Raw genomic sequence first — 72,089 nt, forward strand, 5'->3', positions numbered from 1 at the left:
TGACCATGTGGAGACTTGATGAGCAATCGCGAAACTCGTTTCTCCAAATCTTCCAAGGTTTCCTTTGTTTTTCCTCTCCCTCTCGAACTAAGTTATACCGGATATCAGACTTAGGGCTCATTCTGGTTCTCTTCCTGCTGACTAAATAACTTCAATCAAATATGGAGATGACTGAATCCACTGTTCGGTCCCTGCTCCAATCTCCATTCCTCACATACCGACTCCATCCCTCTGCCTGGCAACAGTCTGAAACTTAGCCAGTCTCTGTAAATTTGGTTTCACACTTGATCCAATATGACCTTCTGACCTCATAGAATTTACAGTGCAGAAGGAGGCCATTCGGCCCATCTAGTCGGCACCGGGCCTTGGAAAGAGCACCCTAGCTCAGCCCACACCTCCACCTATCCCCGTAACCCCCCCCCCCCTAACCTTTTTAGATACTAAGGCAATTTACCATTGTCACCTCCAGATTCGACAATTCCATTACACACCTGGCTGCTCTCCCACATTCTACCTCTGGAAACTTCAAGCGATCCAAAAGTCTGCTACCCATGTCTTAATTCACAGCAAGTTCCTTTCCCCTATGATCCCTGTGCTCCGAGACTGCATTCGCTCCTATTCAATTCTCACCCTTGTTTTCAAATCCCTCCATGGCCTCGTCTCTCCCTGTGTCTGTCATCTCCTCCAGCTCCACAACCCCCTGAGATATCTGCACAGCTCTGATCCTGGACTCTTGCACACCCCCGATTCTGATTACTCCGCCATGGATTTAAATTCCCTCCCTAAACCTTCCCATCTCCACCTCACTTACCTCCTTTCAGACTCTTTAAAAGTCACCTCTTTGACCAAGTTTTTGGTCACCTGCCCTAATATCTCCTTTTGTGTCTGGGTGTCTCACTTTGTTTTATAACAGTAAGAAGTCTTACAACACCAGGTTAAAGTCCAACAGGTTTGTTTCAAACACGAGCTTTCGGAGCACGGCTCCTTCTTCAGCTCCCTGGTTTGCAGCTGCGGAGCTTCTCCCTCCCTCCCGGGAACAGGCCCAGGTTAACGGGCACCATCCTGCTTCACACACTGGAGGGTGGTTCACATCACAGGATGGGGGATGGGGGAGGGGGGATAATAAATAAGAGCTGACACTTTGCACTCAAATCAATGAGGACTCTGATCTCTGGCAAGGAAGGAAACCTTCCTTGGGCGGGGAGGATTCACAAACACCCGCTGGAGGCCCCAAACCCCCAAGAAGACCCATTGATTTTATTGTCAGTCTACAGACAGGAACTGGAGAACTGAACCCAGGCAGAGGAGAGGGATGGAGAAAATTGGGAGTGGAGGAAAGAAATGGTGCAGATGGTGAGATGGGTTTGGATTTCAGCCCAGGGAGGAGGGAGAATGTGTGGGACGGGGATTTACAGCTTTAGGGGAACGAGAGAGGAAAAAATGTTCCAGAGAAACTCGAATTGCCTGTTCAGAATTTCTATCCTGGACTGACAGTGATGGCTTTTGTAAACTCCTTTGACAGGGGGTTAGAATTGGAAAATTTGCACACAACAAACTGAACCCAACTGAAAGGTTTGTCTCTTTGTGAATTCTATCCTGCATCAACAGTGATGACTTTTGTAACATGAGAGATTACAGCTCTCAGGAAAGATTAAATGGAGCGGGGGACGATGTGAGAGATTGATCATGGTTTAGCACACTGGGCTAAATCACTGCCTTGAAAGCAGACCAAGGCAGGCCAGCAGCACGGTTCAATTCCCGTACCAGCCTCCCCGAACAGGTGCCGGATTGGAGCTTTTCACAGAAACCTCATTTGTAGCCTACTTGTGACAATAAGAGATTTTCATTTTGTTTCATTTCAACAAACAAGTCATAAATACAAGATAGTTACGAATAAATCCAAGTGGACAATACGGACAAAATTATTTATCACAGGTTCAGAATGTGCAACTCATTACCATGGAAAGGAGTTGAGGAAAGTGCTGAGATGTTTCCAAAAGGAAACAGGACAAGCACATGAGAGAAAATGGAATCGAAAATCAGCAGAAAGGCTGATATTTGATAGGTGGGACAGTCGGAGATGTGTGCCGAGTATTGACAGCAGCAGAATCTGTGACAGAATGGCCTGTTTATGTCTTACATATTCACAATAATTCAATGTAATCTCCTTTTACAGAATATTTGCAGATGCAAACATCATGTTGAGATCTGACAGAATCACTTGATTCATCAGGACCGGCCTTTCAACGTGGAAGGAGAAATGTTTGTCTGTTTTGCCTTTTGGAATAAATTTCAAAAATCACTGTGATTGGAAAAGCACCAAGACACAGACATCGAAGTAATTTTCCACAGTTCGCTGGAACTGAGCTTTAACCAATCACACAGCATGAAATTAAATTGCAGCATTTACATCAGGGAGACACCGTACTCAGGCTTCAACTGATGATCCAAGTTGGAGAGACATAAGGACATTCGTACCAAGGGAATCAAGAAGCAGAAAGAGGACATTCAGCCCCGTGAGCCTGTTCCACCATTTAATAACATCACGGCTGATCAGATAGTGACCTCAAATCTGTATCCCACCTACACCTGATAACCTGTCAATAACCATGGAGAAACCGTGGAAATGTGGGGACTGTGGGATGGGATTCAATTACCCATCTGAATTGGAAATTCATCGACGTATTCACACTGGGGAAAGGCCATTCACCTGCTCCGTTTATGGGAAGGGATTCACTCTGTCATCGAACCTCATCAAACACCAGCATGTTCACACAGGTGAGCAGCCATTTCCCTGCTCAGTGTGTGGGAAGGGATTCGCTCAGTCATCAAACGTCCAGAAACACCAACTTGTTCATACTGACCAGAGACCGTTTAAATGTGCTGACTGTGAGAAGAGCTTTAAAAGCACAGATGATTTACTGACACACCAACGCGTTCACACTGGGGAGAGGCCATTCACCTGCTCCACTTGTGGGAAGGGATTCACTTGGTCATCCAACCTCCTGACACACCAACTTGTTCACACTGATCAGAGACCGTTTAAATGTGCTGACTGTGAGAAGAGTTTTAAAAGCAGAACTAAATTACTGATACATCAACGTACTCACACTGGGGAGAGGCCGTTCACCTGCTCCACGTGTGGGAAGGTATTCACTCGGCCATCCCATCTCCAGACACACCAACTTGTTCATACTGATCAGAGACAGTTTAAATGTGCTGACTGTGGAAAGAGCTTTAAACGCAGAAGGAATTTACTGTTCCATCAACGCATTCACACTGGGGAGAGGCCATTCACCTGTTTGGAATGTGGGAAGGGATTTAATGATTTGTCAAACCTCCGGATTCACCATCAGATTCACTCTGACCAGAGACCTTTTAAATGTGCTGACTGTGAAAAGAGCTTTAAATGCATAAAGGATTTACTGACACATCAATGCACACACACTGGAGAGAGGCCATTCACCTGCTCCGTGTGTGGGAAGGGATTCACTCAGTCATCCCACCTCCTGGAACACCAACTTGTTCATACTGATCAGAGACCTTTTAAATGTGCTGACTGTGAGAAGAGTTTTAAATCAAAAATGATTTTATTGAGACACCAACGCACTCACATTGACACAATCATAGAATTTACAGTGCAGTAGGAGGACATTCGGCCCATTGAGTGCACCGGCCCTTGCAAAGAGCACCTTATTTAAGCCCATACCTCCAACCTAACCCATAATACCACCTCACCTTTTTGGACTCTAAGGGCAATTTAGCATAGCCAATCCATCTAACTTGCACATCTTTGGCCTGTGGGGGGGAACTGGAGCATCCGGTGGAAACCCACACAGACACTGGGACATCGCGCAGACTCCGCACAGACAGTGACCCAAGCCGTGAATCAAACCTGGGACCCTGGAGCTGTGAAGCAACAGTGCTAACCACGGTGCTACTGTACCACCCAAACGTGGGAGTGGTACTGGGGAGAGGTTGTTCAACTGCTCCGTGCGTGGAAGGAGATTCAAACAACCTGCACAGACATCAGCAAGTTCACAGGCAACAGCAGGGTTTGGATTCAGCTGTTGTTGCTGCTGTTAGTCACATCCAGGACTGAATGATGCCTGGACGTCTGTTTCCAGTGGGCTCCACAGGTTTCCGATATATATCAATGATTTAGACTGAAATGTATGCACCAGGATTATACAAAAGTTGCTGATGTGTTTCAGACAATGAGGGAGAAAGCCATGGACTGGGTCAGGTGGACAGAAAAGTGGTGATAGGAAATTTAGATAATGAGAGGTTAGGAACACACTTCAGTTAACTCCCGATAAAAATAAGGTCACTTCAGGATAATAGAAACAAATGATTGGTGGGGAAGCTACAAATAATCCTTTTTCAAAAACTAAATTCAGAGTACCCAATTATTATTATTTTGTTTTTCCAATTAAAGGGCAATTGAGCCTGGCCAATCCATCTAACCTGCACATCTTTGGGTTGTGGGGGTGAAACCCATGCAGACACGTGGAGAATGTGCAAACTCCACGTGGACAGTGACCCAGGGCCGGGATTCAAACCCGGGTCCTCAGTGCTGTAGTCCCACTGCTAACCACTGATCCACGTGCTGCCCTAGCTATAAATAATTCTAATAACTTTATTGAACAGTTCTCAAATGGAAAGGCACTTGACCACATTTAAACTAAGGATCTGCAATCGTGTTTGATCAAGCATGTCATATTGAGGCATTATAAACAGAGGGCATTCATTTAAAGTGATTAGAAAAAGAAGCAATGCTGAGCCATGCCGCGGAGGCTAAATCACTGAGTGTCTTTAAGATAGAGATAGATAGGTTCTTGATTTATAAGGGGATCAGGGGTTATGGGGTGAAGGCAGGAGAATGGAGATAAGAAAAATATCAGCCAAAATATCAGCCATGATTGAATGGTGGAGCAGATTCGATGGGCCGAATGGCCTAATTCTGCTCCTATGTCTGATGATGTGAAGAAAAACATTCTGTGCTGCATATGGTATCATGAATACACTGCTCGAAAATGTGGTGGAGGGCACAGGATAGGTATTAGGAGGTTGAGGGACCTGTTTGTGGATGGGAGGTTTGCGAGCCTGGGTGAGTTAGAGGGGAAGTTTGGGCTCCCCCCGGGGAACATGTTTAGGTAAATGCAGGTTAGGGCATTTGCCAGGCGGCAGGTGGAGGGGTTCCCTCTGCTGCCCCCATGTGGGGTAAGGGACAGGGTGCTCTCGGGGGTGTGGGTTGGTGGAGGGAGGATTTCGGACATATACCGGGTAATGCAGGAGGTAGTCGAGGCCTCGGTGGACGAGCTGAAGGGTAAATGGGAGGATGAGCTGGGTGAGGAGATTGAGGAGGGGATGAGAGCGGATGCCCTGGAAAGAGTGAATTCCTCCTCTTCCTGTGCGAGGCTTAGCCTCATACAGTTCAAGGTGCTGCACAGGGCCCACATGACGGGGACGAGAATGAGTAGGTTTTCCGGGGGCGAAGGCAGGTGTGCTAGGTGCTCGGGAAGCCCAGCGAACCACGCCTATATGTTCTGGGCATGCCCAGCGCTGGGGGAGTTTTGGAAGGGGGTAGCAAGGACGGTGTCGAGGGTGGTAGGATCCAGGGTCAAGCCAGGCTGGGGACTCGCAATATTTGGGGTTGCAGTGGAGCCGGGAGTGCAGGAGGCGAAAGAGGACGGGGTTCTGGCCTTTGCATCCCTAGTAGCCCGGCGGAGGATCTTGCTTCAATGGAAGGATGCGAGGCCCCCAAGCGGCAGGCCTGGATCAATGATATGGTGGGGTTCATCAAGTTGGAGAAGGTGAAATTTGCCCTGAGGGGATCAGTACAAGGGTTTCTTTAGTCGGTGGCAGCCTTTCCTGGACTTCCTGACAGAACGGTAGGATAATAAGCTGGCAGCAGCAGCAGCAACCCAGGGGGGGGGAGGGGGGGGGGGGGGGGGGGGGGGGGTTTGTTTCGGGGGGAAGGGAGAAATGTGTATATCTGTTTATTGGATATGCCGGGTGTTTATCTATCTCTCCTTTTTGTAGTTACTGGGGGGGGGGGGGGGGGGGTTTGGGTTTGGGGGTTGATGTGTTTTTCTTTTTGTTGTTGTTAATATTGTTTTCTTGTTGTTATTTTCTGTCTTGGATATGTTTTTGAAAATATCAATAAAAAAAATTTTTTTTAAATGTGGTGGAGGCAGATTCAATTGATGCCTTGAAAAGAGAATTGGACAACTATCTGTTATTATCAGATCAGCCATGACCTTATTAAATGGTGGAGCAGACTGGGCTGAATAGCCAACTCCAGCTCCTTGCTCATCTGTTCGTATCTTTTGAGGAGAAAAATATCTGCAGAGTTCAGGGCCAATGACAGGGGATTGTGACTTGCAGAAAGTTGGCACAGATACAATTTGTTGAGTGCCTTTGTTTTGTGCTGTCTCCTTTCTATGCCACTGTGTTATGAGGGAAATGCAGCGCACCAATGCAAGGGAGGCAGATTGCTCCCTCGATATGGATTGGATTTGTTTATTGTCACGTGTACCGAGGTACCGCAGTATTATTCTGCGAGCAGCTCAAACAGATCATTTTGCACATGAAAATAAAGTAAACTAAAAAGAAAATACATAATAGGGGAACACAAGGTATACAATATAAATATATAGACAAAGGCATTGAGTGAAGCAGACAGGAGTGTAGTATTAATCAGGTCATGCCAAATTTCCTTAGTTTCCTGAAGAAGTATAGGCGCTGTTGTGCTTTCTTGGTGGTAGCGTCGATGTGCGTGGACCAGGACAGATTTATGGTGATGGAAACCCTGTGGCCCAGCGCAGGAGAGGCTGGTTGTTGGGCACTGTGAGCTGAACATACATGGCTGGATAAAGACTAAGGCAGATGTCAAGACCCTTGGAGTGAAAACAGGTCTGGAGGGAGTGGGTCAGAGAACCTGGGGAGTTGCATTTTGCATGAACCATGAGTGTGACCCAGTCACAATTCTGAACAGTAAACAAACCTATCACTGGTTTGATGAGATGATATACCATGTCCCAGGTGTTGTAAATACTGTACAAACTGTAGATCAGCCTGCTTGCTGCCCGTGTCTAAGTGACATCTTATCAGAATGATGTGCTTCTGTATTAAATAAAGTATCCAAAACTCTCATTGTGCTTCATGACCAGCATCTTGCTTAACTGTGGATCTTCTGTTTTGCTAACTGGGAAATAGAATCTTCCTGTTTACTAATTGCTCTATGGCGGCTGTGTTACCCAGAATCCCCCGGGCTGCAGTAAGTCCCCTATCAGTGAGTGTATGAGGCCAGTGTGCAGGTGCAGTGTGGGTGTGTGCTCTGAGCATGCTCAGTGTCAGTCATAGTGAGAGAGTGAGGAGGAGCTGGGTTGAACACAACTGTGAGCTGTACCCCTGTGAGAAGGGCATCTCCCAGTCTCTATTTGACTCTCCTCCAGCTTCCTGTCATGGTTGAGTTGGACAAGGAACTCTGATCATTTGAGCTGGAAAAGGCCATTGATTGCTGAGCAAGCAGAAAGGTGCCCGGCAAGGATGGAATTCCAGCTGAACTGCTCACACACAGAAAGTCCCATCGACTGTCACACCTTCCTGCCCTCCCCTTTTGGGCTGTGAGACTGGTCCATGGAACATGTGTGATGCAATAAAAACAGCAGTGACAGAGGAGACAGCATCAACTACAGGGACATCTCACTGCTTAGAGTCAGGGGAAGACCTTCACTTGGGTGATGTTTAAAAGATTCATCTGCTTGCAAACTGTGTTTATCCAGAAGCACAGTGCGGTTTCTGTGCTGACAGATCTACAGTGAACATGATCTTCTCCACACACCAGCTACAAGGGAAGTGAACAATTGGGATTTGATCTAAAGTGTTAGTGCTGAGAAAGTGAAATGTTCTAATTACTGAGTGAAAGTAAACCTTTCAGTGTGAATCACAATTTACTGGGACAATTGGAAAAGGCACCAAAATGTTTCAATCTCTGAAGGTAAACTTCAGCCTTGAAGTTATGTTTCGGAGCTCACAAGCTGTGGGAAGCTTTGTGAATGTTTCCTCTTCCCTTTTTTAAACAAGCAGAGAAGTTAACCCTTTCCCCTGACAGCACGGCAATGATTTCAAATCAAGACTTTGCCTTTTAAAGATTTGGCTTCATCCCATTTGTTGGGGTCATATTTCCGGCCGTGAGAATCACAGTGGGCGAGACGGAAAATTTACAAAGAACAAAGAAAAGTACAGCACAGGAAGAGGCCCTTCGGCCATCCAATCCCGTACCGACCATGCTGTCCATCTAAACTAAAATCCTCCACACGTTCGGGGTCTATATCCCTCTATTCCCATCCTATTCATGTATTTGTCAAGATGCCCCTTAAACGTCACTATCGTCCCTGCTTCCACCACCTCCTCCGGCAGCGAGTTCCAGGCACCCACTACCCTCTGTGTAAAAAACATGCCTCTGCATTAGACCTTCCAAAATGCATTACCTCACATTTGTCCGGATTAAATTCCATCTGCCATCTCTCCGCCCAAGTCTCAAAATGATCTAATTCCTGTATCCTCTGACAGTCCTCATCGCTATCCGCAGTTCCACCAACCTTTGTGTCATCTGCAAACTGACTAATCAGACCAGTTACATTTTTCTCCAAATCATTTATATATATTACGAGCAAAGGTCCCAGCACTGATCCCTGCGGAACACCACTAGTCACAGCCCTCCAATCAGAAAAGCGCCCTTCCAGGGTTTGCACATTTTTGCCTTTTTTGCTTTCTTTCTGATGATGTCTGTAACTGTTTAGAAAGCCAAAAACGACCTCAATAAAATTGTTTATTAAAAAAAAGAAAAGCGCCCTTCCATTGCTACTCTCTGCCTTCTATGACCCGTGTGATCAGGGGTCAGCTGGCAACATTTAAAGGTCCATTGATCTTGGGTGGGAATTACCGGTGACGGGTTGGGGGGGGGGGGGGGGGGGGTGCAGGGGGGTCGGCTGACCAGAAAATCCCTCCCGTTATCTTTCAAGGTAAAATTCTTGGGAATGGGAAATGTGGGAGTTATCTGCAAACTGATTGGAAACACCTGGACTTGTGTCTCTGACACAAACACACCAGTTTATGTGAATATTGAATGAGATAAAGTTTCTCCAGGGCTCCGGAATAAGATGGAATGATCATTAATGGGATGTCCCACTTAGAATAAAAGAGAAAAGTCACGCCATCAAATGGGAATTGGAATAACTCAGCCTGGGGCAGGCAAATGGTTTCTCCCCAGTTGAACCCACTGGTGTAACAAAAAGCTAGATAACTGAGTGAATCTGTTGGGGAGGGTTTAAACTAATGTGGCAGGGGGATGGGAACCAATGCAGGAAGTTGGAAGGTAGTAAAACAGGGACAGAAACAAAAGGAAGTAAGGGGAAAAGTGCAAGGCAGAGAAGACATAGTCAGAAATCCATAAGGGCGACAGTACAAGGTACAGTGATTGAGGGGAGCACAGTGAATAGGCCCAGTAATAACAAAAGGAATAAAACTGGAGATGTTAAGATTCAAAACAGAGATAAAAAAACCAACATAAGTGTACTTTACCTGAATGCTCGTAGTATTCGGAATAAAGTAAATGAGTTGGTGGCACAAATCATCGTGAATGACTATGATTTAGTGGCCATTACTGAAACATGGTTAAAGGATGGTCACGACTGGGAGTTAAATATCCAAGGGTATCAAACTATTCGGAAGGACAGAGTGGATGGTAAGGGAGGTGGTGTGGCTCTGTTATTTAAGGATGACATCCGGGCAATAGTAAGGGATGACATCGGTGCTATGGAGGATAAGGTTGAATCCATTTGGGTGGAAATCAGGAATAGTAAGGCGAAAAAGTCACTGATAGGAGTAGTCTATCGGCCACCAAATAGTAACGAGATGGTGGGGCAGGCAATAAACAAAGAAATAACTGATGCATGTAGAAATGGTACAGCAGTTATCATGGGGGATTTTAATCTACATGTCGATTGGTTTAACCAGGTCGGTCAAGGCAACCGTGAGGAGGAGTTTATAGAATGTATCCGCGATAGTTTCCTAGAACAGTATGTAATGGAACCTACGAGGGAACAAGCGGTCCTAGATCTTGTCCTGTGTAATGAGACAGGATTGATTCATGATCTCATAGTTAGGGATCCTCTCGGAAGGAGCGATCACAATATGGTGGAATTTAAAATACAGATGGAGGGTGAGAAAGTAAAATCAAATACTAGTGTTTTGTGTTTAAACAAAGGAGATTACAAGGGGATGAGAGAAGAACTAGCTAAGGTAGACTGGGAGCTAAGACTTTATGGTGGAACAGTTGAGGAACAGTGGAGAACCTTCCAAGCGATTTTTCACAGTGCTCAGCAAAGGTTTATACCAACAAAAAGGAAGGACGGAAGAAAGAGGGAAAATCGACCGTGGATATCAAAGGAAATAAGGGAGAGTATCAAATTGAAGGAAAAAGCATATAAAGTGGCAAAGAGTGCTGGGAGATTAGAGGACTGGGAAATCTTTAGGGGGCAACAGAAAGCTACTAAAAAAGCTATAAAGAAGAGTAAGATAGAGTATGAGAGTAAACTTGCTCAGAATATAAAAACAGACAGTAAAAGTTTTTACAAATATATAAGACAAAAAAGAGTGGCTAAGGTAAATATTGGTCCTTTAGAGGATGAGAAGGGAGTTTTAATAATGGGAAATGAGGAAATGGCTGAGGAACTGAACAGGTTTTTTGGGTCGGTCTTCACAGTGGAAGACACAAATAACATGCCAGCGACTGATAGAAATGAGGCTATGACAGGTGAGGACCTTGAGAGGATTGTTATCACTAAGGAGGGAGTGATGGGCAAGCTAATGGGGCTAAAGGTAGACAAGTCTCCTGGCCCTGATGGAATGCATCCCAGAGTGCTAAAAGAGATGGCTAGGGAAATTGCAGATGCACTAGTGATAATTTACCGAAATTCACTAGACTCTGGGGTGGTCCCGGTGGATTGGAAATTAGCAAACGTGACGCCACTGTTTAAAAAAGGAGGTAGGCAGAAAGCAGGAAATTATAGGCCAGTGAGTTTAACTTCGGTAATAGGGAAGATGCTGGAATCTATCATCAAGGAAGAAATTGCGAGGCATCTGGATAGAAATTGTCCCATTGGGCAGACGCAGCATGGGTTCGTTAAAGGCAGGTCATGCTTAACTAATTTAGTGGAATTTTTTGAGGACATTACCAGTGCAGTAGATAACGGGGAGCCGATGGATGTGGTATATCTGGATTTCCAGAAAGCCTTTAACAAGGTGCCACACAAAAGGTTGCTGCATAAGATAAAGATGCATGGCATTAAGGGTAAAGTAGTAGCATGGATAGAGGATTGGTTAATTAATAGAAAGCAAAGAGTTGGGATAAATGGGTGTTTCTCTGGTTGGCAATCAGTAGCTAGTGGTGTCCCTCAGGGATCCGTATTGGGCCCACAATTGTTCACAATTTACATTGATGATTTGGAGTTGGGGACCAAGGGCAATGTGTCCAAGTTTGCAGATGACACTAAGATGAGTGGTAAAGCGAAAAGTGCAGAGGATACTGGAAGTCTGCAGAGGGATTTGGATAGGTTAAGTGAATGGGCTCCGGTCTGGCAGATGGAATACAATGTTGACAAATGTGAGGTTATCCATTTTGGTAGGAATAACAGCAAACGGGATTATTATTTAAGCGATAAAATATTAAAGCATGCCGCTGTTCAGAGAGACTTGGGTGTGCTAGTGCACGAGTCACAGAAGGTTGGTTTACAAGTGCAACAGGTGATTAAGAAGGCAAATGGAATTTTGTCCTTCATTGCTAGAGGGATGGAGTTTAAGACTAGGGAGGTTATGTTGCAATTGTATAAGGTGTTAGTGCGGCCACACCTGGAGTATTGTGTTCAGTTTTGGTCTCCTTACTTCAGAAAGGACGTACTGGCGCTGGAGGGTGTGCAGAGGAGATTCACTAGGTTAATCCCAGAGCTGAAGGGGTTGGATTATGAGGAGAGGTTGAGTAGACTGGGACTGTACTCGTTGGAATTTAGAAGGATGAGGGGGGATCTTATAGAAACATTTAAAATTATGAAGGGAATAGATAGGATAGATGCGGGCAGGTTGTTTCCACTGGCGGGTGACAGCAGAACTAGGGGGCATAGCCTCAAAATAAGGGGAAGTAGATTTAGGACTGAGTTTAGGAGGAACTTCTTCACCCAAAGGGTTGTGAATCTATGGAATTCTTTGCCCAGTGAAGCAGTTGAGGCTCCTTCATTACATGTTTTTAAGGTAAAGATAGATAGTTTTTTGAAGAATAAAGGGATTAAGGGTTATGGTGTTCGGGCCGGAAAGTGGAGCTGAGTCCACAAAAGATCAGCCATGATCTAATTGAATGGCGGAGCAGGCTCGAGGGGCCAGATGGCCTACTCCTGCTCCTAGTTCTTATGTTCTTATGAATCCCTTCCCACATATTGGTATGGTGTGAATTCGCTGGTCTGTCAGCAGATTTTCTTTCCTTTTGAAGCTCTCTCACAGTCAGAACAATTTAAAGGTCTGGTGTCAGAGTGAACAAGTTGGTGTGTAGTCAGGTGGGTTAGTCGAGTGAACCTCTTCCCACACTCGGAGCAGGTGAATGGTCTTTCCCCGGTGTGACTGCGCCGATGAATATCCAGCACAGACAGGGATATGAATCCCTTCCAACAGTCCCCACATTTCCACGGTTTGTCCATGGTGCTAGTGTCCTTGTGTTTCTCCAGGCTGGACAATCGGTTGAAAACTCGTCCACACACAACACGTTTACAGATTTTCCTCACTGTGAATGGTGTGATTTATTTTCAGGCTGTGTAAATTATTTTCAGGCTGTTAAAGCTCGTCCCACAGTCAGTTCACTGGAACACTCTCACTCGGGTGTGTATCTGTCTCGGTGCTTTCCCAGGCACACCAGTGTTTGAAATCTTTTCCCACAGGCAGAACAGACAAACATTTCTTTGTCCACGTTCAAAAGCCAATGATATTCAGGTCCTGAGGAATTGAGTGACTGTCAGATCTGTTTGATTTGAGTTTCCTGTCTGTCAGTCCACTCCTTGTAACCCTATAAAACCAATTTCCACAGGTTAGTCCAGGACAGAAACTTAGAACAGATAATTCTAGTTCCCGGGGCATAATTCTTGCTCTCGTTTCCCAAAGCTGCAAATCCCAGACCCACACACAATCCCCTTCCCACAAACTCACCACAATGATTTCACCGTCACCAATACTGAGATGAAATTTAAATTCCTGATTCTGAATTGAATTTACCCTCCACCAATTGCCATGATGGGATTTGAACCCTTGCCCCCAGAACACTAGCCTGTGTCTGTGGATTGCTGGTATAGTGAACCCCCATGGAGAATGGTACTGACCTGGAACTCAATAGTTACACTCAAAGACCAATAATATCCAGGTTGTGATTAATCAAGTGACTCTCTCAGGTCTCAATGTGTTGTTTGATTTCACTTTGCTGTGTTTAAATCCCCTTGTAACCCCCTGTAAAAGGAGTTTCCAGAATCCATCACTGTCAGTCCTGCTGAGTGGACAGGGATCACCGCGCATGCGCCCTGCTGCACACTGCCCGCTGTGAGGATGGTGGTGGTTAACTGGGGAAAGGTTCTGCAGGAAAACCTTCCTGCTCGGTCCAAACTCGGGAGCGGTAATTTCTTGTTTTAGCTTTGAGGCCTACAATGAGTGTTTGTGAAGCCTCCCCTCCCACCCACTGCCCCTTGAGTTCTTCCCATTGGCCAGATGGAGCGGGTTTCACATCTCATTTCCTGAGAGGTGTTGACCAATGGGAGGATTTAGAGGACCGGATAGTTGCTGGTCCTCCAGCCAATCAGACTACAGGCTTTTGTGATTGAAGATTGAGCTTCCCACAGACTGAAACTTCTTCCTGTGTCAAACCTCTGATCAAAACACTTTCCTTCCACTTCTTTTCACTTCAATGGACTTTTTTTTTTAAAGAGTCCATTGATCCTTCTGCAGAACTGTTACAACAAGGAAAAACAAATGTTAACTCTGTTTCTCTTGTCACAGATGTGGCATGGTGGTTAGCACTGCTGCCTCACAGCGCCAGCGGCCTGGGTTCAATTCTGGCTTTGGGTGACTGTATGGAGTTTGCACATTCTCCCTGTGTCCGTGTGGGTTCCCTCCGGGTGCTCCAGCTTTCTCCAACCGTCCAATGATTTAAAAAAATAATAATTTTTTTCCAATTAAGGAGCAATTTAGCGTCGCCAATCCACCTACCCTGCACATCTTGAGGTTGTGGGGGTGAAACCCATGCAGACACGGTGGGAATACGCAAACTCCACACGGACAGTGACCCAGGACCGGGATTCAAACAAGGGTCCTCAGCACCTTAGTCCCAGTGCTAACCACTGTGCCGTGTGCTGCCCCTCCACCATCCAATGATGTGCAGGTTTGGTGGATTGGCTATGCTAAATTGCCCCTTAGTGTCAAAAGGTGAAACTGGGTTACGGGGAGAGGGCGGGGGAAGTGCCCCTGGGTGGGGTGCTCTTTTGTAGGGTTAGTATAAACTCGATGGGCTGACTGGCCTCCTTCTGCACTGCAGGGATTCTATGATGCTGCTAGACCTGTTGAGTTAATCTAGCATTTTCTGTTTTTACACTATATGACACACCTTTTTAATCGACGAATTACATTTATTGAACCACTGTACCATCAACTAGCAGGAGCAGTGTGTTGATATTTCAGAATTCTGGCCTTGGGTGACTGTGTGGAGTTTGCATGTTCTCCCCGTGTCTGTGTGGATTCCCTCCAGGTGCTCCAGTTTTCTCCCACTGTCCAAAGATGTGCAAGTTAGGTGGATTGACCACGCTAAATTGCTCCTTAGTGTCCAAAAAGCTAGATGGGGTTACTGGCATAGGTTGGAAGCATGGCCTTAAGTAGGGTGCTCTTTCCAAGGGCTGATGCAGGCTCGATGGGCCGAATGGCATCCTTCTGCACTGTAAATTCTATGATTCTGTAGGATTTTCTCTCTCACAGTCTGATCCGATGGGTTTGTCTGCTGGCATTTCCCTGACGTAGCACAGTGGTTAGCACTGTTGCTTCACCAGCACCAGGGTCCCGAGTTCAATTTCCACTTGGGTCACTGCCTGTGTGGAGTCTGCGTGTTCGACCCGTGACGCCGTGGGTTTCCTCCGGGTGCTCCAGTTCCTCCCTGAAGTCCGGAAACACCTGCTTGTTCGGGGAATTGGACTTTCACGCAAAGTTCGTGGGGGAATTTAGAGTGACCAAAGTCCTTCTAATTGTTCCCCCCTGTACAGAGGCAAGGCAGTACTTTATATTGTTAAATAAGCAATATTTAGAAAAACAACGCATTCCATTGATAAGCCCAGAGACAGAAACGCGAGCAGCCTTAAACAACAGGCCTTGAATTCGTAGTCTACGAGCAATAACAATTGTCTGCTGTCAGCAACAATGTGCAGCTGTGCACTTGTTTGCATGGACTGACCTTCTGTTATTACATGCAGAACTTCTTGACTGAAATAAGGCTAATATATCCATCATGCTTTGCCAAGTGCCTATTGCCATGAAATATAGTCAAGCAGACGGTTAGAGAGAATACAGGGTATTAAGGCAACTAATCTGCCAAGTAAAGTACCTTCTACAGTACCCGAACAGGCACTCGAGTGTGGCGACCAGGGGATTTTCACAGTAACTTCATTGCAGTGTTAATGTCAGCCTATTTGTGACAATTATAAAAATTATTATAATAATGTGTTTGCGTATTTTAGGGAGCAGGTAGAACTTCCTTGGTTCTACCTGTTGTCCTCTTAGATATTCCATCTGTTCGGCTAATGTGTCTTTGAGTTCTTCCATCTCCAATTCCCCTTCCTGTCTCGGGCATCTCTGTCTAGGTAGCGGGTGTTGTGATGCATGTTGTTCAGTTGTCTGTCTGTCTCCAGCGGGTCTTGTTGTTTCTCGATAATGACTGTGCTGCTACCCTTGTCTTCTGGTCTTATGAACATATCCGTGTTGGATCCAAGCTCCCGGATTGTCTGTCTTTCTCTCCGGGTGAGATTCTGTTTGTCTCTTGTATTTCACTGTGACAGGGCAGAGACCTGATTGAAGGGATTCAAACATGGGAGTTCTGGGAAAGATGGGCAAGGATTTGGGAGGTGATGACATGTTCAAGGAGTTTGGAGAGGAGAAGGAGGTTGAAGATGGGGCAGTAATTTGTAAGGATGGCAGGGTCAAGGGTTTGTTTTATTGAGGAGGGGGTGATGATGGCAGATTTGAAGGACAGAGGGACAGTACCTGAAGAGAGAGAAATGTTGACAATATCCATGGACACAGGGTAGTTGGCTGATCAGTAGCTGAGTGGGAATAGGGTCGATGGAGCAGGAGCTGGGTCTCATGGACAAGATGAGCTCTGAGAGGGCATGAGGGAAGATGGGAGAGAAACTAGAGAAAGATGTGGATTCAGGGCTCGGGAAAGGATGAAATTTAGAGACAGTTTGGTCCGGTGGGCTCGTGGAAGGGAGGGAAGCAGCAGAGGCAGCTGATCGGATTGACTCAATCTCAGTCACAAAGAAGCTCCACAAGCTCCTCACACTTCTTGTTGGAGGTGAGGGTGGAAGAGACAGCGGAGAGCGAGAGTACTTCAAAAGGAACTAACTTGTGTCAAAGATATTAAAACGTTTCAACACGAGACTTCTGGTGGCGACCATGAGGGAGTAGGTCGCACATTTGCTGGCTCCCTCTCTGGCTGGACATTCGGACCTTTCCCCTGACTTTTTTTGCGCTTTTAAGCGCTGGGCTTGAAGAAACAGTGAACAAGTGTCTGTGGTATACGGAAGCCCGAAGGGATCGAAAGGGAAGAAACAAAAAGACAGGCTCGAGCTGGGTGTTGGCTGCAGCAGCGGACAAGATGGCCGGTGTCCAGACCCCTGGGACTTTGGTCCAACCATCAACGGAGGAGCTGATGCAGGTCATCCGGGAAGGCTTCGCCAGGCAGTAACGGGAATGTCTGGACCCGATTAAGGAAACGGTGGAGAGGATGGAGCGGAGGCTAGATACCCAGGACCGGACGATCCAGAAACTGGAGAAGGCGCCAGCTGAACAGGAGGAACAGCAGGCGGCGGTGGAGATGGAGGTGGGGATGCTGAGGGACCGGCAAAATAGGCTGCTGGAACAGGGAGAGGATTTGGAGAACAGGTCCTGTAGGCAGAACCTAAGGATCGTTGGCCTCCCGGAGGGGGAGGAAGGGGCTGATCCCGGGGAGTTTGTGGCTAACATGTTCAGAAGCTGCTGGGAAATGGGATTTTCCCCCGGACCATTGGACGTGGATAAGGCATACAGAGCGCTGGCGAGGAAGCCGCGGCAGGGAGACCCCCCTCGGGTGATGGTGGTCAGGTTCCACAGGTACCTGGATAAGGAGCGCGTTCTCCAGTGGGCCAAGCGCACGGGGAGCTGGAAGGGGAACAACAGCATTTTGCGGGTGTACCAAGATCTGAGCGTGGAGGTGGCCAAGAGGAGGGCAGGCTTTAATCAAGTAAAGTTGATCCTGTCCAAGAAGCAGCTCCTGTCCAAGAAGCAGGTTAAGTTCAGACTGTTGTATCCGGCGCGACTCTGGGTTACACATGAGAACCAACATCATTACTTTGAGTCACCCGAGGACGATCTGGAGTTCGCCAGGAGGAAAGGACTGGTGCCAACTCTGCTCTAAGTTTGAGAAACTATTTTTCCTGTTTGTTTTAATTTGCACTGATTTATTCGTTCGCTCATTTTCGGTCTTGGCTTTTTCTCTTCGATAACTGTACTCTGTTTAAGAAGGGGAAAGTAGGGTTTTTTTTTAATTACTCGATTTTGGTGGGTTTTCTGTGTTGTGAGGGGGATGATGGTGGGGATTTCTGACTTTGTATTATTTTGAGTAGTATTACTTTGATCTGTATTATGATGGGAGTTTGGCTTTGTTTTTCTTTCCACTGACTTTGGTTGGCATCTGTTTCTTAAAGTGGGTGGTTGTCGGGGCTGGGATGATGAGGGCGATGGTTTCGATGGGCGGGGGGAGGGCAGGTAGGCAACAATAGGTGGGAGACATGCTGGCGCCGGAGCTGTGGGCCACCAGGCTAGCTGGGTGAGCTAGTCTGCAGGAGCACAGTGGGGGGTGTGTATACAATCAGATTAGGGATGGGGTTAGGTTACAGAGTTTTGTTCCTGGGGGGGGGGGGGGGGGTTGTTCGGCTGACAAGGGAGGGATTTGATTTTAGAAACGGAGAAGAGGTTGGGGATGGGCGCTGCCAGGAGTCGGGGCTACAGAGGCGCAGGGCAGGAGCTGGGGGCAGGCCCAGGAAAGGGGATGGCTGACCGGCAAGAGGGGGGGGGGGGCAAGGTGCCCCCAAATAGGGTGGTCACGTGTAACGTTAGAGAGCTAAATGGGCCAGTGAGGAGGGCAAAAGTGTTTGCGCATCTTAGGGCTCTAAAGGCGGACATGATGGTGTTGCAGGAGACGCCCCTGAAGGCAGTGGACCAGATTAGGTTGAGGAAGAGCTGGGTTGGTTAGGTATTCCACTCAGGGGCTAGATACTAAGACCAGGTGGGTCGCGATTCTGGTGAACAAGCGGGTGCAGTTTGAGGTGGGGTAGTATTGTTTCGGATGGGGGAGGTCGCTATGTTATGGTTAGCGGTCAGCTGGAAGGGAGGAAGGTGGTCCTGGTCAACATATATGCACCAAACTGGGATGATGCGGATTTCATAAAGAGGGTGCTGGGGAAGATCCCTGACCTGGATTACCACAAGCTGGTTATGGGAGGGAACTTCAATACAGTTATGGATCCAGGCCTGGGCCGGTCGTGCTCAAAAACGGGCAGAGTGTCAGCAATGGGAAAAGAGCTGAGGGAGTTCATGGAGCAGATGGTGGGGGGGGGGGGGGGGGGGGGGGCGGTTTGACCCATGGAGGTTTGGAAGGCCGACAGGGAAGGAGTTCTCCTGTTCTCGCACGTCCATTGGGTCTACTCCCGGATCGATTTTTTAATACTGAGTAGGGATCTATTGACAGGGGTGGTGGGTGCGCAGTATTCTGCAAACACCATTTCCGACCATGCCCCACATTGGGTCGAGCTGAGGAGATACTTGAGGGCTTAAAGGCCATGCAGTCAGGCAAGGAACCGGGGACCGGATGGGTACCTGGTCGAATTTTATAATTAAGTTCTCCGGCATATTGGGGCCGCTGCTGGTCAAGGATTTTAATGAGGCAAGGGACAGAGGGGTGCTGCCCCAGACAATGTTGCAGGCAACCATCTCCTTGATTTTGAAACAGGACAAGAACCCGGAGTCGTGTGGGTCTTATAGGCCGATCTCCCTTCTTAACGTGGGCACAAAACTGCTGGCAAAGCTTTTAGCCACTAGGATTAAGGATTGTGTGCCGAGTGATATTAGGGAGGACCAAACAGGGTTCGTTAAAGGTAGGCAACTGGTGGCGAATATAAGAAGATTGCTCTATATGATCATGATGTCCCCAGAGGGAAAGGAGGAGGAGGTAGTGGTGGCAATGGACGCGGAGAAGGCATTTGACCGGCTAGAGTGGGACTATTTATGGGAGCTGCAGGGATGGTTTGGATTTGGGGTGGGTTTCATCGACTGGGTCAGGCTGCTATATCAGGCCCCGGAGGCAAGTACGAGGACAAACAGGACGACTTCCGACTATATTAGACTGCACCGCGGGACGAGACAGGGGTGCCCCCTCTCCCCACTGCTGTTTGCGCTATAGAGCTGCTGGCAATTGCTCTGAGGGCTTCAGAGGGTTGGAAGGGGCTGGTTCGGAGGTGGGGTGCGTTCCCGCTGTCGTTAGCTGGGAGAGTTCAGACAGTGAAAACGACGGTCCTCCCGAGGTTCTAATTCGTGTTCCAGTGTCTCCCCATTTTCATTCCACGTTCCTTTTTTAAGAGGGTAAGCAAGATCATTTTGGGCTTTGTATGGGCGGGCAAGTCCCCTCGAGTGAAGATGGTGATGTTCGAGTGGAACCAGGGGGAAGGGGGGCTTACACTGCCGAATTTCAGCAACTATTATTCGGCGGCTCACGTAGCCATGATAAGGAAGTGGGTGGTGGGGGGAGGCTCGGCTTGGGAGCGGGTGGAGGCAACCTCGTGTAGGGATACCAGTCTGGGTGCGTTGGTGACGGTGCCTCTGCCGTTCCCGCCGGCGCGCTTCTCCACCAGTCCTGTAGTGGTGGCGACCCTTCGGATCTGGGAACAGTGGAGGGGGGACGTGGGAGCAACGGGAGCATTGGTCTGGTCCTCGATATGTGACAACCATCGGTTTGCCCCAGGGAGGTTGGACGGGGGGTTCTGGGTATGGCGGAGGGCTGGGATTGAGCGGATGGGAGATTTGTTTTGGAAGGGAGCTTCCCTAGCTTGAGGGCGCTGGAGGCCAAGTTTGGGTTGACGAGGGGGAATGAATTCCGGTATATTCAGATGCGTGACTTCTTGCGCAGGCAGGTGCCATCTTTTCCACTCTTGCCTCTAAAGGGAATCCAAGATCGGGTAGTGTCTAGAGGATGGGTGAGGGAGGGAAGTGTCTCAGATATTTACAAGGCGCTCATGGGGGCGGAGGGGATGCAGACCGAGGAGCTGAGGCATAAATGGGAGGAGGAGTTGGGAGGGGGATGGCCTGTGGGCGGACAGGCTGAGCAGGGTTAATAGGACTGCAACATGTTCCAGGCCTGGCCATATTCAATTTAAGGTCGTCCACCGGGTCCCACATGACAGTATCCCGGATGAGCAGATTCTTCAGCGTGGAGGACAGGTGTGTAAAGTGGCTGAGAGGACTGGCAGACCATGTCCAAATGTTTTGGGCGCGTCCAAAACTGAGGAGATACTGGCAGGGGTTCGAGGACGTCATGTCCAGAGTATTGAACACAAGGGTGGCAATGAGTCCAGAGGTGGCGATTTTTGGGTTTTCAGGGGCCCTGGAAGTCCAGGGGGAGAAAGAGGGTCGTTGTTAGGGTTCGCCCAGAGATGGCAACCATTTATTGACTTATTTGCGGATAATTAATCGTCAGCAGGGCGGGGGGGGTTAGGGTAATGTAGTATAGGGGGTCATTTAGACAGATCTGGGGTGGGTTACAGCAATTGCTCTATGTATTTTGTTTACTGTACAGTCCTTTTGTTTTCATGTCTGTAATTCTACTGTTTAGAATGCCGGAAAATGCCTCATTAAAATTGTTTGATTAAAAAAAATGTTTCAACACACTGCGCATTTAACACAAATCGAATTTATTTGACTTTTAGCCAGAATATTAGCCCCTGTAAATGGGCTGGAGTTTGTTATCAGCAGAAAGAGACCCAAATGAACATGGTTCAGTCCTGAATGTGAGGAACAGCAAAACCCAATCATTATGGTTACTTGTGGCTTCGTTGGTGTCTCCGCAGGGAGGGTAACTGAGTGAATCCCTTCCCACACACGGAGCAGGTGAATGGCCTCTCTCCAGTGTGAACTCGCTGGTGTCTCTGCAGACTGGATAACTGTGTGAATCCCTTCCCACACTGAGAGCAGGTGAATGGCCTCTCTCCAGTGTGAACTCGCTGGTGTCTCTGCAGACTGGATAACTGAGTGAATCTCTTCCCACACTGAGAGCAGGTGAATGGCCTCTCCCCAGTGTGAACTCGCTGGTGTGTCTGCAGGACGGATGACTGTGTGAATCCCTTCCCACACTTGGAGCAGGTTAATGGCCTCTCCCCAGTGTGAACTCGCTGGTGCTTCTGCAGGACGGATGACTGTCTGAATCCCTTCCCACACTTGGAGCAAATGAACGGTCTCGTCCCAGCGTGAATTCGCTGATGTACAGTGAGGTGAGATGATTGTCTGAACCCAGTCTCGCAGTGAGAACATCTAAACGGTTTCTCGTTGGTGTGAACACGTTGATGAAGCATCAGATCCCCAGAACTTTTGTAGCACTTCCCGCAGTCTGGACATTGAAATGGTCTCTCATCAGTGTGAACACGTTGATGGAGCATCAGATCCCCAGAACTTTTGTAGCACTTCCCGCAGTCTGGACATTGAAATGGTCTCTCATCAGTGTGAACTCGCTGGTGACTCAGCAGGTGGGATAACTGAGTGAATCCCTTCCCACACTTGGAGCAGGTGAATGGCCTCTCCCCAGTGTGACTTCGCTGATGTACAGTGAGGTGAGATGAGTGTCTGAACCCAGTCCCGCAGTAAGAGCACCTAAACGGTCTCTCGTCGGTGTGAACACGTTGATGGCACATTAGATTCCCAGAACTTTTGTAGCACTTCCCGCAGTCTGGACATTGAAACGGTCTCTCATCAGTGTGAACTCGCTGGTGACTCAGCAGGTTGGATGACTTAGTAAATCCCTTCCCACACTTGGAGCAGGTGAATGGTCTCTCCCCACTGTGAATTCGCTGGTGATTCTGCAGGACCGTTAACTGAGTAAATCCCTTCCCACACTTGGAGCAGGTGAATGGTCTTTCCCCAGTGTGACTGCGTCGATGAGTTTCAAGCTTGGATGGGTAAGTGAATTCTTTCCCACAGTCCGCACATTTCCACGGTTTCTCGTCCGTGTGACTGCATTTCTGTCTCATGGGGCCCGATGACGTGTACGGTTTCTCCCCACTGTGAACAATGCTTCTTCCTTCCATATTCAAAATCTGCTGATATTCAGGATATGATAAATTGAGGAATCTGTCAGATCCTAATGTGATGCTTGGTTTGAGTTTCCAGACTTTGAAGCCTCCCCTTAGAACGCCTTGTGAAACTGATTAAAAAGAGAAAATAGGGAGTGAGAGAGAACCCACAAAAACACAAAGGCAGGTTGTGAAATTGAGCTGAATGAATCTGGTCATTTGTGGGGTCGGCTCTCGGACAAAGTGACCAAGAAAACGGCTGGATTGTCATAAACACCCAACTGGCCTCTTTGGGAGGAGAGAGAAAGAGGTGAAGAGGGATTTTGTACATCTACAAGACATAATAAGAGAGTAGTTGGCAAAGCAAATTCGATCTGAGCTTCAACAAGAGTAATATTGATACTGAAACTATGCACCTGGTGGCACGGTGATTAGCACTGCTACCTCACAGTGCTAGGGACCCGGGTTCAATTCCGGCCTTGGTGACTGTCTGTGTGGAGTTTGCACTTTCTCCCCGTGTCTGCGTGGGTTTCCACCCGGTGCTCAGGTTTCCTCCAACAGTCCAAAGAAGGGAAAGTTAGGTGGATTGGCCTTGATAAATTGCCCCTTAGTGTCCAGGGATGTGTAGGTTAGGTGGGGCTATGGGGTTACAGGGACAGGGTAGGGGTGTGGGCCTAGGCATGGTGCCCTTTCAGAGAATCAGTGCAGACTTGATGGGCCGAATGGCCTCCTTCTGCACTGTGGGAATTCTATGGTTCTAATTCTATCCTGTGAATCTTTATAAAGCTCGGGTGTAGAAGTCAACTATTTCCTAACACATCTAATAGGTAAAAGATAGCTATTTAGGATAAATATTAAGCCCCAGTTTTACCCATTTTAAATGAAGGATTTCAACACTCTCATAACCTCAGGTCATCTCAAAACATCCAGCTTACAAAACAGAATCCTTTTTACTGTCCTAATGATTTTCCATAGACCCAGAATTAATATTTTTACTGCCCGAATCATGTTCCAGAGTCACACAAATACTTTTTACTGTCCCAATGATTTTCTAGACACCCAGGTATGAATCTCAACATGGCAGAAGGTAAAATTTGAATTCATTGAAAGTTTACTGATGACCATGAAACCATTGTTGGTTGTTGTAAATATCCACCTGGTTCACTCCTGTCCTTCAGTGAAGGAAATCTTCTATCCTTACCTGGTCTGGCCTACATGTGACTCCAATCCAGAGTCAGCTTGTTGACTCTTAAAATGCTCTCTGAGATACACTCAGTTCAAGGGCAATTAGGGCTGGGCAGTGAATGCTGGCCCAGCCAGCGACACCCACATCCCGGGAATGAATAGAAAAGAAAATCTGCCGTCCTTACCTGGTCTGGCCGACACGATTCCAAACCACAGCAATGTGGTTGACTCTTTAAATGCCCTCTGAGATGGCCGAGCCAGCCACTCGGTTTAAGGGAAATTAGGGATGGGCAATAAATGTTGGCCCAGCCAGTGTCTCCCACAAATGATTAAAATAAAATCCTGGAGACTCCAGTCAGTCAATCTGGGAGAGTTGGCAACCGGTCCAGGCTGGCAGCGCATGCGCCCTGTGGCACCTTGTCCTCTGTAAAGATGGCAGCCAGTAACCCGTACCAGCCTCCCCGGACAGGCGCCGGAATGTGGCGACTAGGGGCTTTTCACAGTAACTTCATTGAAGCCTACTTGTGACAATAAAGCGATTTTCATTTTTCATTTCACCGCTCAGCTCTCACTCTGTTCGATGCTGTTTAAGACGGGACCGTTAACATTTTCCTCGGGAGTTGAAGCCTCCACGGGGTATTTATGAAGCCTCACGGCTCACTCCGCAGCTTCTATTGCTCCCCGGCCACCCACCGGCTCCAATCCTGAAAGTCGCTCCATTGTTTCTTTCCCGCTCCTTGCACCGTCAGCGACAACAGAACCGCGCATGCGCCAATCACAGCCTGAACCGTCACAATGCCCGGGGAATGATTGGCGACGGCTCTGGAACAATAGGAACAGAGGGGGTGGGTCTGGAAGACCGGACACGAGCGGCTGGTCCTCCAGGCAATGGGAGTGAATGAGGGCGGGACTGGACTGTGAGTGAAGCATGCGCAGTGTGGGTGATGGGCAGATGGGTCCACAATGGGTAAAGGGGGGGATGGCGGGGCGCAGGGTCCGATGGGTGGACAGAGAGGCTCCGGAAACCCCGGGAATAAACTGAGTGGATCCCTCCCTCCCCCCGTTTACACCGAGCGGGGCCGCAGCCCCCAGATCAATGAAGAGCTGCTTTGTATCAGGTTGGCCATTGGATCCAGAGGTTGTTCCCTGGTCTCCAGCGTCGCGTCTGTATCAGTGAATCATTGAATGGTCACAATACAGACTGAGGCCATTCAGCCCGTCCTGTCTGTGCTGGCTCTCTGTGCCAGAGCAAATCAGCTCCTCCCACTCCCTTGTCCTTTCACCAACAAGACCAGCAGCAAATATTCCCCATCCCCAGTTACCGGTGGAGAAGATGATGTTTGACCTTCGTGAACCGCTGCAGTCTGTGGTGAAGGGGCTCCCACAATGCTGGAGTTACAGGTTATTCACCCAGTGATGATGAACGAACAGTGATACATGTTCAAATCACTAACACTGTGTATTTATATAGCGCCCTTCAACTAATGGACCATTCTGAGGTGCTCCATGGGTGGGTTAAAAAGCAATATTTGACACAGAGTCATATAAGGAGATAAGAGGCAGATGGTCAGAGTTGGATTTAACGAGTATCTTAAAGGAGGACAGGAAGATAGAGAAGTCAAGAGATTTGGGGCAGAAATTCCAGAGTTTATGGCCTCAGCTCGAGGCATGGATAACAAACAGAGTGATTAAAATCAGGAATGGTCAGGAAGCTGGAATGAGAGGAATGCAGAGACCTTGGAGGTTGTGAGGCTGGAGCAGATTGCAGAGACTGGGAGAGATAAGAGCATGGAGGAGATTACAGAGAGAGAGAGAGACCAGAGCATGGGGGAGATTATAGAGAGATAGAGAATGGCATGGAGGAGATTATAGAGAGTGGAAGGGGGTGAGGGGGGGAACAAGAGCATGGGGTATTTTTTAATGTATCTGCTTCTTAACTGGGAGGTCTGTGAGCATGACTGAACCTTGGTGTGATTAAGCAATAAAGATCTTGGGTTCATAGGGAGGTTTAATGTGGGGGACCAGCTGGGACTGCATTAGAACTGTTAAATCTACAGAGAACAAAGGAATGGGTGAAAATTTCATCATCATCCAAATGCTGACGGATTTTGAACATGGACGGGAAACAACACCATTCACAGTGGAAACTGTGCTCAGGTTCTGTGTGGCTGAGATTTCAGCCGATCAGCTGTCCTGTTGAGACAAACGCAGTTACAGCAGAGAGAGAACGTAGAAACGTGTGGACTGTGGGAAGGGATACAATTACCCATTGAAGTGGAAATTCACAGTGACACTCACACAGGGGAGAGATCACTCACTTGCTCTGAGTGTGGGAAGACATTCACTACCTCATCCCACCTATTGACCCCAATGAGTCCACACTGGGAAGAGGCCGTTCAGCTGCTCCGAGTGTGGGAAGGGATTAGCTCACTCGGCCAACCCGCTGAGACACCAGCAAGTTCACACCCACGAGATACCTTTTAAATACCCAGACTGCGGGAAACACTGTAGAGGTTCTGAGGAACTGATGTCCCATCAACATGTTCACACTGACATGACACCGTTCAGGTGCTCTGACTGTGGGACTGGGTTCAGGCGATCATCTGATCTGACTGCACATCATTGCAGTCACACCAGAGAGAGGCCGTTCACCTGCTCAGACTGTGGGAAAGGATTCATTACCTTATCCTACCTGCTGACACACCAGTACATTCACACTGGGGAGAGACCATTCACCTGCTCCAAGTGTGGGAAGCAATTTAGTCACTCACACAACCTCCAGAGACACCAGTACATTCACACTGGGGAGAGGGTGTTCACCTGCCCCAAATGTGGGAAGGGATTTGCTCGATCATCCAACCTGCTGAGACACCAGCGAGTTCACAGTGAGGACAGACCTTTTAAATGTCCAGACTCTGGGAAGTGCTATATAAATTCTGAGGAACTGATGTCCCATCAACATGTTCACACTGACGAGAGACCATTCAGGTGCTCTGATTGTAGGACTGGGTTCAGGCGATCATCTGATCTCACTGTACATCAGCGTATTTACACTGGGGAGAGACCATTCACCTGCCCTGTGTGGGGTAAAGGATTCACTACCTCATCCTACCTGCTGACACACCAGCGACTTCACACTGGGGAGAGGCCGTTCAGCTGCTCTCAGTGTGGGAAGGGATTCACAGTCATCCAACCTGCTGACACACCAGCGCACTTACAACGGGGAGGGGCTGTCTGATGCCCTGTGTGAGTAGAGAGTATATCAGACATACACCCTTCTGAGACACCAGTGAGTTCATACTGAGGAAAGGCTGGATACCTGTTCTGTGTGTGGAGGGATTCACTTTATCACACAGTCGCCTGTTGGACAGTCATTCACTCTCTCCATGTGTGGAAATGTTTCAACTGACCTGATCAATCATCAAATTGTTCATACTGGGGAAAGGCTGGGCAGTGATATGACGTGAGTTTGGATTCATTAATCATCCAATCTGTGGATACACCAGTAAGTTCCCACTGGGCTGAGACTGTTCACCTGCTCCGTGTGTGGGAAGGGATTCACTCAGTCGTTTAAACTTCTGACTCGTCAGTGAGTTCACACTGCACAGAGGGTGTGTATGTGTGTGTGTGTGTTAAAGGATTTGATCATCATCACAATTGTAAACTTGTCAATTACAAAGTGGAGAGAGGATATTCACCTGCTTCCTGTCTGCAAACACATTTCCTGATAATGGGTATCGGATTGATCAGAGATCCTGGAATTCATTTCAAATTATTGCAGACTTGCTCTCTGAAGGCTAAATATACTTTTCTGTTGCTTCACAGCTCCACTCTATCCCAGTAACCCCACCTAACCTTTTTGGACACTCAGGGCAATTTATCATGGCCAATCCACCTGAGCTGCACATCTTTGGGCTGTGGGAAGAAACTGGAGCACCCGGAGGAAACCCACACAGACACAGGGAGAAAGTGCAGACTCCGCACAGACAGTGACCCAAGCCAGGAATTGAACCTGGGACCTTGGAGCTGTCAAGCAACAGTGCTAACCACCGTGCTACCGGAGACCAGGAAGAAGTGATGATGAAAGTTACTGGATTATTGTGAAAACTCAACTGATTCGCTAATATCCACCAGGGAGGGAAGCTTCCACTTGGTCTGGACCTACACAGGACTCTGGCCTTTCAGAAAGGAGAGAGATAGAGGTGGGAAGTAAAGGAAAAGGATTTTGTATATCTGCAAGACATATTGAGAGATTAGTTAGTAAAGCAAATGGGGTGTCGAGCTTTACAAGCAGGAATACTGATACAAAACCCAGGAAGTTATGCTGAATCTTTCTAAAGCTCTGGTTAGGTCACATCTCCAGTATCATGTACAGATTTGGTCACCAGACTTTAGGAAAGATGTGAAGATTCTTGAGAAGTTACAGATTTACCAGAATAGTTGGAGCAAAAGAAGCTGAGGGGAGATTTCATTCAGGTTCTCAAGATTCTGACGGGTTTGGATCTGGGACAGAGATTTACACATTTTTGGATAAGAGATAGACGGGGATGTGAGGGAGAATATTTTTACACAGTGAGTGATAATGACCCAAAACCTGCTGCCCACGAGGGGGTGGAAATAGACACGATGAATGATTTTGAACAACATTGGAGAGAAACTGGAGGGAAATAAACCTGCAAGGACATGGGATAGAGCAGGAGAATGGGACTGACTGGATTGCTGTGGAGAGCTGGCACGGACTCAATGGGTGGAATGGCCTCCTCTGTGCCATTGTGACTCTATGGCTCTTTCCAAGAAATCCTTAAATCCTTACAGTGCAGAAAGAGCCCATTCGGTCCATCGAGTCTGTACTGACCCTCTGAAAGAACACACTACCGAGGCTTAATCTCCCACCCTATTCCCATAACACTACCTTTGTACACAAAGGGACAATTTAGCACGGCCGATCCACCTAGCCTGCACATTTTTGTGGGAGGTACTGGAGCACCCGGAGGAAACCCACGCAGACTGGGGAGAATGTGCACAGTCCACACAGTCTTTCCTGTAGTTGCACCATGTAATTTAACCCGGGAGGGGGGGGGGGGGGTTTAGATATCACTCAGGTAAATCTGTGCTGCACTCCCTTCGAGGCCATTCTATCCTTCCTCAGGTTTATTGCCCAGAACTGAACACAGTTCTCCAGGTTTGGTTTAACCAGGGTTTGTGAATGTCGGGGCTTTTCCAGTCACACTGAGACCTGAAATCTTCCCTCATAGACAGAACAGACAAACCTTTTACCTTCCAGACCCAGAAGCTGCTGATATTCAGGTTCTGATGAATCGAGTGACTTTGTCAGATCGCCATGTGATGTCTGGTTTGTGTTTCCAGTCTGTTAAACCTCCTCTTCCAGTATCCTGTAAATGAACAGAAACCTCACTGTCAGTTGTCATCGTTCTCAAGCTGGCACCGTTAACTTCTCCGAACAAATGATTCACAGGAATATCCGAGCAGATTTACGAGAGAAAGCTCAACAAGCATCTTGCTGAACTAATTTTATTGTTCACACAAAGTGGCACATAGTTCTAACTTATTGAACACATGCACAGTCATTGTTTAAAGTTTCAATCTGGTATATATAAACACACACTTTCACCTACTCTTTGCAGGCGCTGCTTATCTTGTTATTGTCCACTGTCCCTATCTGTTACTGAGACAGCCGTTACCTCCTGTTCCTTGTTATTGTCCACTGTCCCTATCTGTTACTGAGACAGCCGTTACCTCCTGTTCCTTGTTATTGTCCACTGTCCCTATCTGTTACTGAGACAGCCGTTACCTCCTGTTCCTTGTTATTGAAGTTCGCTGGCCTTGTGAGAACACAGCTGCAAATTCTGCTGACTTGTGCTTAAAGTTTTACAAAGCTCAATTTGAATTTTTGTAACAATCTGTAACCCCTTTTCTGGTGTTTTATTCAGACTGAAACCTCATTCTTAAATCATATCATAACCTTAACATGTACGATTTATTTCCCCTTCACACAGTCCAGGGTAGAAACCCACAGCATTCTCTCTGCCTGCTCCCTGCTCCAGGATGACCGCTCCTGCTCCCTGCTCCAGGATGACCTCTCCTGCCCCCTGGTCCAGGATGACCGCTTCTGCTCCCTGCTCCAGGATGACCTCTCCTGCCCCCTGGTCCAGGATGACCCCTCCTGCTCCCTGCTCCAGGATGACCCCTCCTGCTCCCTGCTCCAGGATGACCGCTCCTGCTCCCTGCTCCACAATGACCGCTCCTGCTCCCTGGTCCAGGATGACCGCTCCTGCTCCCTGCTCCAGGATGACCCCTCCTGCTCCCTGCTCCAGGATGACCGCTTCTGCTCCCTGCTCCAGGATGGCCGCCCCTGCTCCCTGCTCCAGGATGACCGCTCCTGCTCCCTGGTCCACGATGACCGCTTCTGCTCCCTGCTCCAGGATGACCCCTCCTGCCTCCTGGTCCAGGATGACCGCTCCTGCTCCCTGCTCCACAATGACCGCTCCTGCTCCCTGGTCCAGGATGACCGCTCCTGCTCCCTGCTCCAGGATGACCCCTCCTGCTCCCTGCTCCAGGATGACCACTTCTGCTCCCTGCTCCAGGATGGCCGCCCCTGCTCCCTGCTCCAGGATGACCGCTCCTGCTCCCTGGTCCAGGATGACCGCTCCTGCTCCCTGCTCCAGGATGACCGCTCCTGCTCCCTGCTCCAGGATGACCGCTCCTGCTCCCTGCTCCAGGATGGCCGCTCCTGCTCCCTGCTCCACAATGACCACTTCTGCTCCCTGCTCCACAATGACCGCTCCTGCTCCCTGCTCCACAATGACCGCTCCTGCTCCCAGCTCCAGGATGACCGCTCATGCTCCCTGGTCCAGGATGACCGTTCCTGCTCCCTGCTCCAGGATGACCGCTGCTGCTCCCAGCTCCAGGATGACCGCTTCTGCTCCCTGCTCCAGGATGACCGCTCCTGCTCCCAGCTCCAGGATGGCCGCTCCTGCTCCCTGGTCCAGGATGACCGCTCCTGCTCCCTGCTCCACAATGTCCGCTCCTGCTCCCAGCTCCAGGATGACCGCTCCTGCTCCCAGCTCCAGGATGACCGCTCCTGCTACCAGCTCCAGGATGACCGCTCATGCTCCCTGGTCCAGGATGACCGCTCCTGCTCCCTGGTCCTGGATGCAGTGGCGTGCAGAGGGGGGGGCCGAAGGTGCGCTGGCCCCGGGCATCCATTGGATGGGGGCAGCAGCGTGAAGAGAACGGAGCGCGCCTGCGCACCGCAGTCGGCCGGAGCGCGCCTGCGCACCGCGGTCGGCCGGAGCGCGCCTGCGCACCGCGGTCGGCCGGAGCGCGCCTGCGCACCGCGGTCGCCGCTGGTGAAGAGGCGGCTTTGCACTCGCCGGCTGGAGCGTGAACAAAAAGGGCGCGAATTCTCCCGAATCGACGGCAATCAATGCCACCATGGGTGAGTTTTATTTATTCTTTATCTTTCGATCCATTTTTAAACTCTTCTCTGCACCCTCTCTATAGTTGTCAACTTACTAAACTGTCGTGCCCAGAATTTGACATTTGGGCCAGGGGCACCCATTTGGGACAGAACCAGTATTTTATAAAGATTCAGCACGGTATAAAGGGGCAGCACGGTAGCATGGTGGTTAGCATAAATGCTTCACAGCTCCAGGGTCCCAGGTTCAGTTCCCAGCTGGGTCACTGTCTGTGCGGAGTCTGCACGTCCTCCCCGTGTGTGCGTGGGTTTCCTCCGGGTGCTCCGGTTTCCTCCCACAGTCCAAAGATGAGCGGGTTAGGTGGATTGGCCTTGCTAAATTGCCCGTAGTGTCCTAAAAAGTAAGGTTAAGGAGGGGAGGGGGGTTGATGGATTGCGGGTGTGGGGTGGATGCGTGGGTTTGGGTGGGGTGATCATTGCTCGGCGCAACATTGAGGGCCGAATGGCCTGTTCTGTGCTGTACTGTTCTATGTTCTATGTTGTTCATCATGGCCTCTTAACTTTTGCCCTCTTACCCTTTATACTTAAAGCCCAGGGTCCTATAAATGGGAGATTCTCAGAGACAGGGGCAGCACGGTAGCATGGTGGTTAGCATAAATGCTTCACAGCTCCAGGGTCCCAGGTTCGATTCCGGCTTGGGTCACTGTCTGTGCGGAGTCTGCACGTCCTCCCCGTGTGTTCGTGTGTTTCCTTCGGGTGCTCCGGTTTCCTCCCACAGTCCAAAGATGTGTGGGTTAGGTGGATTGGCCATGCTAAATTGCCCGTAGTGTCCTAAAAAAGTAAGGTTGGGGGGGTTGTTGGGTTACGGGTATAGGGTGGATACGTGGGTTTGAGTAGGGTGATCATTGCTCGGCACAACATCGAGGGCTGAAGGGCCTGTTCTGTGCTGTACTGTTCTATGTTCTATGTTCTACTTGACAGCAAGCTGCTGGAGCTCGGATCTTGAACAGAGCTTTTATATCTGGATTTGGGAACCCTTTATGCACTGGCATGGTGCAAAAACAGGCCCCACATGACCAGGGTTTTGTGAAGAAGAAGGGATCTGGAAATGTGTCGACTGTGAAAATTATATTTGTGGAAATTGGGTGAAGTAATGCCGGTGTTTGATGAGACTTGGTGCTAAAGCTTTAGAGAAATGAAGATGGAATTTGATTTGAAGAAGTTCAACGTTTTGAAGGATATTGTGGCTGAAACGAATGCGATACGTGCTGAATGGGCTGACTGAGAAATGTGTGAGATATGTCTTTGTATCTGCTATGTGTAATTTATCGGTCATATTATTGCAATTTTCCTGTTAATTCATGTTTAATTTATGTTGATTTTGGTGTGATTGCTAATATAAAAGTGAAGTCTTGTATATTGGTCTTAGTTGGGTTGTTTGTAGTTTGTTTCCACAAGGGTCATAACAGTATTTCCATGACGTTGCTGCTTTTATCCTTCTCCATGGGGGTTGCAGAGGAGGGAGGCACAACTTTCGAGACATAACATCTCACCCATTGCTGCAGAGCAAAATGACTGAAGAAGAGAACAATATCCCTAGAATCCCAGCGCTAAGGAGAAATTGACTAACTCTTACAGCGCAATTTAACCTCAGGCAGCCGTCCTATACCTTAGAGATGACAAAGATAAAGAGGTCAGTGAATAGCTCTAGAACGGGTGCAACTACGTTTTTTATAGGTTTTTTGGTGATATTTAATGAAATATTTACGTGGGGCTTTGGGGCATACAATCAAGATTTGCCCTGGGCATCACCAGACCTCTGCATGCCACTGCCTGGATGACCGCTCCTGCTCCCTGCTCCAGGATGACTGCTCCTGCTCCCTGGTCCAGGATGACCGATCCTGCTCCCTGCTCCAGGATGACTGCTCCTGCTCCCTGGTCCAGGATGACCGATCCTGCTCCCTGCTCCAGGATGACCGATCCTGCTCCCTGGTCCAGGATGACCCTCTCCTGCTCCCTGGTCCAGGATGGCCGCCCCTGCTCCCTGCTCCAGGATGACCGATCCTGCTCCCTGCTCCAGGATGACCGATCCTGCTCCCTGCTCCAGGATGACCGATCCTGCTCCCTGCTCCAGGATGACTGATCCTGCTCCCTGGTCCAGGATGACCCCCTCCTGCTCCCTGGTCCAGGATGAACCCTCCTGCTCCCTGGTCCAGGATGACCACTCCAGCTCCCTGGTCCAGGATGAACCCTCCTGCTCCCTGGTCCAGGATGAACCCTCCTGCTCCCTGGTCCAGGATGACCACTCCAGCTCCCTGGTCCAGGATGACCACTCCTGCTCCCTGGTCCAGGATGACCGCTCCTGCTCCCTGCTCCAGGATGACCCCTCCTGCTCCCTGCTCCAGGATGACCACTCCTGCTCCCTGGCCCAGGATGACCACTCCTGCTCCCTGGCCCAGGATGACCCCTTCTGCTCCCTGGTCATGGATGACCCCTCCTGCTGCCTACTGCACATTGACCCTTTTGACATCAGCAGTCGCTCGATTCGAGGTTGTCGTCTACTCAGGGTTATGTGTTTCTGCCCCGGATCTTCATGTGACTGAACAGAGCTGCAGATTTCTGGACACATGGGGCAGGACATCCCATGAGGCAGTGGGATCCAGAGAGCAGAATTTGCTTCATTATCTTTCCTTATCTGCCATTGTTCTGCTTCATCAATCAGGCACCTGGGTCTCTACAAACCAGGGTCATGGATGTCAAATTACCCAGGTCAAAGGTTAATGCAGTTTGATGGTCATAAAGAACAGAGAAAAGTACAGCACAGGAACAGGCCCTCCAAACATGCCACCCATCTGAACTAAAAACCCCTCCCCTTCTGGTGACCACATTCCTCTATTCGCGTCTTATTCATATTATTGTCAAGACACCCCTTAAACGTCACTATCGTCCCTGCTTCCACTACCTCCCCCGACAGCGAGTTCCAGGCTTTCACCACCCTCTGTATAGAATAACGTGCCTCATACATCTCCTTTAAAACTTGCCCCTCGCACCTTAAACCTATGCCCCCTAGAAATTGTCTCTTCCACCCTGGGAAAAAGTTTCTGACTATCCACTCTGTCTATACCCCTCATAATCTTGTAGATTTCAATAAGGCCGTTCCTCAACCTCAGTCGTTCCAGTGAGAACAAACCTGGTTTCTCCAATCTCTTCTCATAGCTAATACCCTCCAGACCAGGCAACATCTGGTAAATCTTTTCTGTAACCTCTCCAAAGTCTCCACATCCCTCTGGTAGTCTGGCGACCAGAATTGAACTCTATATTCCAACTGCGGCTAAACTAAGTGTCTGTAAAGTTGCAACATGCCAATTTTTAAACTCAATACCCCGGCCGATGAAGGCATGCATGTCGTGTGTCTTCTTGACGACCTTCTCCACCTGTACTGCCACGTTCAGTGACCTGTGGACCTGTACACCCAGATCCCTCTGCCTATCAATACTCTTTTTTTTAAAAAACATTTTATGAAGGCATTTATGATTTTATAACAATAAACGACACCAATACAAATGTGAACACAATTCAGTGAGTAACACATCCCTCCTTCGCCCACAGCTCCTGCCTACTCCAGACACAAAATAGCCTAACTCCCCCCATCCCCCTCACCGTATCGAACCCACTGACAGTTTAGTTTTCTCCGAAGAAGTCGATAAACGGCTGCCACCTCTGAACATAATTTTCTCAAGACTGAGAAACCCAGCTATGTCGCTAACCCATACCTTTGATTTTGGGGTTTGCAAATCCCTTACAAGCTACCAATATTCGTCTCCGGTTTACCAAGGTGGCAAAAGCCAAAACATCAGCCTCTCTCACCCCCTGGACTCCCGGATCTTCCGACACTCCGTAAATTGCCACCTCTTGACCCGGCGCAACCCTCATCTTTAGCACCCTGGACATGACATCTGCAAATCCCTGCCAGTATCCCCTAACGGAGGTGGACGTGAACAAGGTTTGCGGGCCCTTCCGTGCACCTCACACACCTGTCCTCCACCCCAAAAAACATGCTCATCTGGGCCACTGAAATGGAAAATGAAACACTGTCATGTGTGCCAGGTGAACCACCTTAAATTGTATCAGGCTGAGCCTGGCACATGATGAGGACGTGTTGACTCTGCTCAGCGCATCCTCCCACAGACACACCTCTATCTCCCCTCCCAGCTCATCTTCCCATTTATGCTTTAGCTCACCTATCTGGGTTTCCTCTCACTCCATAAGTTTGTTATACATTTCCAAAACCTTCCCCTCCCCCACCGACGTTCTAAAAACTACCCGGTCCTGTATCCCCTGTGGCTATAGAAGTGGAAAAGTTGGAACCTGCCTTAGTGCAAAATCCCTTATCTGCAGATATCGAAACCAATTCTCTCCCGGCAATTCAAACTCCGCCTCCAAATCCTCAAAACATGGAAAGCTCCCATCAATAAATAGATCTCGCAGCCTCTCAGTGCCTGCTCTCTGCCACTTCCAAAACTCCCCATCCAGGCTCCCAGGGACTAACTGGTGGTTGCCACAAATTGAAGCCCACACCGATACTCCCTCCACTCCCATATGCTTCCGCCACTGCCCCCAAACTCTCAGGGCCGCCAGTACCACTGGGCATGTGGAGTACTGGGCCGGTGAGAATGGCAGAGGGGCCATTACCAATGCCCCCAAACTTGTGCCCTTACTTGTGCCTCTACCCGCTCCCACACCTACCGCTCCCCCACTACCCACTTCCTAATCATGGCTATATTTGCCATCCAGTAGTAGTTACTCAAGATTGGCAGCGCCAGCCCACCCCCCTCCGCTCAGCAACACTTCTCTTTACTCGTGGGGTTTTACCAGCCCACACAAAACCAGAGATCACCTTGTTCACCCGCTTAAAAAAGGTCTTTGGTATAAAAATAGGGAGGCACTGGAAAACAGACAATAATCTAATTTTTACGGTCTGTTCCCTCCCCACCACAGGAGCATGTTCCACCTCCCAACGTCCTCCTTCATTTGTTCAACTAACCGGGTCAAATTTAATTAATGTAACTGTTCCCATCCCCGTGCCACCCTAATTCCCAAGTAATGGAAACTCCCTCCCACCACTTTAAACGGCAGCTCCCCCAGCTCCTGCCCTCTCATCCGGATCACAAAAACCTCGCTCTTACCCATGTTCAATTTGTATCCCGAGACCCGGCCAAATTCCTTTAAGATTCGCATAATCTCTCCCATGTCCGCTAATGGGTCAGAATTGTATAGGAGTAGGTCATCTGCATATAATGAGACCCTGTGTTCCAAACCCCCCCCCCACCGGAATAGTTCCTTCCAATCCTTTGGCACTCTTAGCGCCATCGCCAATGGCTCTATAGCCAAGTCAAACAAGTGGGGAGAGGGGACATTCCCTACCTTAACCCCCCCCCCCCCCCCCCCCCGGTGCAGGCTAAAGTAGTCCAAGCTCACCCGGTTCGTCCGCACACTCGCCACTGGTGCCTGGTACAGCAACCGAACCCAGTCAATAAAGCCCTGCCCAAACCGTTCCAGGACTCCCACAAATAATTCCATTCAACCCGGTCGAAGGCCTTCTCTGCGTCCATAGCAATCGCTACCTCCGCCTCCAGCCCCTTGGAAGGCATCGTGACCATAGGAGCCTTCTAGGCCGTTAGCTGCCTACCTTTATCAAACCCCATCTGGTTTCTGCAGTGGGCCCAGCCTCCCAGAAAATATCTTGTAGAATTCCACAGTGTAGCCGTCCAGTCCCGGGGCCTTAACAGACTGCATGGCCTCTAATCTCTCTCCTACTTCTATAATTCCGATCGGGGCTCCCAACCCCTCCACCAACTCTTCCTCCACCGTTGGAAACTCCAACCCTTCCAAGAACTGCCTGTAGATATCAGACCAAACTCCATCTGCAGCTTCTGCCGCTCCTTCAACAACTCTACCTCTGGGGCTTCAGAATACCTTCTGTCCACCTGGAGTCTTTCCCTAACCAGTCTATCCATCCCTACCCGCTCCACCTTCACCCTATGAGCCCGTATCGAAATTAGCTCCCCGCTAACTACTGCCTTCAGTGCTTCCCACACTGTTGCTGCCGAAATTTCCCCCATGTCATTTATCTCCAAATAATTCTGAATGGCCTCCCTCACCCACCCTCATCTGCTAACAGTCCGACATCCAATCTCCATTGTGGACGCCGTGCCCCATCCTTGCTCACCCATAAATCCACCCAGTGTGGGGCATTGTCCGACACAACAATTGCCGAATAGTCGGCATCCACCACCCCCGCCAGCAAAGCCCTGCTCAAATGAAAAAAAATCAATCCGGGAGTACACTTTATGAAAAAAAGAAAACACCTTTGTTCTTGGCTGACCGAACTCCCATGGATCCACACCCCCGCCCGCTCGCTCCCCCTCCCCCGCCCCATCTGTTCCATAAACCCCTTTAGCTCCTTCACCTCGGCTGGCACTCTCCCCGTCCTTGAACTCGACTGATCCAACCTCGGATCAATTACCATATCGAAGGCGCCTCCCATGATCGGCTTACGCAAGTCCAGGTCCGAAATCTTCCCCAACACCCACCTCATGAATTCCACGTCGTCCCAATTTGGTGCATAAATATTTCCTAAAACCACCAATATCCCCTCCAGCTTCCCGCTCACCATGATGTACCTACACCCCCCCCCCCCCCCCCACCGAGTCCGCCACTATATTCCCTACCTCGAATGACACCCGCTTATTAATCAAGATCGCAACTCCCCTAGTCTTAGAGTTTAGCCCCGAATGAAATACCTGCCTGACCCACCCCTTCCTCAGCCTAGTCTGATCCTCTGCCCTCAGGTGTGTTTCTTCTAACATTGCCACGTCTGCTTTCAACCACCTCAAATGCGCAAATACACGAGCCCTCTTGACCGGCCCATACAGCCCTCTCACATTCCATATGATCAGCCTGGTCTGGGGAACGCACACATGCACGCAACATCCCCTCTGCGCCCATCACCCTTCTTAGGGCAGCCTCCAGCCCGCATCCTGCGCTTCCTCAGGCCCGCCCTCGGGCACCCACTGTCCTCGACCTCCAATTTGTCTCCAAGCACCAATCCCTAGCTAGCTCACGGAAGCGCCTGGAAGGCGAGCAGGTGACTAGTTTCATATGGGGGGGGTTGGGATTGTTGGTGGAGGGGGGCGGGGGACCAGGTCTGCTGATGGGGGGGGGGGGGGGTCAGCAGAACAGTTCCCCCTCCCCCTCACCTGCTCGCCTTCCACTTCGCTTCCGTGAGTTAGCCCGCCCAGCTTGCCAGGTAGTTCCAAACCATGGCGCCAAGCAAATGGCGCATTCATTACCCAGCATACCCCGCGGTGGTGAATGTCCTCTATCGACACCACAGGGCAGCAGTGCGCATGCGCAATGCCTGGGAGTAGTTGGAGCATGCGCAGTGTGTGATGGCGTCTGGGAAAGAGACACTTTTTTGTCTCATGGGCAGAGGGTAAGGATGAGGAAATCCGGAGGAAGCGATGGAGCCGGCTCTGGCGAGAGAGTTTCTAAACACTGCGTGAAGGCCCCAAACCAGGAATATGTACCTGTAGGTCCTGCGGTTGCAACTTCGGATCTTTTTCCCGATATCAGTCCCGGCTTAACGGCCACCGTCTTGATTGAAATGGAGCGGTGCGCATGCGTGGATGCGGTGACGTCTGTAATGGGCGTGGCTTCGTAGTGTGTTCCCGCCAGGTCCTAGTGCCTGCAGGAACGGAGACACTACAACAACTTCACCCAGCCCCAACTGCAGTCTGGAGGAGGGACCATTGTTCAGTGTGAGAGGTTGCAGCCTCTGTATAGTTTCCTGAAGGGGCTGCTCCTCACCTTCGGTTACACTTCAGCCCCAGGCTCCTAATTCTTGGCTGCTCATTGTGGAGGAGGCTGGGTGAATCTGAAGTTCTTCTCCTGGATCTTTTCTTGGGGCTGATTAAGAAAGAACCTCAATGAGCAGTTCCTATGGAGGTTGGGTGGCTGTCAGACTGCCTTACAAATTTTAATTGAAAGGGAGCAGTGGCGGCCAATGGTACGCTTGCTACCTTCCACAACTGGTGGGAACCTCGGGGTACAAAGCAACTCCAAAACACTAGAAGCAACATTCTGGTTTAGTTAGGAAGCTTCCCTTTGCTAATTTTGTCTTCTTTCAGTTTGTTTGGACCACTTATTTGGGGTAACAAGCGATAAAAGATTAGTCCACAGAAACTGGAATTGACTGTACTGAATTTCTATAACTATACAGTGATGATATTTGTAAACTTCTTTTACAGGGTATTAGGAGAGGAAATTTTGCGAGTGGAAACTCAATCAAAAAATCGCAGAAATGAAACAGACTCACTCGCTACATCAGAATCTGAATAACATCGGCCTTTTAATGTGAAAGGAGAAATGTTTCTCTGTTGGTTGTGAGAAAAGATTTCAAACATCAGTGTGACTGGAAAAGCACCAAGACCCACACAACACACACCCGAATGAGAGAGTTCCAGTGAACTGACTGTGGAAACATCAGTTTTTATGTGTGGCAGAGGTTTCAGCCAATCATCTGGCCTGTCAAAACATAAGTACAGTCACTCCATGGAGAAACCATGGAAATGTGGGGACTGTGGTAAGGGATTCAGTTACCCGTCTGAGCTGGACATTCATCAGTGTAGCCACACTGGGGAGAGACCATTCACCTGCCCCACATGTGGAAAAGGATTTGTTAGGTCATCCCACTAGCTGAAACATCGGCGAGTTCACACGGGGCAGAGGCCATTCACCTGCTCTAAATGTGGGAATGGATTCACTCAGTCATCCACAGCGGCGACACCAGCTAGTTCACACTGGAGAGAGACCAGTCACCTGCTCCGAGTATTGGAAGGCATTCACTGCTTCATCCTCCCTGCTGACAGATCAGCAGATTCATACTGGGGAGAGACCGTTTAAATGCCCAGACTGTGGGAAGTGCTATAAAAGTTCCGGTATGCTGATGCGCCATTAACATGTTCACCACCAGGAGAGACCATTCAGGTGCTCTCACTGCAGGACTGGGTTCAGACACTCATCTCACCTCACTGTACACCAGCGAGTTCACACTGGAGAGAGGCCGTTCACCTGCTCCGATTGTGGGAAGGGATTCACTCAGTCATCCAACCTGCTGAAACATCAAAGATTTCATAAGTAACCACATTGATTGGATTCTGCTATTAATCACATCCAGATTCAAATATGTTTAGTGGGTCAGTTTCTGCTGATGTTGATGAAATCCAGTCCAGTTATTGGGGTTAATATTCTCGATAAAAGCCAAATAAATGAGCTTTGTGTTAAATGTTTTGTGTGTGGCCCGTGGAAAGGTGGCGCAGTGGTTAGCACTGCTGAGTCACGGTGCCGAGAACCCGGCTTTCATCGTGGCCCTGGGCATTGTCGGTGTGCAGTTTGCTTATTCTACCTGTGTCTGCGTGGGTTTCATTCCTACAACCCAAAGATGTGCAGGGTAGGTGGATTGGCCACGCAAAATCTCCATTAAATTGGAAAAAGTAAAAATAAAAGATTTGTGTGTTAAATCTTAATATTGTCAACATAAACAATTCTTTTTGAAGGTCTCTCCCTCTCCCCTGCCTCCTCCATCCTCACCTCCCCACAAGTGCTCATGGAGGAGGAACTCATGCTTTTCTTTGTCACTAAGATTCAGTCCATTCAATCAGCTTTCTCTGCTGTTGATAATTCCCCTCACCCACTGGGCCAAGTCTCCTCTAAAATTCCCCAATTTGTCCGAGCCCTGAACTCCACTTTCTCTCATTTCCCTCACCTCCGTTCATGCCCTTTGAGACCTCAACTGGAATATTGTGCACAGTTCTGGGTGCCACTCCATAGAAAGGATGGGAACACATTGGAGAGAGTGCAGAAGAAGTTTCCAAGAATGGTTCTAACAAGTTCCTTGTATAGAACATAGAACATAGAACAGTACAGCACAGAACAGGCCCTTCGGCCCTCGATGTTGTGCCGAGCAATGATCACCCTACTCAAACCCACGTATCCACGCTATACCCGTAACCCAACAACCCCCCCCCCCCCCCTAACCTTTTCTGAAAATGAAAATCACTTATTGTCACGAGTAGGCTTCAATTAAGTTACTGTGAAAAGCCCCTAGTCGCCACATTCCGGCACTTGTCCGGGGAGGCTGGTACGGGAACACTACCTGGCTGGTACAGAACACTACGTGCAATTTAGCATGGCCAATCCACCTAACCCGCACATCTTTGGACTGTGGGAGGAAACCGGAGCATCCAGAGGAAAACCATGCACACACGGGGAGGACGTGCAGACTCCGCACAGACAGTGACCCAGCCGGGAACTGAACCTGGGACCCTGGAGCTGTGAAGCATTTATGCTAACCACCATGCTACCATGCTGCCCCAAGTATAAGTTCAGCATAATCTCTTTGCTCATCTACTCTATTTCCCTATTAATTTTAGAATCCATACAGTACAGGAGGCCATTCGGCCCATCAAGTCCGCACTGACTCACCGAAAGAGCACCCTACCTAGGCCCACTTCCCATCCCTATCCCAGTAACTCCACGTAACCAACACACCTTTGAACTGTCGGGGGGGGGGGGGGGGGGGGGACAGGAGCACCCAGAGAAAACTCATGCAGACACGGGAGAACATGCAAACTCCACACAGGCAGTCACCCAAAGCTAGTATTGAACCCAGGTCCCAGGTGCTGTGAGGCAGCGGTGCTAACCACTGTGCCGCAGAATAATTAATCCCAGGATACTGAGTACTTTTGTTTTGTATCATCCGCAAACTTTGAAATTGTTCCCTGTACACCAATGTCTAGATCATTGATATATATCAAGAAAAGCAGGTGTCCCAACACCACCCTCTGGGGAACATGACTAAACTCTTCCGCCAGCCCCCAAAAATATCCATTGACCAGTCCTCTCTGTTTCCTATTACTCGGCCAATATTGTATCCATGTTGCTTCTGTTTCTTTTATTCCATGAGCTATAGCTTGGCTCACAAGTCTGTTGTGTGGCATTGTATCAAATGTCTTTTGAAAGTCCATGTACACCACATGTGCAGCATTACCCTCATCAACGCCTTTTGTTAGCTCCTCAAAAAACTTAAGCAAGTCAGTTAAACATTTTTAGAATGAACCTAAAGAAGGGTAAGCGCATGTTAGGGAGAAGGTTAATACTGTCAACATTCAGAACAACACAGACATTAAAGGAATAATTAATCTCAAAGACTATCTCTTGTAGTTTGTGTGACGGGGTTTGCTGACCCAAGTTTAAAGAAATTAAATGGTACCAGTTTTTTAACTTAAATAATTCTACTTAAATCTGAACTCTGAATTGACTGGGAGGATTTGGATCAGTGTGACAGTATTTCAGAACCAGTGTTCAGTCTACTCAGCAGCAGCAGGCGAAATCTCTCCTCAAAACCCACATTGAAATCTGCATGTTCTCCCCGTGTTTGCGTGGGTTTCCTCCGGGTGCTCCAGTTTCCTCCCACAAGTCCCAAAAGTCGTGCTGCTAGGTGGATTGGACATTCTGGATTCTCCCACAGTGTACCCCAACCGGCGCCGGAATGTGACAACTAGGGCCTTTCACAGTAACTTCATTGCAGTGGTAATGTAAGCCTACTTGTGACAATAATAATAAAGATTATAAAAGTCCACTCCCATTCCCTATACCAACGACCCTAACCTAACCTTAAGTATGTTTTCTGAGCACTAAGGGGCAATTTAGCATGGTTAATCCGGTCTTGGGCTGATCAGTTACCATACAAGGTGTGATGCAGTAAGATAGGTTGCTTTAACCAGGGGCTGGTTTAGCTCACTCAGCTAAATCGCTGGCTTTTCAAGCAGGCCAGCAGCACGGTTCAATTCCCGTACCAGCCTCCCCGGACAGGCGCCAGAATGTGGCGACTAGGGGCTTTTCACAGTAACTTCATTGAAGCCTACTCGTGACAATAAGCGATTTTCATTTTTTCATTTCATTTCTGTGGTGCATCTGTAAAAATTTATAAAATTTAAATGTGGATGGGGTGGCGCAGTGGTTAACACTGCTTCCTCATGACGCTGAGTACCCAGGTTCGATCCCGGCCCTGGGTCACTGTCCGTGTGGAGTTTTCACATTCTCCCTGTGTCTGCGTGGGTTTCACCCCCACAACACAAAGATGTGCAGGGTAGGTGGATTGGCCACAGTAAATTGCCCCTTAATTGAAAAAAAAACAATTGGGTACTCTAAATTTTAAAAAAGGACTCAATGTGGACAAACCAAATGTACTTTGTTTCCTGTGTAATATATGAAGTACATCTAAAGTTCATCATTTCAGTATTTCACTGAGGACCAGAACCATGTAAGGATTTGACTGTCTGTATTATTGCAGCGCTGTAAATAAAATTAGTAAAAGACGATTTGTTGTTGGCAGTTTGATTATCTGGTATCTGAAAACCACAAGATTCAATATTTAGTCAACAAGGTGAATAAGGAAACATATCAGGGCCCAATACTCCAGCTAGATATTCACAGGAGAAAGGCTGTTATCAAACACCTCAAATGGACAGGAGAGAGAACGATCCCAACTGTAAAAAACTCTCAAATCATTTGTAAATATCTTTCAATTGCTGACAGGTTGCAACTGTCAGTTTCCATCACATTGAAGTCAATGAAATGTTAGAGAATGGTTATTCCAGAACTAAAAAACACGAGTTATATCACAGCTAGAGTACGGAGTACAGTTCTGGTCACCACATTACAGGAAGAATGTGATTATACTGGAGAGAATACGGAAGAGATTTATCTGGATGTTTCCAGGATTGGGGAATTTTAACAAGAGGAAAGATTGGATTATAGAACATAGAACAGTACAGCACAGAACAGGCCCTTCGGCCCTCGATGTTGTGCCGAGCAATGATCACCCTACTCAAACCCACGTATCCACCCTATACCCGTAACCCAACAACCCCCCCCCCCCCCCCCCCCCCCCCCCCCGCCTTAACCTTATTGACTGGGATTGTTTTCTGTGGAACAGAGGAGGCTGAGTGGACATTTAATTGAGGCGTATAAAATCATGAGGGTCCCAGATATAGTGGATCAGACGGCAGAAGGACCTATTTCATTAACAGGCTGGTCAGTAACCTGGGGGACAGAGATTTAAGTATCTATTGGAAGGATTAAAGGGGAATTGAGGATTTTCTTCACCCAGTGGGGTGGTGGGGATCTGGAACTCTCTGACAGGTAGAGACAGAAACCCTTATCACATTGAAAGACACCCTGATGTGGAGTTTCTGTGACCTGCAGGGCTACAGACCAAGAGGTGGAAAGTGGATTGGATAAACCGTTTTCAGCCAACACAGACACAATGGGCTGAATGGCCTCCTCTGTGCTGTAAATTTCTAGCATTCTGTGATGACAAGTGATCCTCGGGTTTTTATCCAATACCGACCTCAGCCCAGTCTGTTAGTCTAAGTGTTGGTGTGATGGATGAAGTTAAGAGGTGTCAGGTACCAGGAGCAGTGATTCAAATGGAAATATCAGTGAATCCTGATATTGTTTATCTGTATCTGGTTCAATTTTAATAACTTCTCCTGAATGTGACCCTCACCCAGGTTTTGATTTGATTTATTTATAATAATAATCTTTATTGCCACAAGTTGGCTTACATTAACACTGTAATGAAGTTACTGGAAAAGATCCTCGTTGCCACATTCAGGTGTCTGTTCAGGTACACTGAGCGATAATTCAGAATGTCCAAATTACCTAACGGCATGTCTTTCGGGGCTTGTGGAGGAAACCGGAGCACCCGGAGGAAACCCACGCAGACACAGGGAGAAAGTGAAGACTCTGCACAGACAGTGACCCAAGCCAGGAATTTAAGCTGCGCTGTGAAGCAACAGTGCTAACCACTGTGCTACCGCGCTGCCTACACTGCTGGCCTTGCTCTGCATCATATTAAAATTGTCAATACATCTGGTTCAAAACAGAAGTTCAGATCTTAATGCCTTATTTGATTTTACTTTGCTGTGTTTAAATCTTCCCCTTGTAACCCCTGTAAAAGGAGTTTCCAGAATCCATCACTGTCAGTCCTGCTGAGTGGACAGGGCTCATCGCGCATGCGCCCTGCTGCACACAGCCCTCTATGAGGATGATAGTGGTTAACTGGGGAAAGGCTCTGCAGGAAAACCTTCCCACTTGGTGCAAACTCGGGATCGGTAATTTCTTGTTTTAGCTTTGAGTCCTCCACTCCCACCCACTGCCCCTAACGCTGCCTCCGCTTATCCACCTCCTTCCCGCCTGAAGATGAGACAAACAAGCGTCTGTCCCGGGACATGAGCCGCACTGCGCATGCCTCACATCACAATGCCCGGGGAGTGATTGACAGCAGGTCCGGACCAATAGGAAGGTGGGGTGAGGCTGGAGGACCGTGCAGGAGTAGCTGGTCCTCCAACCAATTGGAGTAAATCAGGGGCGGGCTGATCCCAGATCTCCCCTATTAGAATAGAATAGAATAGTACAGCACAGAACAGGCCCTTCGGCCCTCGATGTTGTGCCGAACAATGATCACCCTACTCAAACCCACGTAGTCACCCTATACCCGTAACCCAACAACCCCCCCTTAACCTTACTTTTTAGGACACTACGGGCAATTTAGCATGGCCAATCCACCTAACCCGCACATCTTTGGACTGTGGGAGGAAACCGGAGCACCCGGAGGAAACCCACGCAAACATGGGGAGGACGTAGACTCCGCACAGACAGTGACCCAGCCGGGAACCGAACCTGGGACCCTGGAGCTGTGAAGCATTTATGCTAACCACCATTCTACCGTGCTGCCATTAGCTGAGACTCTGCATCATTTTGAGTTCTTCCCATTGGTCAGATGGCGCGGGTTCCAAACCTCATTTCTTGCCTGAGAAGCGTTGACCAATGGGAGGATTTGGAGGACCGGGTGGACTCTGATCCTCCAGCCAATCAGACTGCAGGCTTTGTGTAATTGAAGATTGAGCTTCACACAGACTGAAACTTCTTCTTGTATCAAACCTCTGATTAAAACATTTTCTTTCCACTTCTGTGGACTTTTTTTGAAAAGAGTCCATTGATCCTTCTACAGAACTGTTACAACAAGGAAGAACAAACGTTAACTCTGTTTCTCTTGCCACAGATGTGGCACGGTGGTTAGAACTGCTGCCTCACAGTTCGAGCGACCTGGGTTCAATTCCAGCCTTGGGTGGCTGTGTGGAGTTTGCACATTCTCCCTGTGTCTGTGTACGTTCCCTTTGGGTGCTCCAGCTTTCTCCTACCATCCAATCATTTAAAAAAAAAAGTTAGAGTAGCCAATTATTTTTTTTTCCAATTAAGGAGCAATTTAGTGTCGCCAATCCACTTACCCTGCACATTTTAGGTTGTGGGGGGGGGGGGGGGGTGAAACCCACGCAGACACGGGGAGAATGTGTAAACTCCACACGGACAGAGACCCAGGGCCGGGATTTGAACCCGGGTCCTCAGCGTCGTAGTCCCAGTGCTAACCACTGTGCCACATGCCGCCCCTCCACCGTCCAAAGATGTGCAGCTTTGGTGGATTGGCTATGCTAAATTGCCCCTTCATGTCCAAAAGGTGAAGTGGGGTTACCGGGAGAGGGCGTGGGAACTGCCCCTGGGTAGGGTGCTCTTTTGTAGGGTTGGTGTAAACTCGATGGACTGAATGGCCTCCTTCTGTTGGGATTCTATGATGCTGCCAGACCTGTTGAGTTAATCTAGCATTTTCTGTTTTTACACTATATAACACACCTTTTTAATCCACTAGCTATATTTATTGACCCACTATACCATCAACTAGCAGGAGCAGTGTGTTGATGTTTAAGCTATTCTGGCCTTGGGTGACTGTGTGGAGTTTGCACAATCTCCCTGTATCTGTGTAGGTTCCCATCCAGTTTTCTCCCACCGTCCAAAGATGTGCAAGTTAGGTGGATTGACCATGCTAAATTGACCCTTAGTGTCCAAACAAAGGTTAGGTGGGGTTACTGAGATAGGGTGGAAGCATGGTCTAGCAGGGTGCTCTTTCAAAGGGCCAGTGCAGACTCGATGGGCCGAATGGCCTCCTTCTGCATTATAGATTCTATGATTCTGTAGCATTTTCTCTCTCACAGTCTGATCCGATAGGGATGTCTGGTAGTATTTCCCTGATGTAGCACAGTGTTTAGCACTGTTGCTTCACAGTGCCAAGGTCCCGGGTTCAATTCCCACTTGGGTCACTGTCTGTGCAGAGTCTGCACGTTCGACCCGTGTCGGCGTGGGTTTCCTCCGGGTGCTGCAGTTTCCACCCACAAGTCCCAAAAGACCTGCTTGTTCGGTGAATTGAACTTTCTGAACTCTCCCTCAGTGTACCCGAACAGGAACTCGAATGTGGCAACTGGGGGATTTTCACAGTACCGTCATTGCAGTGTTAATATAAGCCTAGCTGTGACAATAATAAAAAATAATATTATTACGTGTTTGGGTATATTGGGGAGCAGGTAGAACTTCCTTGGTTCTACCTGTTGTCCTCTTAGATATTCCATTTGTCCGGGTAATGTGTCTTTGAGTTCTTCATCTCCAATTCTTCTTGTCTCGGGTATATGGGTCTAGGTATGGTGTTGTGATTCATGTTGTTTAGTTGTCTGTCTGTCACCAGCAGGTATTGTTGTCTCTCGATAATGACTGTGCTGCTACCCTTACTTCTAATCTTATGGACATATCCGTGTTGGATCCAAGCTCCCAGATTGTCTGTCTTTCTCTCCGGGTGAGATTCTGTTTGTCTCTTGTATTTCACTGTGACAGGGCAGAGACCTGATTGAAGGGATTCAAACATGGGAGTTCTGGGAAAGATGGGCAAGGATTTGGGAGGTGGCAACATGTTCAAAGAGTTTGGAGAGAAGGAGGTTGAAGATGGGGCAGTAATTTGTAAGGATGGCAGGGTCAAGGGTTTGTTTTATTGAGGAGGGGGTGATGATGGGAGATTTTTTTTTTTTAAATAATTTTTATTGGAATTTTTTACAGAAAATATAAAAATATAACAACAAGTATAGCAAAAAGCAGTAATATGCAACTAACAGCCCCATAACACCCACAATTCCCCCCATACCGTAACATCACATGTATCACACTCCCCCCACCACCCCCCCCAAACAAGAGAACTTAACCATAAATTAAAATTAGATCAATCAAATTTAAATAAAATAAGCCAACATAATCAACATCCCCCCCCCCCCCCCCACCCCCCCCGGGTTGCTGCTGCTACTGTCCCCGTACCCTATCGTTGAGCCAGAAAGTCAAGGAAAGTTTGCCACCGTTTAAAGAACCCTTGCACCAATCCTCTCAGGGCGAATTTAACCTTCTCAAGCTTAATGAAGCCCACCATGTCATTGATCCAGGTCTCCACGCTTGGGGGCCTCGCGTCCTTCCACTGTAGCAAAATCCTTCGCCGGGTTACTAGGGACGCAAAGGCCAGCACACCGGCCTCTTTCGCCTCCTGCACTCCCGGCTCTACCCCAACCCCAAAGATCGCGAGTCCCCATCCTGGCTTGACCCTGGACCCCACCACCCTTGACACCGTCCTCGCCACCCCCTTCCAGAACTCCTCCAATGCCGGGCATGCCCAGAACATATGGGCATGGTTCGCTGGACTCCCCGAACACCTGACACACCTGTCTTCACCCCCAAAGAACCTACTCATCCTCGTCCCAGTCATGTGGGCCCTATGCAGCACCTTGAATTGGATGAGGCTAAGCCGCGCACACGAGGAGGAAGAATTTACCCTCTCCAGGGCATCAGCCCATGTCCCGTCTTCGATCTGTTCCCCCAGTTCCCCCTCCCACTTCGTTTTCAGCTCCTCTACTGACGCCTCTTCCACCTCCTGCATAAGCTTGTAGATATCGGATATCTTCCCCTCCCCGACCCAGACCCCCGAGAGCACCCTGTCACTCATCCCCTTCGCGGGGAGCGCAGGGAATCCCTCCACCTGCCGTCTAGCAAATGCCTTTACCTGCAGATATCTAAACATGTTTCCCGGCGGGAGCCCAAATTTCTCCTCCAACTCCCCCAGGCTCGCAAACCTTCCGTCGATAAACAGGTCCCTCAGCTGCCTAATGCCCGCTCTATACCATCCCCGAAATCCCCCATCCATGTTCCCCAGGACGAACCTATGGTTCCCCCTTAACGGAGCCTCCATCGAGCTCCCCACTTCTCCCCCTATGTCGCCTCCACTGCCCCCAAATCTTGAGGGTAGCCGCCACCACCGGACTCGTGGTATACCTCGTGGGAGGGAGCGGCCACGGCGCCGTTACCAGGGCCCCCAGGCTTGTATCCCCACAGGACGCTCTCTCCATCCGTTTCCATGCTGCCCCCTCCATCACCCACTTACGCACCATCGACACGTTGGCCGCCCAGTAGTACCCCGAGAGGTTGGGCAACGCCAGCCCCCCCCCATCCCTACTCCGCTCCAAGAAGGCCCTCTTCACCCTCGGGGTGCCATGCGCCCACACAAATCCCATGATGCTGCTGGTCACCCTTTTAAAAAAGGCCCTAGGGATAAAGATGGGCAAGCACTGGAAGAGGAACAAGAACCTCGGGAGAACCGTCATTTTGACGGATTGCACTCTGCCCGCCAGCGATAGCGGCACCATGTCCCACCTTTTAAATTCTTCCTCCATCTGTTCCACTAGTCTGGTGAAGTTAAGCTTATGAAGAGCCCCCCAACTCCTGGCCACCTGCACCCCCAGGTACCTGAAACTCTTCACTGCCCTCCTGAAGGGGAGCCTCCCAATTCCCTCCTCCTGATCTCCCGGGTGCACTACAAATACCTCGCTCTTTCCTAAGTTCAGCTTATAGCCCGAGAAGCCCCCAAATTCCGCTAACAGTTCCATCACCCCCGGCATTCCCCCCTCTGGGTCCGCCACATATAACAGCAGGTCGTCCGCATACAGCAATACCCGGTGCTCCTCCCCCCCCCCCCCCCCCCCCCCCCCCCCCGCACCAGACCCCTCCACTTCCCTGACTCCCTCAACGCCATGGCCAGCGGTTCAATCGCCAGTGCAAAGAGCAGGGGGGACAGAGGACACCCCTGCCTGGTCCCACGATAAAGCCTAAAATACTCCGATCTCCTTCCATTTATGACTACACTCGCCATCGGCGCCGCGTAAAGCAGCCTCACCCATTTGATGAATCCCTCCCCAAATCCAAACCTCTCCAGCACCTCCCACAGGTACCCCCACTCAACTCTATCAAACGCCTTCTCTGCATCCAGCGCCACCACTATCTCCGCCTCCCCCTCCACTGCCGGCATCATGATAACATTGAGCAGTCTACGCACATTCGTGTTGAGCTGCCGCCCCTTGACAAACCCTGTCTGATCTTCATGAATTACCTCTGGCACACAATCCTCTATCCTGGTAGCCAGGATCTTCGCCAGCAACTTAGCGTCTACGTTAAGGAGTGAGATAGGCCTATATGATCCGCACTGCAAGGGGTCCTTATCCCGTTTTAGGATCAAAGAGATCAGTGCCCGCGACATCGTCGGGGGCAAAGCCCCCCCCTCCCACGCCTCATTGAAAGTTCGCACCAGCAGGGGACCCACCAGGTCCGCATATTTTTTGTAAAATTCTGCCGGGAACCCGTCCGGCCCCGGGGCCTTACCTGATTGCATTTGCCCGATCCCCCTGACTAGCTCCTCCAACTCTATCGGCGCCCCCAGCCCCTCAACCAGCCTCTCTTGAACCCTTGGGAAACATAGCCTGTTCATGAAGCTCTCCATCCCCTCTCTCCCCCTCGGAGGTTCAGACCGGTACAATCCCTCGTAAAAGTCCCTAAAGACCCCGTTTACTTCTGTCCCCTTCTGCACTACATTTCCACCCCCATCCTTCACTCCCCCAATTTCCCTAGCCGCATCTTGCCTACGGAGCTGATGCGCCAACATCCTGCTCGCCTTCTCTCCATACTCATATACCGCGTCCTGCGCCCTCCTCCACTGTGTCTCCGCCTTTCTGGTGGTCAACAAGTCAAAATTGGCCTGCAACCTGCGCCGTTCTCCCAGCAACCCCATCTCCGGTGCCTCCGCATATCTCCTGTCCACCTCCAGAAGCTCTCCCACCAGTCTCTCCCTCTCCTTCCTCTCCCTCCTTTCCCTGTGGGCCCGGATGGAGATCAGCTCCCCCCGGATCACTGCTTTCAGAGCCTCCCAGACCATCCCCACCTGGACCTCCCCCGTATCATTGGTATCCAGATACCCCTCAATGCTTCTCCGAACCCTCTTACACACCTCCTCCTCCGCCAGCATCCCCACATCCAGGCGCCAGAGCGGGCGCTGGTCCCGTGCCTCCCCCATCTCCAGATCAATCCAGTGCAGGGCATGGTCCGAAATCGCTATGGTCGAATACTCGGCATCCTGCAACCTCGGGATCAATCCCCTGTTCAGGACAAAAAAGTCTATCCGGGAATAAACCCTATGGACGTGAGAGAAAAAGGAATACTCCCGCGCTCTCGGTCTCCCAAACCTCCAGGGATCCACCCCTCCCATCTGGTCCATGTATCCCCTCAGCACTTTGGCCGCCGCCGGTCTCCTACCCATCCTTGAACTGGACCGGTCCAGTGTGGGATCCAGCACTGTGTTAAAATCTCCCCCCATGATCAGGCCCCCTGTCTCCAGGCCCGGGATGCGGCCCAACAATCGCCTCATGAAGTCAGCATCATCCCAATTCGGGGCATATACGTTCACCAGCACCACCTTCTCTCCCTGCAGCCTACCCCTCACCATGATATATCTGCCCTCCTTGTCCGACACCACCTCAGCCACCTCAAACGCCACCCTCTTCCCCACTAGAATCGCCACCCCCCGGTTCTTCGCGTCCAATCCTGAATGATAAACCTGCCCCACCTACCCCTTCCTCAGACGGACCTGGTCCGCCACCTTCAGGTGGGTCTCCTGGAGCATAGCCACGTCCGCCTTCAACCCCCTTAGATGGGAGACCACCCTGGTTCTCTTAACTGGCCCGTTCAGCCCCCTCACGTTCCAGGTAATCAGCCGGATCAGAGGGCAACCCGCCCACCTCCCCTGCCGACTAGCCATAGCTTGGCAGATGTTCGCCCCAGGCCAGCACACCCCGCTTGACCCGTTCCCCATGGCGATAGCGCCTCTCCTCTTCCCCCCCGGCCCCCATCGACTCCTTCCTAGTAGTTCCAGCAGCAACCCGGAATCCCCCCCCACCCCCCTCCACCCCCCAGGCTAGGACCCCTCCTAGCCGCGACGCACCCTCCATGGTACTTCCGTGAGTCAGCTGACTTCTGCTGACCCCGGCAGCTCCCGCCAAAACCTATCCCCTCCCGGCTTGGGGTCATCCCCCTCTTGCCACACCCCCTTGGTATTGCTGCAGCGCGGGAAAAAAGACCCGTAGAGGCCCCGCCCCCATCGCAAGCTCCACCCCCCTGCCCCGCAGCGCGGGAGACCAGAGGAAAGCCCGCGCTTTCACACTGCCACACCCCACCCTTCTGACGCAGTTCCCCAAAATCCAGTTTCCCCTCAATCCCCAGCCCCGTACAGAAGAGAACATATAGAACACAAACCCCCAACACTCCCCACCTACCCCACAACCATACCCAACAGACAAACCCACCCGTAAACAGAGCAAAAAGAAAACCAGCATACATAACACACATGTCGAAGTTGAAAAAGTTGAAACAGTTGGAACAAAACAGCCACAGCGGAAACAACGCCGGCCAAAGTATGTTCCCAGGCCCTAGTTCAAGTCCAGCTTCTCCGCCTGTACAAAGGCCCACGCCTCCTCCGGGAACTCGAAGTAATGGTGCAGGTCCTTGTATGTCACCCACAGGCGCGCAGGCTGCAGCATTCCAAACCTGACCTGCTTAGCATGAAGCACCGCCTTCGTCCGGTTGAACCCGGCCCGCCGCTTAGCCACTTCCGCACTCCAGTCCTGGTAGATCCTCACTACCGAATTCTCCCATTTACTGCTCCTCTCTTTCTTGGCCCAGCGCAGCACACACTCCCGGTCACTGAATCGGTGGAACCGCACCAGCACCGCCCTCGGGGGCTCACCTGCCTTGGACCTCCTGGCCATCACTCTGTGCGCTCCCTTGAGCTCCAGGGGCAAATGGAAGGACCCCGCTCCCATCAATGAGCTCAACATCGTGGTCACATACGCCGGGAGATCCGACCCCTCCAGCCCCTCCGCCAGGCCCAGGATCCTCAGATTCTTTCGCCTCGTGCGAACGTCCAGCTCCTCCAAGCGGTCCTGCCACTTTTGATGATGGGAGATTTGAAGGACAGAGGGACAGTACCTGAAGAGAGAGAAATGTTGACAATATCCATGGACACAGGGCAGTTGGCTGATCAGTAGCTCAGTGGGAATAGGGTCGATGGAGCAGGAGCTGGGTCTCATGGACAAGATGAGCTCTGAGAGGGCATGAGAGGAGATGGGAGAGAAACTAGAGAAAGATGTTGGTTTAGGGTTCGGGAAAGGATGAAATTTAGAGACAGTTTGGTCCGGTGGGCTCGTGTAAGGGAGGGAAGCAGCAGAGGCAGCTGATCGGATTGACTCAATCTCAGTCACAAAGAAGCTCCACAAGCTCCTCACACGTCTTCTTGGAGGTGAGAATGGAAGAGACAGGGGACAGTGAGAGTACTTCAAAAGGAACTAACTTGCGTCAGAGATATAAAAAAGTTTCAACACACTGCGTATTTCACGCAAATCTAATTTATTTGACTTTTAGCCAGAATATTAGCCCCTGTAAATGGGCTGGAGTTTGTTATCAGCAGAAAGAGACCCAAATGAACATGGTTCAGTCCTGAATGTGAGGAACAGCAAAATCCAATCACTGTGGTAACTTGTGGCCACGTTGATGTCTCAGGAGGTGGGATGAAGTGGTGAATCCCTTCCCACACTTGGAGCAGGCGAACGGTCTCTCGTCAGTATGAACACGTTGATGGCGCATCAGATCTCCAGAACCTTTATAGCACTTCCTGCAATCTTGACATTGAAAAGGTCTCTCATCAGTGTGAACACATTGATGTCTCAGCAGGTGGGATGAAGTCGTGAATCCCTTCCCACACTCAGAGCAGGCGAATGGCCTCTCCCCAGTGTGAATTCGCTCGTGTGTCTGCAGGTCAGATGACTGCGTGAATCCCTTCCCACACTGGGCGCAGGTGAATGGTCTCACCCCAGTGTGAATTCGCTGATGTATAGCGAGTTGAGATGAGTGTCTGAACCCAGTCTCACAGTGAGAGCATCTAAACGGTCTCTCGTCAGTGTGAACACGTTGATGGCGCATCAGTTCCCCAGAACTTTTATAGCATTTCCCGCAATCTGAACATTGAAACGGTCTCTCATCAGTGTGAACTCGTTGGTGTGTTTGTAGGGCAGACGACTGAGTGAATCCTTTTCCACATTTGGAGCATGTGAATGGTGTCTCCCCAGTGTGAACTGGCTGGTGACTCAGCAGGGCGGATGAGTGAATGAATCTCTTCCCACACTTGGAGCAGGCGAATGGTCTCTCTCCAGTGTGAATTCGCTGATGTACAATGAGGTCAGATGATCGTCTGAACCCAGTCCCGCAGTGAGAGCATCTGAATGGTCTCTCATCAGTGTGAACACGTTGATGGCACTTCAGATCCTCAGAACCTTTATAGCATTTCCCGCAAGCTGGACATTGGAATGGTCTCTCGTCAGTGTGAACTCGCTGGTGATTCAGCAAGTGGGCTGAAAGAGTAAATCCCTTCCCACATTCTGAGCAGGTGAATGGTCTCTCCCCAGTGTGAACTCGCTCGTGTGACAGCAGGGCCGATGGCTCAGTGAATCCTTTCCCACACTTGAAGCAGGTGAATGGTCTCTCCCCGGTGTGACTGCGTCGATGCGTTTCCAGCTGGGATGGGGAAATGAATCCTTTCCCACAGTCCGCACATTTCCACGGTTTCTCCTCCGTGTGACTGCATTTCTGTCTCATGGGGCCCGATGACGTGTGCGGTTTCTCCCCACTGTGAACGATGCTTTTTCCTTCCATGTTCAAAATCCGCTGATATTCAGGATATGATAAATTGAGGGCTCTGTCAGATCCTGATGTGATGCTTGGTTTGAGTTTCCGGACTTTGAAGCCTCCCGTTCAAACACCCTGTGAAACCGATTTAAAACAGAAAATAGGGAGTGAGAGAGAAGCCACAAAATCACAAAGGCAGGTTGTGAAATTGAGCTGATTGAATCTGGTCATTTGTGGGGCCGGCACTGGGAAAAAGTGACCATGAAAACTGCTGGATTGTCACAAAAACCCAATTGGCCTCTTTGGGAGGAGAGAGAAAGAGGCAAAGAGGGATTTTCTATATCTACAAGACATAGTGAGAGAGTAGTTGGCAAAGCTTCATCAACAGTAATATTGATACTGAAACTATGCTTCCGGTGGCAATGATTAGCACTGCTGCCTCACAGCGCCAGGGACCCGGGTTCAATTGCGGCCTTGGTGACTGTGTGGAGTTTGCACTTTCTCTCCGTGTCTGCGTGGGTTTCCACCCAGTGCTCAGGTTTCGTCCAATACACCAAAGAAGGGAAAGTTAGGTGGATTGGCCTTGATAAATTGCCCCTTAGTGTCCAGGGATGTGCAGGTTAGGTGGGGCTATGGGGTTACAGGGACAGGGTCAAGGTGTGGGCCGAGGCAGGGTGCCCTTTCAGAGAGTCGGTGCAGACTCGATGGGCCAAATGGCCTCCTTCCAGCAAAGGAGGTTGAGGGGAGATTTGATTCAGGTGCACAAGGTTATGCCAGATTTCCATCGGGTGGACAAAGAAACTCTGTTTCCATTCACTGATCGTACAAGCAGTCGGGACACAGATTTAAATCTGGATTGAACGATACAAGATCCTGAGGGGTCTTGACACGGTGGATGTGGAGAGGATGTTTCCTCTTGTAGGAGAATCTGCTGCAAAGTGAGGGGTTACCCATTTCAGATGGGGATAAAGATTTGTTTTTTCTCTTGAGGGTTGCAAGACAGGGGTGGCACAGTGCTTAGCACTGCTGCCTCACAGCACCAGGGACCCGGGTTCAATTCCCACCCTGTGCGGAGTTTGCACTTCCTCCCCGTATCTGTTTGGCTTTCCTCCGGGTGTTCCGGTTTATTCCCACAGTTCAAAGATGTGCAGGTGAGGTTGAATTGGTTAGGATTGTATTCGCTGGAGTTCTGAGGAATGAGGGGGGATCTCATAGAAACCTATAAAAAGTGGGTGGCGCAGTGGTTGGCACTGCTGCCTTATGTCACCGAGGGCCCGGGTTCGATCCCGGCCCCGGGTCACTGTCTGTCTGAATTTTTCACATTCTCGCTGTGTTTGCGTGGGTCTCACCCCCACAAATCCAAAGATGTGCGGATTAGGTGGATTGGACACGCTAAATTGCCCATTAATTGGAAAAAATGAATTGGGCACTCTAAATTTATTTTAAAAAAGGACAGTGATTGACTGTCAGGCAAACAACCTTTATCCCATTTTCAATATTTTTATATCCGCTGAAGAGAAATGTTCAAAAATATTTTTTACTGTCCCAATGATTTTCCAGACACCCAGGTATGAATCTCACCAAGGCAGAAGGTAAAATTTGAATTCATTGAAAGTTTACTGATGACCATGAAACAATTGTTGGTTGTTGCAAAGACCCATCTGGTTCACTCCTGTCCTTCAGTGAAGGAAATCTTCTATCCTTACCTGGTCTGGCCTACATGTGACTCCAGATCCACAGTCAGCTGGTTGACCCTTAAAATGCCCTCTGAGATGCACTCAGTTCAGGGGCAATTAGAGCTGGGCAGTGAATGCTGGCCCAGCCAGCGACACCCACATCCCGGGAATGAATAGAAAAGAAAATCTGCCATCCTTACCTGGTCTGGCCGACACAATTCCAAACCACTCTTTAACTCTTTAAATGCCTTCTCATCCAATGGAAACACCTTCCACTTGTCTATCACATCAAACCTTTTCATAATCTTACAGGATCAGGCCATCCTTTATTCCCCTTTCCAGAGAAAAGGTGATGCCCTGTCCAATCCCTTTTGCCAGGTATAACCTGCCAGTTCAGGCATAATTTAAATATATTTGCCTGCATCTTCTCCAGTCCTTCTAGGTCCATTTTGTGATGTGGAGACTTTACTTAATCTGAGCAGCAAACTCACTGTTGTCCTCAAATGCCTGTATGTTGCAGAATTTTAATCATTTTACCATTAGCTGAATGTAAGATGGGACAGAAGAAGCAGATCCAACGAGTCTGTAACACTGTAGAACATCTACAAACTTGCCTCTTCCCCATACTGCTAAACAGTTGACTTTTTCACTCTTAGCCTGTCAGCTATGGTATTAAGAATAATGTGTCAGAGGAAGACTGGATTTCAGCTCGGTGACACTCGGCCAGACTAAATTTTCGTTCACAGGGTTGTGGAGCTAATGTCTCCATGTCATAAAATGGATCTGGAAGGACTGGGAAAGTATTCCAGAATGATGCCTGAACGAGCAGGTTACAGCCAGCAAGAAATGCAGAGGCTCGATGAGCCATATGGTCTCCACCCGCTTCCATTTCTTGTGTTCTTGTGAACATCACTGTAAACCATTTCCATGCAGACACAACAGATGCAACAACCACCAGTTCATCGCCATCCTTCCCATATTCCAGGATTCCAAACACACTTTCCAGGTGACAATGATTTCCTTGTACTTCTTGCTATCCAGTGTTGTGTATTCACTGCTCCCGATTTGGTCTCCCCTACACTGAGGAGATTAAATCTGTATTGGGTGACTGTGGAACATCACCATTCAGTCTGCAAGCATAATCCTGAGCTTCTGATCATTTTAATTCCCCGCCCCATTCCCACTCTGCCCTCGGCCTCCTGCACTGCTCCAATAAAGCTCAAAGGAAACTCGAGGAACAGAACCTCATCCTCGATCAGGCAATTCCTGACCTTCCAGACACAACATTCATTTCAGTGATTTCAGATTATTTTTTTTAGAACAGTACAGCACAGAACAGGCCCTTCGGCCCTCGATGTTGTGCCGAGCAATGATCACCGTACTCAAGCCCACGTATCCACCCTATACCAGTAACCCAACAACCTCCATTAACCTTATTTTTTAGGACACTAAGGGCAATTTAGTCTGGCCAATCCATCTAACCCGCACATCTTTGGACTGTGGGAGGAAACCGGAGCACCAGGAGGAAACCCACGCACACACGGGGAGGATGTGCAGACTCCACACAGACAGTGACCCAGCCGGGAATCGAACCTGGGACCCTGGAGCTGTGAAGCATTGATGCTAACCACCATGCTACCGTGCTGCCCAATCATCTCTCTGATATTTTTAGACAGTTGGTGCTGGTAATGGTTCTGCTGTTGCCATTTATACCTGACCTGGACCTGTCTTTTATTTCTTCTCTTGTCCTATTAGTTTATTTACTTATCTCATTGTCACCCAGTGTTGTTTTGCACCATTATCCCCTTTGTCATTTAATCACTTCAGCCTTACATCCTCCCAAACTGTCCCCCTCTGAAATGGCCCAGCAAACCACTCAGTTCCAGGGCAATTACGGATGGGCAACAAATGCCGGCTCAGCCAGCGACCCCCACATCTCAAAACACATAAAGGAAAGTTGGCAGCTAGAAAGGCAAATGCAATGTTCGCATTCATTTCAAGAGGGGTACAATACACGATGAATGGGGATGAGAAACATATCAGCCATGATCGAATGGCAGAGCAAACTCGAAAACTCGATGGGCTGAATGGCCGAATTCTGCTTCTCTATCTTTTTATTAATGAAATGAAAATCGCTTATTGTCACGAGTAGGCTTCAATGAAGTTACTGTGAAAAGCCCCTAGCCGCCACATTCCGGCACCTGTCCGGGGAGAGGATCTCACAGAAACATTTGTAAAACATTTGTTGGAATCCATCCCAGACCTGGATCCAGATCAATTGATTCTTGGAGGTGACTTCAATTGTGTTCTGGATCCTAAATGGACTGGTCCAAGCTGATTCAACCACAACAAAAACATGAAAAAGGAATGAAACCAGACTGACCACCCGGCATCGACCCAGGCACCAGAAACAACAACGGCAAACCCAGCAAAAGATTTTTATAAACTGTTCCCATCAGTAGATTGTAAAAGGGACACAGATTTAAGATTGTGAACAAGATCTACAGGGGCGACAGGAGGTAGACATTTTATACAGTAAGTGATAACGATATGGAACTCAATGCTTACACACAAAGGTCGATAATCTCCAGATCCTGGAAACTCGAATTTGATGTGAGGATTGGTTGTGAGTTTCCTGTGCGAATCCCTTTCTAAGCCCCTGTGAAAGAAGTTTACAAAGGCATCACTGTCAGTCCAGAAATGAAATTCAAGAAAGATAAACGTTTCGCCTGGTTTGAGTTTGCCGTGTGTAAATCCTCCCCTCCTAATCCCCTGGAAAAGGAGTTTCCAAAATTAATCACTCTCAGTCCAGGATAGAAATTCACAACATTCTCTCCTCCTGCTCCCGGGTCCAGGATGACCGCTCATGCCCCCCGCTGCACACTGACCCTCTTGCCATCAGCAGTCCCTCGATTTGACGGTGACATCTACTCAGAATTGTGAGTTTCTGCCCTGGGTCTTCATGTGGCTGAACAGAGCCGCAGAGCTTTGGGCACATGGGACAGGATATCCAATGAGACAGCGAAATCTGGAGAGCAGGATTGGCTTCCTTTTCTTTCTATCTCTGCCACCGCTTTGGTGACTGGGACCGCCACTGGGACTCAAAGACTAATCCAGTTTGATGGACAAATTGTCTCCATTCTGAACAATGGGGAACAAGCCCCTCCCACTCATTGAAACATCGCCCCGACAAAGATGACAAACCTGCATGCGCCCTGATGCACATCCAATAAAGATGGCGGCCGTTAACCCGAGCCGAACATGAACTACAGCTCCGCTCGGTACAAACTGGGTCCCGGAATCTCTTTTCCGAGGTTTGCAGCTTACAACAGCTTTACACAATGTTTCCGCCCACCCCCCGCGATCTCTCGCTCCCTGTATATTGTTAAACGCCTCTCACCGATTTTGGAATTGATGCAGAACGGAGAATTTGACACTCATCCAAAACTTCATTCACTGTAGCAGTGTGAACGGAGAATTCCGGCCTAAGTTTCTGTCAGGATATTGCTGGGGTAAAAGAAAAGTAAGAATTTGAATTGTATTTTTGTGTTTGTATTGAGATCTTCTTACTCCAACATAATATAGTTAATTTTTCTTTGATTCTTAGTATTAAAAGTTAGGGCAGCACCGCAGCACAGTTGCTTCACAGCTTCAGGTTCGATTCCCGGCTTGGGTCACTGTCTGTACGTCCTCCCGGGTCTCCGTGGGTTTTATCCGGGTGCTCCGGTTTCCTCCCACAGTCCAAAGATGTGCAGTTTAGGTGGATTGGTCATGATCAATTGCCCTTAGTGTCCAAGCTACTGGGTTGCGGGCTTAGGGTGGAGGCGTGGCCTTGAGTTGGGTTCTCTTTCTAAGGGCTGGTGCAGACTCGATGGGCCGAATGGCCTCCTTCAGCACTGTAAATTCTATGATTCTATGAAGACGCCCTTCGATATCGTCATTACCCAGACTGCGCATGCTTCAATCACGGCGGGTCCCGCCCATCATTCACTCCGACTGGTTGGAGGACCAGCTGCCCTCACTCGGTCCTCTAGACCTGCCCCATCTCTTCCTATTGGTCGAGAGGTGCCGGCAATCACCCGGGCATTGTGACGGTTTCAGGTGGTGAGAACGGTCACAGGCTCAGGCTGACTGGCCAATAATAACAGTGAGAGTCTCACCGGGATCCTGAAGCACCGCTAATCAAAGATGGCGGCCGTGGAACTGGGCCTGACACCCGATAAAACTCCGCAGCTGCAAACACGGGACTTATTCCGGCCTTGTGACCAGCAGGGGGTGTTTATGAAACCTTCACTTCCTCCCCACCCCGACTCCCGGCTCCATTCCTCCCTCCGCCTCACCGACCCAAACAGCCGCTCCCGCACTCGCAGAACTCCGAGCACAGTGACACTGCGCATGCTCGATTCACCAAGCACTGCGACTGCGCACTAGGCTCCTGTGGAGTGATCAGGGCACATTCACAGCCGCAGTGAATGTTGGGTAATAGCCGCACCATTGACACCCCAAACTGTAAATAAAAAATAACTTGGTTACCAATTGATAAAAATAATCAAACAAATTATTGTCAATGGGTAATCTGCTATTCACTATTTTTCAAAATGATTAAATGCTGCTCTCCTGTGGAACAATGCAGAACCTAAGGTTTTTTCCCCAATGGGTCCTTCCTCTCTCCTCCCCAGAAGATGCAAACTCTTACTGGGTTCAATCCCAGAATCAGTAATTCCTCTATCTTCTTCTCTCTTTCTCGTGATACTGAATGTTCAATGTTTTCTAGAATGATCCAGCACAGATGTCACTCGGCACACCATGTCTATACTGACCCTGTACAAGAGCTGCCACTTCTCCTAGTTAAATTCCATTTGCCACTGTTCTGCCCATATGACCCACCCATCTGTATCATCATGTAATTTAAGGCTTTTCTCCTCGCTAGTTACCACACCAACAATTTTCCATCTGCAAACTTATCGATCATACCTTCATATATTTCAAGACTTCGATTTTATATATAATTACTATTGGTGACTGAGGATGCACCAGATCTCCATCAGCACCTGAACCTATGCTTCCTTCCTTCGAGAGCTTTAATAACTCTGGATAAACAATGCTGAAAAAGCTGGGGCGGAATTCTCCACCACCTGGGAATCGGTAGGGGCCGCACCGGTCGGCGCCCCCCACGTCGATTCTCCAGACCGCGATGGGCCAAAGTCCCACCGCTGATAGGCCTCTCCCACCGCCGTGGTTTAAACCACCTCTGATGCTGCCGGGAGCAGACGGCGCAAGTGGGCCTGGGGTCCGGTGGGGGGGGGGGGGGCATAGGGCGGTCGGACCCCAGGGGATGACCCCATGGTGGCCTGGCCCGCGATCAGGGCCCACTGATCGGCGGGCGGACCAGTGCTGTGGGGGAACTCTTTTTCTTCCGCCGCCACCACAGCCTCCACCATGGCGGAGGCGGAAGAGACCCCCTACCGCGCATGTGCTGGGATGTCGTCAGCAGCTGCTGATGCTCCGGCGCACATGCGGCCTGACGCCGGCCGGCGAAGGCCTTTTGGCCAGCCGTTCGCTCCGGCAGTCAGGGCGGAAAGGCCGTTCACGGCGGCCGGCGGGGAGCCAAAGGCCGCTCGTGCCTGCTGGCAGAGCAGGAGCCACTTCGGTGCGGGCTGAGCCCCTAAAGATGTGGAGAATTCCGCACCTTTTGGGGAGGCCCGACGCCGGAGTGGTTGGCGCCACTCCGGTACGCCGGAACCCCCTGCCTTGCTGGGTAGGGGAGAATACCACCCCTGGTGTTCTGGTCAAGGCTAATAAGTGAGTGCTGCTTTGCCTGTCTCTGAATTTACTCCACTCCTGTTCACTCCCCACTTATATAATACGCATTGACCATAATGACTGGGAAGAGTTTAGAGCATAGAACGATATGGCACAGGACAGGCCCTTCATCCACGATATTGTGCCGACCATTTCTCCTAATCTAAGATCAACCTAACCTACACCCCTTCAATTTACTGATGTCCATATGCCAAAAGTCCCGAATGACTCTGACTCCACCACCTCTGCTGGCAGTGCATTGCACGCAACCACCACTCTCGGTGTAAAGAACCTACATCTGACATCTCCCCCATACCTTCCTCCAATCACCTTAAAATTATGTCACCTCATGATAGCCATTTCCACCGTGGGGAAAGGTCTCTGGCTATCCATTCTATCCATGCCTCCCATCACCTTGTACACCTCTCTCAAGTCACCTCTCTTCCTTCTTCGCTCCAGTCAGAAAAGCCCTCGCTCCCTCAACCTTTCTTCATAAGACATGCCCTACAGTCCAGGCAGCATCCTGGTAATCTCCTCTGTGCCCTCTCCAAAGCATCCACATCCTTCCTATAATGAGGCGACCAGAACTGTACACAATATTTCCAGTGTGTCTAACAAGTGTTTAATAAAACTGCAGCAAAACATCGCGGCTCTTAAACTCAATCCCCCTGTTAATAAAAGCCAACACACTATATGCCTTCTTAACAACCCTATCAACCTGGATGGCAACTTTGAGGGATCTGTGTATGTGGATCCCAAGATCCCTCTGTTCATCCACACTTCCAATAATTCTGCCTTTTAACGCTGTATTCAGCATTCAAATTCGACCTTCCAAAATGAATTATTTCACATTGATCTAGGTTGAACTCCATCTGCCACTTCTCAGCCCAGCTCTGCATCCTGTCAATGTCCTGTTGTAAACTGCATCAGCCCCCAACACTATCTACAACTTCCCCAACCTTTGTGTCATCGACAAACGTACTAACCCGCCTTCCACTTTCTCATCCAAGTCATTTATAAGAACAACAAAGGGCAGAGGTCCAAGAACTGACACCACTGGTCATCGACCACCAGGCAGAATACTTGCCATCCACTATCCGCTGTATTCTATTGGCCAGCCAATTCTGTATCCAGACAGCCAAATTTCCCTGTATCCCATGTCCCCTAACTTTCTGAATGAGCCTACCATGGGGAACCTTATCAAATGTCTTACTGAAATCCATATACACCACATCCACTGCCCGACCTTCATCAATGTGTCTTGTAACATCATCAAAGAATTAAATGAGGCTTGTGATGCATGACTGACTACCTTTAATCAAACTATGGTTTTCAAAGTAATCATAAATCCTACCTATCACAATCCTTTCCAATAATTTGCTCACACAGACGTAAGACTGATGGGTCTGTAATTCCCAGGGATTTCCCTATTCCCTTTCTTGAACAAGGAAACAACATTTGCCTCCCTCCAAACATCTGGTACTACCCCAGTGGAGAGCAAGGACACAACGATCATCGCCAACGGCACAGCAATCTCCTCCCTCACTTCCTGTAGTAACTTTGGTTATATCCCGTCAGGCCCAGGGGACTTATCTATCTTGATGCTTTTCAAAATTTCCAGCACATCCTCCTTAATGTCAACCTGTTCGAGTCTATCAACTTGGTTCACACTGCTCTCATGAGCAACAAGGTCCCTCTCTCCCGTGAATACTGAAGCAACATATTCATTTAGGGCCTCGCCCATCTCCTCACACTCGTGGCATGAGTTCTGTCCACTATCCCTGATCAGCCCTACTCTCAGGATATTGGTGCCCGAGATGAACATTTGAACTGTTTCGCACAGTCCTCATATTTCCACACGTTCTCCATGATGCCTGTGTCCTGTGTCTCTCCAGGTTGGATGAGCAGTCGAAGCCTCGTCCACACAGGACACGTGCATGGTGTCTCTCTGCTGTGAATGGTGTGATGTCAGGCTGCGTAACTGATTCCAGTTATTTTCGTAGTCTGTTCACTGGATCAGACAGATGGGTGACTGCTAGGAAGGGCAGGCAGGCAGTGCAGGAATCCCCTATGGCTGTCCCCCTCTCTAACAGGTATACCGTTTTGGATACTGTTTGGAGGGATAGCCCAGTGGAGAAACCAACAACAGCAGCCTGAACAGTGGCACCACAACTGGCTCTGTTGCTTAGCAGGGGAGGGCAAAGTGCAGGAGAACGATAGTTATAGGGGACTCGATAGGAAGGGGCACAAATAGGCGCTTCTGTGGACAGGAAAGAGACTTCAGGATGGTATGTTGCCTCCCTGGTGCCAGGGTCCAGGATGTCTCTGAACGAACACAGGACATCCTGAAGGGGGAGGGTGAACAGCCACTGGGATACCTTCCGGGACAGGTGTAACCTGTACAAGAAGGACGTGTTGCATCTAAACTTGAATGGCACCAATATCCTGGCTGGGAGGTTTGCTCGAGTCATTCGGGAGGATTTAAACTAGTATGGCTGGGGGGTGGGAGCCAGAGCGTTAGTGTAGAAGGTGTAATAACTGAAGGGGAATTGGAAAACACAAATAAGAGAACAACATCACCCTGTCTGCTCAAACACAGTGGTTTGAAGAGTATTTGTTTCAACGCCAGAAGTATAGCGATGAGGCAGATGAACTTTGAGCACTTATTAGTACTTGGAATTACGATGTTGTGGCTATCACAGAGACATGTTTAAACAAAGGGCCGGATTGGCAGCTGAATGTTGGAGGATACAGATGCTTCAGGAAAGATAGAGAGGGATGTAAAAGGGGTGGGGGAGTAGCATTACTGGTTAAAGAGAATATTATAATATTATGAGGGGAAATATACGGTAAATGTCAAAACTCCGAGGAATATAGAAAGTCAGAGAGAGCTATGTGTGCATGTGCACAGATCTTTGAAGTTGGCAGCACAAATGGAGAAGTTACTCAAGAAAGCAGACGGAATGCTTGTCTTCCTTGGACGGGGCACTGAGTATAAAAACTGGCAAGTCATGCTGCAGTTGCATAGAACCTTGTTAAGGCCACACTTGGAATATTGTCCACAATTCTGGTTGCCAGAGTACCAGAAGAATGTGGAGGCTTTGGAGAGGTGCAGAGGAGGTTTACCAGGATGTTGCCTCGTCTGGAGGGTGTTAGCTATGTGGAGAGGCTGAATAGACTCGGACTGTTTTCGTTAGAAAGGCGGAGGTTGAGGGGTGACCTGAAAGAGGTCGACAAGATTATGAGGGGCATGGATAGAGTGGATGGGCAGGCACTCTTTCCCAGGGTGGAGGGGTCAGTCACCAGGGGGCATAGGTTTAAGGTCTCTGGGGCAAAGTTTAGAGGAGATGTGCGAGGCAGGTTTGTTTACGCAGAGGGTGGTGAGTGCCTGGAACGCATTCCCAGGGGAGGTTGTGGAAGCAGATACATTAATGGCATTCAAAAGGCATCTTGACAAACACATGGATAGGATGGGTATAGAGGGATACAGCACAAGGAAGTGCTGAACGTTTTGGCAACGATTGGTATCATGACCGGTACAGGTTTGGAGGGCCGAAGGGCCTGTTCCTGTGTTGTATTGTTCTTTGTTCAAAGACCCTGTTCAATGTGGGAGAAACAGTTCCCGTGTTCGGAATGTGGATGACGTTTTAGCCGATGGTCTGACCTTTCGAACAATATGTAGTCACGCTGGAAGAAACCTTGGAAATCTGGGCACTGTGGAATAGATTTAATCAGACCTGGATTCATCGACATGTTCACACTGAGGAGCGACCATTAATGTTCTCCGTGTGTGGGAAGGGATTCACTCAGTGCACCAGCCTCACTTCATCATGGTCAATCTGTACTGGACCGTTACCAGATGCAATGTATCTTTCTTGAGGTTTGGTGGCCAGTACGGAACACAGTTCATGCAGGAAGTGAGGAAGACAGCAGGAATTTCTCTAATCTGTGATTTACAAGGACACATTCTTGGTTCACAGCAGTTACGTTTCTTCAGTAATTTCTTCATTTTCCCTAAACTACCCTGCCTGTTAATTCTATTATTTCTGATAATTCCATTACTGTAGCGAAAACATCACACATTAGAATTTAATCTGTTCCATTATTCACTCTGGTTTAAGTTTATGTTGAGGTTAATAACAGACAAACTCTGTCCTCTCCCCGATCCGATTAGAGTTTCACATGAGTGGATTCTGTGGAATGGAATGTCTTATCAACGTTTCCATGGTGACCTGTCTGCAGTGAAGGGATGTCTTATCAGCGTTTCCATGGTGACCTGTCTGCAGTGAAGGAATGTGTTATCAGCGTTTCCATGGTGACCTGTCGGCAGTGAAGGAATGTCTGATCAGCGTTTCCATGGTGACCTGTCTGCAATGAAGCGCCTGTTTGAGTTTCTAACTCAGACTAAACTTCTCTGTCCCATAACACACATTATATCAGACATTAGATGTCAATGTATTTCAGCCATGTTATGTTAATGTCTCCAAAACCCTAAAAAGAGTTCAGATACACAAATGTTTAAATGTGGGAGGACAAGTTGATAAAGTGTTTCAAAAACACATGGGATCCAAGGTTTATAATTCTGGGTGTGGAGTACAAAAGGACAGAGGTCATGTAAATCTCTACAAATCATTGGTTAGGCTGCAGTTGGAATATTAGATCAGGTTTTGGGGATCTTACACCAGGAAGGATGTCAAGGCCATGGAGAGGGTGTAGAAGAGATTCACTGAGATGATCCCAGGAAAGAGAGGATTGAGTTACCAGGACAGATTAGAGAAACTGGGGCTCTGTTCATTCGAACAGAGGCTGACTGGAGATTAGAGGGAGGGGGGTTCGATTCCGGCCTTGGGTGACTCTGTAGCGTTTGCACTTCCTCCCCGTGTCTGCGTGGGTTCCTTCTGGGTGCTCCAGTTTCCTCCCACAGTCCAAAGATGCACAGGTTAGGTGGATTGGCCATAATAAGAGACTTCCCCTGAGTGTCCAAAGGTTAGGTTGGGTTCTGGGGATAGGGTGGAGGAGGGGTCCTGAGTGGGGTGCCGTATTGGAGGGTCAGTGCAGACCTGATAGGCTGAATGGCCTCCTTCTGCATTGTAGAGATTCTATGGAACAGAAAAAGATGTATATGAAATATCAAGCCGACTGTACAACAATGTTCAGGACTCTCACTGTCCCTCTGGGCCTGCGGTGTGTTTGTGGTGGTGGTGGGGGGTAACCAGTGGGGGAACCGGTGATGGTTTCTCTGATCACTGAATGAAATGTTATTTTTAAAGTGAAGGGTGTCTGTACTGGGAAATCCGAGTACCAAGTGCCGGCTTGAACCATTCTCCAATCAGTTCCAGCACAGCTCCCTCTACATTGCCCCATGAAACACCCCAAGGCTGATACAAAATGGTGTTAGACGCAGAGTAAATCTCCCTCGATGCTGTCCCCATCAAACACTCCCATGATCGGTACAGCACAAGGTTGGGTACAATGTAAATGGTCCTCTGCACTGTCCCCATCAGTCCCAGGACATGTACAGCATACCTTCTGGAAATCCAGATAAAGCACATCTACAGGTTTCCCTTTATTGACATCCCTTGTTACTTCCTCAAGCAACTTGCTAAATTAGTCAATCACGATTGATTCCCTGAACCCATTTTCAAACACTGTGTCAAAAGAAAATTCAAATCTCCTCTACCCATTTGGTTCCTTTGCCAATTACCTTAGACGGACTCACTTTCTGTTAAAGAGCCTGTCAACCCCTCTCACCCACTTTCCCGAAAGTGAACAATTTTAATCAGGAAAAGTCCAACAAATTCAAATATTTTCTGTTTAAAAGTTTATTGATGAAATAGAACATGGTTAAAAAAACTGATGGAAAATTACTTGAGGATCAAAGACAATCAGAGTAACAGGATGTTCACAATGTTCTGGACCCAAATGGTTTCCCTTCAGCTCCTCTGTACCCTGTCCCCGTGACTCCCCGCTTTGGACACGAGGGCACTGAACCCTGGGGTCACGTCACTATCCGTCCCGGTCACCCTCCCTGCCCTGAACCCTGATTGGTTGGAGGTGCAGTTCCCAGTCAGGCCTCCAGCACCTCCCTGTCTCTATTAGCGACGCCCATGGCAGTTTCTCAACTGGGGAACAGGCCCCGTTATTCTCAGCTAAATTCAGCCTGGCTGTCATTGACACGAACAATAGAGACAGAAAGGTGCCTGAGGCTCAAATAGGAAATCAAAACTTGTGGTTTTGGACCCCCATAAAGGTCAGCAACTTCTTAGAAAAAATCAAACTCCCAGTCAACAAATTAAAGGATCACACGACAGGACTTCAGATTTTATGAGTTTTAATACAACAAACAAACTAGAAGCTACTTTAAGTCAGAACCCTACACATTAAACTATAAACTAGAACTTTGCCCTTTTTCACAATCTAGAAATACACTCCACGGTTATAGTTACTCTGCCTTATAAATCGAAACTTAATTGTCTCAGAAACTGTCCAAAGCGATGATTCATTCCCGAGGATTTACTTCAGTTCTTCAACCAAGACACAGAGGAAAAAAAAGGGAGAATAGAATAGAATGTGAACTAGCAAAATACATAAAAATGGACTGTAAAAGTTTCTATGGCTACGTAAAAAGGACATACTGGCACTGGAGGGTGTGCAGAGGAGATTCACTAGGTTAATCCCAGAGATGAAGGGGTTGCATTATGAGGAGAGGTTGAGTAGACAGGGTCTGTACTCGTTGGAATTTAGAAGGATGAGGGGGGATCTTATAGAAACATTTAAAATTATGAAGGGAATAGATAGGATAGATGCGGGCAGGTTGTTTCCACTGGCGGGTGAAAGCAGAACTAGGGGGCATAGCCTCAAAATAAGGGGAAGTAGATTTAGGACTGAGTTTAGGAGGAACTTCTTCACCCAAAGGGTTGTCAATCTATGGAATTCCTTGCCCAGTGAAGCAGTTGAGGCTCCTTCATGAAATGTTTTTAAGGTAAAGATAGATAGTTTTTTGAAGAATAAAGGGATTAAGGGTTATGGTGTTCAGGCCGGAAAGTGGAGCTGAGTCCACAAAAGATCAGCCATGATCTCATTGAATGGCGGAGCAGGCTCGAGGGGCCAGATGGCCTACTCCTGCTCCTAGTTCTTATGTTTGGCTCAAAGGTTTGTCCATTCCAGATAGAGCCAGGAGAATTTAGAATGAGGAATAGAGATCCCTACAGCCACCTCGTTCAACACTCTGGGATGTAGATCATTAGCTTTTGGGGATTTATTCACTTTCAACCCCATTAATTTCTCCAGTGCTACTTTTTCACCAATACTAATCTCTGCCAGTCCCTTGGTTCTCTGATGTTTTGGGGACAATTTCTGTATCTTCCCCTGTGAAGTCAGACACACATTGCTTAGTTTCTCTGCTCCCCATTATAAACTTTCCTGTCTCTGCCTGGAATGGACCCACATTGGTCTTTGCTAATCTTTTCCTTTTCACATTCCTGTCGAAGCTTTTCCGGTCGGTTTTTATGTTTCTCGCCAGTTTGCTCTCATCAGTTTCTTGGTCCTCCTTTGCTGAATTCTAATGGCTCTCATGGAATCTTTAACTTTTCTTGTTCGCCACGGTTACATTACTTTTCCTGTTGGATGTTTGTTCCTTAAAGGAATCTATATTTGTTGTATATATGTGAAATACAAGTTGCAAAAATCCCAGAGAACCAAGGCTGCTCTCCCCTTTGACAGAGAGCTGACTGGGGGTGATTTAACCCGAGGATCAGCGCAACTCAGGCGACGGGCCTGGTTGAGAAGGCGGGGCCTTCATGAATAAACTCAGCAAGTACGGGAGTTCAATCCTCACTGTTGGCTTTGCTCTGCATCACCAACCAGTGGTCCAGCCAACTGAGCTGACCGACCCCTGATAAATATGTAACCATTCCTTGAACATTAGGTATTCCCTGTACCAATCAGTTTCCCAGTCCACCTCAGACAACTTGCCCCTCATACCCCGATTGTTTCCTTCTCTGAGGAACACCCAGATAACTTAAACAAATGAACCATGTAACAACCAGGGCCCATCTCCATGGCAACGTGGCACGCTTTGGAGGGTTTGAAACAGAAATGGAAACAACATATCTTCACACTTGCAAACACCCTTTCACTCTGTGATCCTTGTGCAATTTGAAGCCAGGTATTAGCAACAAAGCTCAAAGAGAATCAGCCCACTGGAGGCAAAGTGGTGAGACCGGCCAGTCCAGCAGAAAGAAACCCTTCGACCATCCCCACTGACCACCTGTCAGAATGAACAAAATGCAGTCCTGGATGTAGAGCAGAAACAATAACAGCAGAATCCAACCCCTGTAATCGATTGTGAAATTGTTGGTGTCACAGCAGGTGTGGTGAAACATGCAATCCCGTCTCACATTGAGGGGTGGATGGCCCCTCCCCAGTGTGAACTCGCTGATGTCTCCGCAGGTTGGATAACTGAGTAAATACTTTCCCACACTGAGAGCAAGTGAATGGCGTCTCCCCAGTGTGAACTCGTTGGTGTGTCTGCAGGTGAGATAACTGAGTGAATCCCTTCCCACACGGAGAGCAGGTGAACGGCCTCTCCCCAGTGTGAACTCGCTGGTGTGTCTGCAGGTTGGATAACTGAGTAAATCCTCTGCCACACTGAGAGCAGGTGAGTGGCCTCTCCCCAGTGTGAACTCTCTGGTGAATCCGCAGGTGAGATAACCGAGTGAATCCCTTCCCACACTGAGAGCAGGTGAATGGCCTCTCCCCAGTGTGAACACGCTGGTGTGTTCGCAGGGTGGATAACCGAGTGAATCCCTTTCCACACTGAGAGCAGGTGAATGGCCTCTCCCCAGTGTGAACTCGCTGATGTTTCCGCAGGGTGGATGAATCACTGAAACTCTTCTCACACTGAGAGCAGGTGAATGGCCTCTCCCCAGTGTGAATTCGCTGGTGAATCCGCAGATGAGATAACCGAGTGAATCCCTTCCCACACTGAGAGCAGGTGAGTGGCCTTTCCCCAGTGTGAATTCGCTGATGTTTCCGCAGGGTGGACGAATCAATGAATCCCTTCCCACACTGAAAGCAGGTGAATGGCCTCTCCCCAGTGTGAACACGTTGGTGTCCCCGCAGGGTGGATAAGTGTGCAAATCCTTTCCCACACTGAGAGCAGGTGAATGGCCTCTCCCCAGTGTGAACTCGCTGGTGTGACTGCAGGGTGGATAGCCGAGTGAATCCCTTCAAACACTGAGAGCAGGTGAATGGTTTCTCCCCAGTGTGAACTCG

The 72,089-nt window shown here is 49.0% G+C and overlaps 2 protein-coding genes across 4 annotated transcripts in view; both read right to left on the minus strand.

Moving 5' to 3' along the window:
* Positions 1-21,261: 21,261 nt before the first annotated feature.
* On the minus strand, positions 21,262-22,529 carry LOC119959800 (zinc finger protein 229-like; the record flags this gene model as incomplete). Its single annotated transcript, XM_038787897.1, has 1 exon — positions 21,262-22,529. A coding segment is annotated over one exon (1,107 nt), but the record flags the coding sequence as incomplete, so codon positions are not given.
* A 27,135-nt stretch (positions 22,530-49,664) lies between these two features.
* The window catches only part of LOC119959795 (zinc finger protein 239-like), a 24,329-nt gene continuing 1,904 nt past the window's right edge, over positions 49,665-72,089 (minus strand). Inside the window, exons 2-4 of one of the 3 annotated variants that reach the window (XR_005459292.1) lie at positions 71,083-72,089; positions 50,448-50,453; positions 49,665-49,676 (exon numbers count right to left, since the gene is read on the minus strand). The exon at positions 71,083-72,089 is cut by the window's right edge and continues 600 nt beyond it. Coding sequence is in view for 2 of the 3 variants with exons in the window: in XM_038787887.1 (XP_038643815.1) it covers positions 54,178-55,125; positions 71,247-72,089 (1,791 nt within the window). In the remaining variant the exon portion in view is untranslated. Of the gene's footprint in view, positions 49,677-50,447; positions 50,454-54,043; positions 55,126-69,831 lie in introns of those variants that run through there. The other 2 variants (XM_038787887.1, XM_038787888.1) reach the window with 2 other exon arrangements.

Source organism: Scyliorhinus canicula, unplaced genomic scaffold (genome assembly GCF_902713615.1).
Source record: "Scyliorhinus canicula unplaced genomic scaffold, sScyCan1.1, whole genome shotgun sequence".
Lineage (NCBI taxonomy): Eukaryota > Metazoa > Chordata > Chondrichthyes > Carcharhiniformes > Scyliorhinidae > Scyliorhinus > Scyliorhinus canicula.